The following is a 72,089-nucleotide window of genomic DNA, read 5'->3' as shown; positions in this document are numbered from 1 at the left end:
ATTAGATAAAAGGTATCAGAAAGTCAAAAGCTTTAACTAAAAATAATCAACATTTTTCACGCATCAGATTTGACTCAAAAAAGTCAACATTGACTAAAATTCAAAATACTCCTTATTCTCCTGTCCAGATATTACAAATGACTAATACGCCCCTTCTATCGCATATGTTTCAATTCCATCCTACGGGCCTTCTCCAATCGGATCACTAACCAAAGACTCAAATATGAGAAAATAAAAGGCTGACTATTATTTTCGAACATTACCAGAAGTCAATGTTGGCCCACAATTGGTAAAAAAAAATCAGAAAGTCAATGTTGACCAAAAAAGGTTAACATTTTCCAGACTTTGGATTTGACTCCAAAAAAGTCAACATTGACTAAAAAGTTAAAATATTCCTATAATCTCTTCTGTCCAGATTCCAAATGACCAATTTGTCACTTGTTTCACATATCAATAAATTGTATTCTGCGGGCCTTCTCTTTGTGCTATTCTAGTGATTCTTATTGCATTGCCGGTCCGATTAACCAATATATAGGCAAACATATGTTTTAGAAAATCATGAACCAACCACAATTTGAGAGTATAACCAATTGTATTGACAAGTAACAACCATGTACTAAAAAAACATAAATTACTAAAATACCCCTATTAAGGAGAGAATGACTAAAACTGATATGTTCTTCAGAAAAACTGAAAAAGAAAGAAAAAAACCATTCATCGATGACCTGTTTTTAACGAAAACAAAAAAAGAAACTGAAATTACTGTCTTTAAAGTTATTTTTGTACCTTAATAACTCAGTTATCGTCATCATCATCAGCATGCATCCAATCCCATAATGTATCATCATAATCAGAATCATCATCATTCTCAGTATCAAGTATCAACTACATCCGTTGCAGCTAATTTTGTATTTGTGTCAATCTTAAGAGGAGGGATGTCTTCTCTTAACAAACAAGTCTCTTGATCACTAGCTTGTGCAAAAGAACCTAGCCTATCTACATCAGGATCACACCAATAGGAGCCACCATCAGCTTCATTAATTTCTTCATCAAAGTCATAAACATCCCTTGGAATCGTGTTGAGAACATAATGCAAACCATCTATTATAGGGTCTGGTGCATAGAACACCTGTTTAACTTGGGAAGGCATGACAAAAGGATCATCTGAATAACATAACTTCTTCAAATTAACGCATGTTAAACCATAATCATCTTTCTCACGTTGGTACCACTCACAACGAAACAATACAACTCTAAACTTTGACCAATAATCAAGTTCAATTATGTCCAAAATTCTACCATAGTAGTCAACATTCCCAACGGTTGGATTTTTGTCCCGAGAACTTGCAAAGCTAGGAGTTAAAGCTGTAAGTGAAACACCGCTATTTTGAGTTATACATTTGGAATCTCGTGATTTGGTATGAAACCTATATCCATTGGCATAATACCCATAGTATGTTTTATATGTAGGACTAGGACCCTTAGCAAGCCAATAAATATGATCCGAAACATCATCATGTATTACTTTGTTTTCGAACCAGCCGGCGAACTCATGACTATGGTTCTGTGCTCGTGCCCATCGACTTTGTCGGGGTTGATTTTCAATATAAGCTTCATGCTCACTGCATCATTTAGACAAAATATTACATGAATATGAGATTAATAATGACACATAATCTGAAGGAATTTGTCACTTACTTGATATAATCGTTGACTTGTTCACAATCAGAATTGAATAAGGCATAACGATGCGCTTGTTCAATTAAATGAACATCGAAAGATGTAACTTTGCCTTGTCTTCGTTTTTTACCTCCCAAAGGATGGCCACCATTCACGAACATTGGTTCATTCGATTCGTTTTCTCCTTTAAAACCATCGTTATCTTCTACACCCTTATTAAGTCTGCCATTTACTCCATGCATATAATGTGAGCAAAAATTCAAGCATTCTTCAATTAAATAGCCTTCTGCTATGGATCCCTCAGGTCGGCTCTTGTTCCGCACATATGACTTTAACTTGCACAAGTATCTCTCCATAAAAAACATCCATCTATATTGAACAGGTCCTCCAAGCCTAACTTCATTTACTAAGTGGATAGGTAAATGCACCATTATGTCAAAAAAGGCTGGCGGGAATATTTTCTCAAATTCACACAACGTTTCTGTAATTTCTAACTGTAATTTGTCAAGGTCTTCAGGCTTAATTACCTTGCTACACAAGCTTCGAAAAAAGACACCCAACCTAATTAAAGGAATAACAACATGCTTTGGTAATGATTTTTAACAGCAACTTGGAGCAAGTAATGCAAAAAGATGTGAGCATCATGACACTTGTAACCCGAAAATTTTTTTTCTGAAGAATGAACACAACGTGCAATATTAGACGCACACGCGTAAGGTAATTTTGCTTCTTTCAGAACACGGCAAAAATTAACTTTCTCCTTTGAGGACATCGAAAAACATGCCTTCTCCATGATAACATGATTACCGTCATCAGAAAGTTTTGGTTGTAACTTTTCTTTGATTTTGAGATCTAAAAGGTCAAATCGGGCTTTTGGGTGATCTTTTGACTTGCCACTAATATCCAACAAAGTCCCTACTATATTATCACATATATTTTTTTCAATATGCATCACATCAAGATTATGCCGACATTTATTGAATTGCCAGTATGGCAAGTCAAAAAATATTGACCTTTTCTTCCATGGGCAAGTGCTATCATTTTTCTTCTTTTATGTCTTTCCAAATATATTTGTAACACTAGACAACTCACTCAAAGCTTCAACACCTGATAGAGGGTTTGGAGAAAGCCTATTCTCATTTTTCCCATTGAAAGCACTCTTATTACGTCGCCATGGATGTTGAGCATTTAAAAATCTACGATGATCCATATAACATGTTTTCTTACTATGCTTCAAGTAAAGTGAGCTAGTCTCATGATTACAACATGGACATGCAAAATTACCCTTTGTTTTCCACCCTGACAGCATTGAGTAACCTGGAAAATCACTAATTGTCCATGTTAAGGCTACATACAATTTAAAGGTCTCATCTTTAGATTTATCATATGTCTCCAACCCATTAACCCACAAATCTTTAAGCTCCTCAACTAATGGTTGTAAATAAATATCTATGTTGTTACCTGGAGATTCGGGTCCATGAATTAACAAAGACAAAATAAAGTATTCGGGTTTTAGTGACATCCAGGGAGGCAAATTGTAGTTAACCAACACCACAGGCCAAGTGCTATGAGCAATGCTCATTGTTCCAAAAGGATTAAATCCATCACTTGACAATCCTAACCTCACATTTCTTGTTTCTTTTGCAAAATGAGGATACAAAGAATCAAATTCCTTCCAGCTTTTCCCATCTGCAGGATGTCGTAAATTTCCATCTTTAGGGCGTCCTTCATCATGCCATTTCATATGTTTAGCTATTTCTGAACACATGAAAAGTCTTTGTAGCCTCGGTTTTAAAGAAAAATGCCACACTACTTTAGCCAGAACTCTTGAAGTTGTTTTATAATGTTCACTATTATGATTGTTCTGTTTCTCGTTCATTTGTTTCCACTTAGAGGTGTGGCAAATGTGACACACTTCAGCATCTTCATACTCTTTCCAATAAAGCATACAATCGTTTGGACATGCATGAATCTTCTTATAATCAAGCCCTAAATCCCTTGTGATTTTTTTAGCTTGAGTAAAACTAGCTGGAAGTTTTGCCTCTGGAATCATCTTTTGTAAAAATTGTAACATTTCATCAAATGCCATATTACTAAGCCCACGATCGGTCTTGTACAGAAGAAGTCTAACAATGCAAGATAGCTTTAAAAAACTTTTACAGCCTGGGAACAACTCTTCATTTCCATCTTCTAGCAGCTGATACAACTTCTTTGTGTTTTCATTTAAATCTTCTTGTACCGTACTTGTTTCGTCTAAGGTGTCTCTAAACCAATCATGCAATAATTCATCGAAATTGTCATGCATACCATCACCATCATCATCTATGCCAGCATTAAATCTTGTTTGTGAGGGACTTTCTCCATGAAAAACCCATACATAGTAGTCTTCTATAAATCCGTGTCCTTTTAAATGATCGAATACTTCATCTCTTCGATACCAATAACGGTTTTTACATTGTTTGCAAGGACAACAGATTTGAGATCCTTTTGCTGCCTTAGTAAATGAAGCATCAAGGAATTCAATAACTCCAGCTTCAAATTCCGGTAATCGTCTAGGAAAATACATCCAATCTCTAACATTCCCCATGTCTTTTGCTTTCTGAATTTAATAGAAAAAAAAAACAAAAGTAGATACAATTGTCAATCTTTAATTCATACATAATGAAATGTGAGTAATCTGATTATTACAAATCCATCATTTAACAATACCATGATATGATTAACCGCACGATAATGATTAATATAAATTAGTTTAAATGATCTGTAAAGATTTCATGATCTGATTATATAACAGTGAATCACATGGAAAGTAATTTTGATGCTTAAACTTGCATATTACAGTGAAACTAAATTTGGAAAAAGTTCATGATCATAGTGAATCGCAATATGAGTAGTCTAATTATTTAAAAAAAGATGCACAACATTGATAGCATTAGGGCTTAGAAATATGTATTTACATGTAATGCGATTATATTCTGTTTGAAATATGTAATGCGATTACATGTATTATCGATCACATGATTATGTTATAAATCGAAAATAAAAGTTATAATCAAACACCTGAAAGATAATTGGATCTATCAGAGAGAAAAAAAAACACATCTGCTATTCTAAGGAAATTAACCCCTATACCACAAAATCTTTGAATTATCGAATACAAAAACTGAATACATGAATACAATTATCGATGAAAGAAACTTACATTTGAACCTTTGAGTGGATAATGTCTTTATAATGAAATTGACATGTATGAAGATCACCAAATGAATGTCTGTGGCTTCACATTGATTGAATATATTAGTGTAATTGGAGTTCAAATTAGGTTTAGAATGATTGAGAAACAATTATGTTTCAGTTTAAGGATGATGATTGAAGAGGTAGGTCCCAGCAGGGCTCAGTTGGTCCCGCATGACTCACCTTGAACAGGGATGTCTGCGCAAAGACCATCTACTCCCGCAGGACCCACCATGCTCAGAGAAGCCTACGCGCAGTATGCAAGCTGCATACGCAGGGAAAAGCCTCCCAATGGTAAAGTAACCCGCCTGTTCCCGCAGTTGCGGATACAAGCCATCAGGGAAGGCTACCCGCACAGCATAGCTACACGCATAAGGCTTAACACTTACAAATATTCAGTGTCACCTGAAAGAATGAGCAGAGGCGGGAGGGGGAAAACTCCCGCCAAAATGGGCCAGTCTGTATGGAGGATCTTTTGCGTGATACCTGACGAGGTAAAGACAAAAGATCTGACCAAGAATGCGACAGCTCACTGACAGCAGCGTGGCAGACAGCACGCCACAGCACTGTGACCAATAGCCGCCGCCTGCCCACCAACTCCTGCCAGACCACGTGCCTAGCCTGCAGTTGGTAGAAGACGAAGAGTGCACGGCACGCCTGCTCTGTGTCAGCCGCTACCTATCCACCACTCACAGGTAGGGCACGTGCATAGGTTACAGTTGGTAGCGTGTTGGGCCGGCTAAACCCCTTGGAAACCCACCTTCGGCTATAAAAGACAGCAAATGGTATTATCATTTCATCATCTACTATCTCGTATAACTTACTTGATAATTGCTCTAATAGTATTCATATACTTTTATATTTAAAGAGCAATATAGACTGATTCTCACGCCGGAGGGTGGTCACAAGGAGGAACCCCCCCCTTCTCAGTGACGAGCTTACGGTGTCTGTTTTGCAGGTTCCTTGAAGTACAACTTACTCTGCTGGACCTAACCTTCGTGGGAAACATTACTTAGCCCCCAGATTACCCATAATCTGCCAGGGGTCACTTAGTGTTTCTTCATTGGCGCCATCCGTGCATAAAGCTAGAACTACATCTTTCTCCAGTTTTTCAAAACTTCCAAGATGACTAGAGAAATTCCGGTAACCACAACCCCAGCCACTGGGGTAAACACCGGCAACACAATGTTTACAAACACTACCCCAGCCACCCAAGCTGGGGCAAGTGAAGTACATTTTACGAACACTACCCCAGTCACTCATGTAGGGGCAAGTGGAGTAAATATTCCACTGGGATTCACTGATGCCCAGCTGGAAAAACGAACTCGAGCCCCTCGCCAAACACTTGATCAAGTGAAGGCATGGGCCGAGGCACGTCAAAGAGAATTTCAGGCTGAGTTGGACGAACGCTTGCGTTCAGTCCAACAAGCTGAGGAATTCGGTAGTACTCGCCAGCACCTCAACATGAGTAGTGAGTACGAGTACTCAGACGCCGAGAGGGAAGACTCCGACACCGACGCGAACCCTCGCCATAGGGCGAAAGGGAAGCGTAAGGAAACGGATCCCCAGCCAAAAAGGAATTTTGGGGAAGCATTCCAACCAGTCACGGAAAAAAGCTCGCGTGACTTCTCCAAGGCCTTTAGACCTACTGCCACAAACGCAGGAAGGTCAAAATTTGCAAGGGACATTGCAGAAGCAATCGCCCCGAGGAGTGCCAAACAAATGTCCAATATTGGCACATACGATGGTATATCCGACCCAGATGACCATCTGAACAGGTTCATTGCGGGGGCAACCGTCAGTAACTGGACGGAACCCACGTGGTGCTACATGTTCCAGATGACTCTGGTAGGAGCAGCCAGAGCATGGTTCGACCGTTTACCGGTCCACCACATTTATGACTGGGCAGACTTCCAGAACAAGTTCAGTCAACAGTTTAGTCAACAGAGGAAGCACACTGAGGAGCAGTGGACGATCCTCAACTGTGTGAGAGAAGAGGATGAATCCTTACTGGACTTCATCACCCGCTTCAACTCCAAGAAGCTGAGTCTGGGCAACATCAGTGAAGACCTCGTTCGCGCCGCTTTCATTCAGGGCGCTGAATACCCAGAACTCATCCGCACTCTGACGGGTAAAGACGGCATGCCATCCACGTGGGATGCCATAATGACGGCAGCCAAACGCTTTGCCGAAACGGAGAAACAGCTGGGAAGAGATCTCCCCCAGAATACAAACCTCTACACGCAGAGGACAAGGGAGAACAATGTGAGAACCGCCCGGCTAAACAAAAAGAGGCGGCAAGGTATTTGGCAGTCAAGGATAAACTTTGACACCCCCTCAAGCTCTCGCCCTCTGGTTGGCGGAAGGGACAACACGCACCCTTCGAACCGGAAAAACCGTTGGACGCCACTCACCAAGAGCGTCACGGAGATATTTGCCACGGAAAAACTGCCATGGCCAAAAGCCCCAGCGATCCGACAGAAACCCAATGCGGATCAAAGCAAGTCTTGTGACTTCCATGGGACAAAGGGCCATAGCACTGAGGAGTGCACATCCTTGAGGGACATCGTCGAGACATTTGTCAAGGATGGGAGGCTCGCACACCTCGTGGCATCTATCAAGAAGGGAGGAAGGAACGACAACAGGTACAGGGGTAACGGACGAAAGCCCGTCGACATTAGCATCAACATGGTCCAGGGTAAGGTCAGAGGAAGAAAGAGACCGATAACCGAACCATGCGCATGGAAGGAAGCAGAAGTGCGCTTCCCGCGAGTGCCGGGAGGCCCAAACAAAGGAGGCCCCATTGTCATTAAAAGCCAGCTGGGGCACTACATCACCTCCCGCACCCTCGTTGACAATGGCGCATCGTCGACAGTGATGTACAGGCAGTTCTTCGACAAGCTCGACGATGAAGACAAGGAACGCCTGGAGACGGTCTACGCTTCAATGGAAGGGTTTGACGGCAGCATGAACACTCCCTTGGGCATCCTATCTTTCCCCGTCACTCTCACCGATGGGAATTATTCACGCACGGAGGATGTGGATTTTGTTGTAATGAAAAAACCACATCATACGTATGACATCCTATTCGGGAGAGACGGGATGGCAAGATTCAACGCCGTGGTATCCTCAGTCCACGGCATGATGGGATGGCCAACAACTGAAGGCGTAGCGATGATCACGGGCATTCCCCAGGTATGCATCGCATCTGTCTCCTCTAAACCCAAACCGAAGATGGCCAAACAAACCATCACTGAACCTGAACAGTGGGCATTCAATGGGAAATATCCCGATCAGGCCGTTACCATTGGCCCGACAATTGTTGATCCAACACGCACCTCACTCAAGCGCTTACTGCAGCGAAACGCAGACATCTTCGCGTGGACACCAGCCGACATGACTGGTGTACCCCGGGGTAAGGCAGAGCATAAGCTCAAATGCGATCCGGCCGTTACGCCGATCGTACAAAAGCGCAGAGTAATGGGGCCCGAGCAAACCAACGCGTGCAGAACCCAAGTCAAGGAACTCCTTGATGCGGGCATCGTGCGCGTTAGCAAATATCAAACGTGGGTTGCAAATCCCGTAATGGTACGGAGAATAACAAACAATGGCGCATGTGCATAGATTTCAAAGATTTGAATAAAGCATGCCCCAAAGATTGTTATCCGTTGCCAGAAATTGATCTCAAGGTGGATTCGGTGGCACCATTTCGCCTTAAATGCTTCTTGGATGCGTATAAGGGGTACCATCAAATCCACATGGCTGTAGATGACCAGGACAAAACCGCCTTTCGGACGCCCGATGGCACATTTTGTTATAAAATGATGCCATTCGGACTTAAGAACGCGGGATCCACGTACCAACGACTAATGGACAAAGAGTTTCACGCCCAAATTGGGAGAAACTTGGAAGTCTATATGGATGATTTGGTCATCAAAAGCCCCGAGCCAGAGGCGATGTTGAAAGACATTGAGGAAACTTTCAACACACTTAGAAAGATAAACATGAAGCTCAACCCGAGCAAGTGTTCATTTGGGGTGGAAGAAGGGAAGTTCTTGGGAGTCATTATTACTAAAGATGGCTTCAGAGCGAACCCTGAAAAGGTCGAAGCCATTGTCAAAATGGAATCACCTACCACCATAAAACAGGCTCAAACACTGAATGGACGACTAGTCGCGCTTAACCGCTTTTTGGCAAACCATGCGGATAGGTCGTTCCCATTTGTGTCAACGCTAAGAAATTGTTTAAAGAAAACGCACTTCCGCTGGACACCAGAAGCGGAAGCAGCTTTTCAGGAGATTCGATCACGCCTGATCGAACTCCCAACACTCACAGCACCACAAGCGGGGGAGGAGTTAATCCTATACCTCTCCGCAACAGATAGAGCAACCGGGGCAGTCCTGCTTGTAGAACGAAAAGGCATCCAGATGCCAATCTATTATGTTAGCCGCGTGCTGGCAGACGCGGAAACCCGGTACTCTACCCTGGAAAAACTGGTCTTGGCACTTATTCACGCTTCACGCAGGTTGAGACGATATTTCCAGGGTCACCCAATCACTATTCTCACCAACTTCAAACTCTCAAATGTTCTAGGCAAACCCGAGTTATCGGGACGTCTAGCCAAGTGGGCAATTGAATTGGGTGAATATGCGATTCAATACAAGCCGAGACCAGCCATTAAAGGCCAGGTCCTGGCTGATTTTATTGCAGAAGTTCCCGCTTCACGGGAGAAAGAGTGCCAGGAGGAGGTTCAACCCTCCCCAGCACACGAAATCAATGAGGTCTGGCGACTCTACACTGATGGAGCAGCTAGTAACGAGGGTTCAGGCGCAGGGTTAAAATTAACAAATCCAGCAGGCCAGGAATATACTTATGCTATTCGGCTGGATTTTCCAAGTACGAATAACGAGGCTGAATATGAAGCATTCCTGGCCGGATTGAGGATTGCGCGTAAAATGGGTGTAAAAAATTTGGAAGCCCATGTAGATTCCATGCTAGTGGCAAACCAAATAAACGGGACGTACACGGCTGTGAACGACACAATGGCCCTGTACCTTGCCCAGGCCAAAGCCATCATGCGCGATTTTAATGATTGTAAAGTGATACACGTCAAGCGCAGCGAAAACAAATCTGCGGATGCGTTAAGCAAGCTTGCATCACTGGCCTTCACCCACTTGGGAAAGGACATCCGCGTGGAACTCCTCGAAACACCATCAGTCCCGCACAAGGAAATCTGTGTCATCCAAACCGGTACAGAAACATGGATGACCCCAATAATAAAATACCTTGAAGCAGGAACGTTACCAGAGTCGAAGTCACAGGCAAGAAAACTACGCTGTAAAGCACTGAATTATCAGCTGGTCAATGACATCCTTTACAGACGTAACTTTCTTGGCCCATTGTTAAGATGCGTGGACAACCAAGATGCCGACTACCTCCTAAGGGAGGTTCACGAAGGCATCTGTGGAGTACACGCAGGCCCCCGCGCTGTGGTAGCCAAGCTAAACAACGCGGGATACTTCTGGCCGGGGATGCATATGGACGCGTTGGCATACATCAGAAAATGCAGATCTTGCCAGCTTTACGCACCCAACACGCATCGCCCGAAAAATGAACTTGTTCCTGTCACTTCCTCGTGGCCATTTCAGAAGTGGGCCATTGACGTGACAGGCCCATTTCCTACAGCAGCTGGGAATGTTCAGTTCCTAGTGGTAGCCATTGACTACTTCACCAAATGGATAGAAGCGAAACCTTTAGCCCAAACAACCGCAAAGCATATCAAAAAATTTATTTGGGAATTTATTATTTGTCGTTTTGGACTTCCACAGAATTTGGTAAGCGATAATGGCACCAACTTTGCTGACAAGAAGCTACAGCAGTGGCTGAAAGAACTTCAAATCACCCACACCTTTACCTCAGTGGCACACCCGCAAGGTAACGGTGAGGTGGAAAGAGCAAATAAGAGCATCGTCGAAGGCATAAAGAGAAAACTCTTGGAACATAGATCCGGTTGGGTGGACGAGCTTCCACACGTCCTTTGGGCAAACAGAACGCTGAAGAAGACCAGTACGGGAGAAACCCCGTTCAGTCTCACTTATGGCACTGAAGCCATGATCCCAGTCGAAATCGGTTTACCCTCACCAAGGGTCTTAATCCAACCAGAAGACAATGATGCGGAAAGACGGTTAGACCTTATGCTAACCGAAGAGCGCAGAGACTTAGCCGCCGTGCGTGAAGAAAACTACAAACGACAAATGCAAAAATACTACAACACGCGGGTAAAACTCTGCAATTTCAATAAAGGAGACTACATACTGCGTAACAACGAGGCTTCGAACCAACAACGCCCAGGAAAGTTGGCCCCGATTTGGGAAGGGCCATACGTTATCAAAGAAGTTCTGGGAAAGGGCGCATACCGGCTCGAAAGGCTCGATGGCACTCCCATCCCTAGAACATGGAATGGAGCTCAATTACGCAAATGTTATATGTAGATCAATTCCAACTTGTAAAGAAAAGGCCTAGAGCCACTTCTAATGGAAATGATTCTCCTTTCATGATGTATTGATAGCTTGTAACCTATGAACTTCCCTTACGGGAAGAAGTAGTTGCGTGTGGAAGGCGGCAATACCCGCATAAACACAACGCCAAAATGTTAAAAAGTTCTAAGGAAAACCTACACGCAGGTCAGATGTAGGTAAAGTTTAGCCATCCTTGTAAGTGCAAGTGACGGTCTTACCCGCACAATCACAAACAAGGAAGCCAAACTTACCATCTACCACGTTAAAAGGTTAACTTATGAACACTTAAAAAAGGATAAGAAAAACCTACACGCTGGTCAGATATAGGTCTAAAGTTAAAGCCATCCTACTAAGTGCAAGTGACGGTTGCACCCGCACAATCATGAAAGAGGAAGCGAAAACTTTAGTCCATTATCAACCACGTTCAAAGGTTTAACTTAATGCCTTAGAAATTTCGAAAAGGAAAACCTACACGCAGGTCAGATAGAGGGTAAAGATTAGCCATCCTACCAAGTGCAAGTGATGGTTTTAACCGCACAATCACGAAGGAGGAGGCAAAACTTTAACCCATCATCAACCACGTTCAAAGGTCCTTATTCTAAACACTTGGAAAATTGCTAATTCAAACTAAGTATGCAAGTCATAAGTTTATAAAGCAAGGAACCCAAGGAAGGAAATAACAATCTTATACGCAAAAAGATTAATATTTCACAATCTATTACAAGAATGGCTGGGTAACTACCCGCCTAAAAGAAATCTATACAAAGCCAAGTCTATCCTAGCAGTGGGAAAAGATCTTCAGGATCAGGCTTCAGGGCCACCTCCGCTTGGACCAGCACCGTCAGAGCGCGGCTGCCCAAGGAAAGCCTTAAGGATGTTTAGCCCATCATCAGCAGCAGCAGCTTCATTCACCTTTTCCACCACTGGATGCGGGAAGGAAGCGTACTGGTTCACAGCTTGGTCATAAGCAGCTTCAGTATTAACATTGAATAAAGGGAAGTTGGAGGGCGGAAAGCCTCTCTCAGCAAACCCTAGACCAAGCAGGAAGCCAGTCTTCTCCCCATCCTCATGAGAAGCGTTGAGGGCTGCGCTCATCGCATCGTCATAAGAGGTCTCTGAAAGGACCCGACGCACAACCTACAAAAGAATACAAGTTAGAACATTTTCTAATTACGAGCGGAAAGCGTAAAGAAAAAGATAAAGATACCTGAGGCAACGCTTCTCGAAGCAGCCATTGGAGGGTAGCTTGACTTTCTTTGTAAGCACGTTCGGCTCCGCTTTTATCAAGGTTGGCAAGTTGAACTTCCTTGGCGGCAGCCTCTTCGACGCTTTTGAGTTTCCTTTCAGTGCGGTCAAGCACCCCCCTCTGGTCAAGGATCTCCTGCAGCTTCTTGGCATCTTCCATTGCCAAGGCGTCATGAGCATGCTGAAGAGCCTTTAATTTGCATTTAAGCTGCTCATTCTCTTCGCGAAGCGGCTCAGCAACAGCTTCAGCCTTGGCAGCCCTCTCAGTTGAGTTTCGCGCAGTCTCCTTAGCCAGCCGAAGCTGTTCATTCACAGCTTGGGCAGCCTTGGAGCGGGCCTCGAGTCGCGCCTGGACCTCAACCTCGAGGGCCTTGAATGCCTTCTCCTTCTCGGCTGCGGCAGCGGCCAACTGCCGGTTCTCCTCCCGAAGAGCCCGCGCTTCAGATACATCTTTGGCGCGAGCTGCTTTTAACTTGTCGTTTTCACGACAAAGCAGCTCGACGCGGGGCTGCGTCCGGGCCTGGAGAACCCGAAGCTCATTGGTTAGCCTACCCTCTTGGTAGCTAGCCATGGCTTCCCCCAACGCACCATGAGGAGCAGCGTGGCGAGCCCAGTCCACGCACTCCACAGGGGTACGAAGGGTTGTTCCTCGGCGTATGTTCCATCTTGGAACATACACTTCATTGGAATCCGACACTGCAAAAGAAACAAAGGCAGTTAGGAAAAGATGATAAAAATATACAAAGGAAAAAGAACCCTACGTACCTGTAGGGTCAATAACAGGCCGATAGCCGCCAAACCCATCACCTGAACCTAAAGGAAATCCATCCAACAGGTCAGGTAGACGGGAAGGTGGCATAGATCGGCGGGAAGCCCGGCGCGTACCTGATGGTCCGGCCATCGGTGCCGGTGGCGCAGGTATAGTGGCAGCCGCTGTGGTAGCCATTGTTGGCGCCACCTCCTCAGCAACAGTAACCGCCGGCTCCGTGAAAGATGCTGTAAAAATTGCACTCACGGCCGGCGGAGACAACTTCTCAGCTGGAACAGCCTCAGGAAGGCTGGAACCAGCGGAAGCAGGCACAGACGCCTGGGTCGACGCCTCGGGAAGGCTGACCGAGCCTTCCCTCATTGGCGGGGGAATACTTGCTCCAACTCCACCCTGGAATGCGTCAACATCCACACCTGCACAAGCAAAAGTGTTAGAAAAATTTATTTGAAACAACAAATCTAGACAAGAATTATGGGGGCACTTACGGGGTTTCTTGAGCTTGAACGTACGGACGAGCGGGGGCGAACCCGATGGAGCCGGCCTCTTGACACCGGTAACCGTCGTCGTCGCTGCCTCCCCGGAGGTAACAGCTACAGCCTCCGGAGCGGTGGTCTCCTCACCACCGGGCTCCCCCGCCACCTCTGCACTATCTGACTCCGAGTCAGATAGGACTACCGGGTCGGCCGTAGAGGCCACCTTCTCCTTGCCTTTCCCGACGGCAGCCTTTTTCTTCCGCACCAGTGGAGGACCTTCTGCGGATTCCTCAGAAGAAGAAATGTCAACTCCAGCAGCAGGCACAGCATTGAGAGGTTCAGGGTAGAAGATAGGCTTACCTGGCCGTCGGTGGCTCAGGATCTCTTGGCCTGGCGGGTAAACCTCCACGAACCGACCTGCGGTCTGCTCTAAGATGGGCAACTCGTTCTCGTCCAGAGCACGAGTACCCATCCGCGCGGGACCATCTTCCTCCCGCGGGTTCAGGAGCGACTGAAGATCGTTCCCCTCTGAAATCAACAAGAAAGTTAGAAAAAATCGAAGTCAGCAAAATGAAACAAGACGTACCATAAGGGACAGAGTTCGAACCATATTCAAGGACGATCGGAACCTTATCCGCATTCGCCGCCTTCCACACCCGGCTCATCCCCAGCATCACCATCGCCGACTCCGGAAAACGGAAAACCGGGGACTGGACCCGGGATATCTTCGAGAACCATTCCGCCTCCTCGTAGTTGAGGGCGGGAAGGTTCGGAAGCGCCTGGCCATTCTTGAACTTCATGGCGATGGGGATGGCGCGAGCGGATATGAAGAAGAACTCTCTTCTCCACGAGCGAAGACTCCGCTCGGTGGTACAAATCTTTAAACCCTTGATACGGGTTGTAAGAGTGTACCACCCCTGGATGCACCTCCAAGTGTAGAAGGTCATCAGACGGTCAACGAGGGGCTCAAGGCCCAGTATCCGGCACACCCACTCAAAGTGCCGGACCTTGGCAATGGCCATGGGGTGCACCTCTGTCAGGTGCACACCGTGCCTCTCCAGAACACGGTACACAAACTTTGTCAACGGAAACCTAAGGTTTCCGTAGACAAAGAATGCAGCATAAACCCCGATCTTGCCACTAGGGGCATCGTACACAGTATGGTGGGGTTCAGGAAACTCAGGCTCGAGAGACTCGAGCATGAACTTCCTGACAATATACTGGTACAGATCGACAGGAAGAGAGCACTGGCATTCGCCAGCAGTCTTCTGGTCATCAGCATCATGAGAAGGCATGGTGGAAGAAAGAAGAGATTTCAGAGTAATGCTTTACTGAAAAGAGAAATTCGCCGGAAATTACTGGAGAAGAAGAGATGAAAGTGGAAAGTGTGAATTGCAAATAACCCTCTCCCCCTTTATATAGTAATCGCAATTAATGCGATGAAATTAATACGGAAGAGAGAGAAGTCAAAGGGGCAATGAAACTATGACACGTGGCAAAGGCAAGCTGGCAACAGCTGTCAAAAGGACGTGTGCCAGAGATTTCGCGGCTACGCGCCCGGAATCCCGTGCCCACGCGCCTGAAAAAGCAACTGGAATGACCACATAATGTCATGTCGCCATAACTTCTGGCACGTCCTGACACAGTCAGAAGAAACCGTCGCACGACGTTTGAGGTATTGGGTTGTTATCCATCCACCAACTCTTCAAATTTCAAAATTTAAAAAATTTTTTGAAGACTAAGGTTCAAAAAAGTAAGCGGGAAAATACCCCTTACCTTGGCAAACAAGTAACCATAAGCCGGGTGTGGGTACAGTGTAAAGGCAAAACCCTTCACATACCTAACACCCGCAGGGAATTGAAGCCAAAATATTTGGCAACCAAGTAACCATAAGACGGGTGCGGGTACAGTGTAAAGGCAAAACCCTTCACATACCTAGCACCCGCAGGGAATGGACGCCAGGAATACCTTGGAAGTAAAGTAACCATAAGACGGATGCAGGTACAGTGTAAAGGCAAAACCCTTCACATACCTAGCACCCGCTGAGAATTGAAACCAGGAAGGATCTTCTGGGCAATGCTTGTGAAAACGGAAATAATATCCCCGCATAGCGGGAACATCGAGTACTACGTTGTTTGAGGCTCCAAGATGGAATTGGTGGTTTAAACATAATTGATCACTATGTTCAAAAAACTACCAGAACCACAGGGAGAATCCGCACAACTAAGACTCAATGCTCCTGACTTGCGAGGAGGTTACAGACCTACCCGCATCATACCCAAAGACCAAGCAGGAAACTCGGGAATTTCTGCAAGTGACAAGGACTTCCGCGGGAAGAACCCCCATGGAAAACCTTACAAAAACCCCTTTTCAAAACCCTTTGCTTAAGTCCAAAAGTTCACCTCACTTTATTAGACATTCGTGAAAAGAACATTGGACTGGGGGGACTTGAAGAGGTAGGTCCCAGCAGGGCTCAGTTGGTCCCGCATGACTCACCTTGAACAGGGATGTCTGCGCAAAGACCATCTACTCCCGCAGGACCCACCATGCTCAGAGAAGCCTACGCGCAGTATGCAAGCTGCATACGCAGGGAAAAGCCTCCCAATGGTAAAGTAACCCGCCTGTTCCCGCAGTTGCGGATACAAGCCATCAGGGAAGGCTACCCGCACAGCATAGCTACACGCATAAGGCTTAACACTTACAAATATTCAGTGTCACCTGAAAGAATGAGCAGAGGCGGGAGGGGGAAAACTCCCGCCAAAATGGGCCAGTCTGTATGGAGGATCTTTTGCGTGATACCTGACGAGGTAAAGACAAAAGATCTGACCAAGAATGCGACAGCTCACTGACAGCAGCGTGGCAGACAGCACGCCACAGCACTGTGACCAATAGCCGCCGCCTGCCCACCAACTCCTGCCAGACCACGTGCCTAGCCTGCAGTTGGTAGAAGACGAAGAGTGCACGGCACGCCTGCTCTGTGTCAGCCGCTACCTATCCACCACTCACAGGTAGGGCACGTGCATAGGTTACAGTTGGTAGCGTGTTGGGCCGGCTAAACCCCTTGGAAACCCACCTTCGGCTATAAAAGACAGCAAATGGTATTATCATTTCATAATCTACTATCTCGTATAACTTACTTGATAATTGCTCTAATAGTATTCATATACTTTTATATTTAAAGAGCAATATAGACTGATTCTCACGCCGGAGGGTGGTCACAAGGAGGAACCCCCCCCTTCTCAGTGACGAGCTTACGGTGTCTGTTTTGCAGGTTCCTTGAAGTACAACTTACTCTGCTGGACCTAACCTTCGTGGGAAACATTACTTAGCCCCCAGATTACCCATAATCTGCCAGGGGTCACTTAGTGTTTCTTCATGATCATGGATTAAAGGGTTTGGCGGGGTTGTGTTAAAACCGTTAAGACCCCGCTAGTATATATATCTAACTATAAAAACAAGCTTTTAGGAGCGAAATCAAAGGTAGCTGCTAGTGTAGTTGGTAGGTTCTTTGTTATTTGTTTAGAGCTTCTCAAGTTCAAAACTCTGCATTTGTATTATTTTTTTCCTTTTTTTTGTGTATAGAAACAAGATAAGTGAATAAAATAGCAATGATGCTGCAACTTTTCATCACTCAATGGTAATGGGTAGGGTTTGGGATGAGTTTAGGTAATCCCAAACCCGGACCCAATTATGAAAGCCCGTCCCAAAGGGGTATTTGTTGAGTATCGGGTACATCCATGGGTTTCGGTTATACCCGGCTAAAAACTCGTCCGGTTTTTAGCGGGGTCTGACAAACATAACTAAGCTTTACCTTTTCTATGCAACCGTAGTTAATGATAGGAAGTCAAAATACTATTAAAATAAAAGAAACATATTTGGTGTCAAGTGCTAACCGTACCGTTCATGGATTTTTCTATTGAAATTCTATTTTCAGCAATCTACAACTCGAATGGGACGGGTGTTACCCGTGAATGGGGCGGGTGTTACCCGTCCCAAATGTTTCGGGTTTCAGGTTTTCCCATCGGATTTAGATTTCATTGTCATCCTTAGATGAGATTTATGATTGGCATTTGTCAGGTCTATCACCAGTAGCATAAGTAGCACAACCAACTGTACGCCCCGGTGTTTCACGAACCTGAAGTAAAACATGATAATAATTAATCAGTTGTAAATATTTTAGTTGAAGTCTTAATTTTTATGTTTTCATACCTCCAAATAAAGATCACCAAACTGAATCTTGTCACCAGCTTCAACAAGAATATCAGCTGATGCTTTGCTTGCTTTGGAAATGATAGACTTGACACCGGGAACTTTGGACTGCAATGATCATGTCAAATATGATCTTCAGATTTAGTTATTGATAAAAAAGAGTAAACATTGTGAAGTCTGTTTTATTATACCTTCTTGATCAGCCCACTCCCAGTGACATGATCTGCATGCACATGTGTGTTGATAGCGTATACGAGTTTCAATCCCAGATCATTTACAAGAGAAAGATGTCTATCCAGATCAAGTATAGGGGTGTAGCAGACATTAAAAAAAAAGGTCAAAAAAATAGTCTCTAACAGCTATACATCCGTTTCTAACGGGCTGATTTGAAAACCTGCACATCCCAACGGTAATACCCGGTTATACCCAGTTTTTGGGTATTTACAAAACCTGGGATAGGGCATTAAAAATCCCGGTCTTGCCTGTAGTGCAAAACCTGTGTAGTGCTGTTTGCTTTTCGGGGCTGCACTATTTTTTTGACTTCAAACTCAATATTTTTTGCATTAAAACAAGATGGTAATATATAATTAAATAACATAAAAGTGTATATATATTAGAAACTTGAAAATATTACAAAGATCCATCATAAAAACTAGAAAAAAAAATAGATAAAAAAATAATTAAAAACAAAGATAGTTCACTTCCGGCTTTTAACTTTTTGACCCGTTAAGGCATTAAATCATCTTCCTTTGGTAATTCATTGTCTTCGTTTAGTTTCCTCTAGTGGGCTCGATATTCCCATTTCGACCTCTTCCTTGTGGTGGTAGACCCATGTGTGCATGTGCTTCCTTTTGCGTAATGGCTGCTTCCTCGTATCTTTCTAGAAAAATATCACAAATTATGAGATTTTAACTAAAAAGGTTTTATAAAGCAACAATTATAAAAATCATTCAAATCTTTTTATTAAATTTCTTAACGAAAAAAAACCCCTACTTGCATCTGTTAACTATTAGATGATTTCACTGCCAAAGTGCAAGCTTCATGTGATCTTTATTTTATAAAACTTTACAGTTGCCCACCTAAGTCAATTCAAATTGTAGTTGGAGTACCAACAGTTCCTGCGTTTTATGTTTTAGTTTTTGAGGGTTCGGTTTAGGACCGGGAAACGGGTCAGGTTGGAGGGGTCGGGTCACGGGTCAAAACGGATGAAACATGTCGATTCAAAGTAGTCAAAGCACATAATGAACTTTCATTTATTACATAAAAATCATTTTACAAAAATAAGATAAAAAATTAAACAGGTTAAACTGTTCAACACGCAACCTGTTTAGCTAAACGAGTTCACGGGTTGCCCCCAAAATAATCCGAGCGTGTTTATAGCAAACCCAAAGCCATGAATTTTGTGTTAGGTACATGCTGGAATTTCATGTAGTTAATTAATAAGGAAGGGCGAATTGTTTCATGAAACATTGGGGTTCATCGAGTTAAAAGTAAACGGGCCAAAACAAAGCAACTACTCAACTGCAAGCTAGAGTAAACCATTCAAAACAGTTTTTATTAGTTAGTAACAAAAATATTTTATTTATTTAAAATTATAAAATTTATATTGATTTATCAAAAACGTTTTGACTAGAATTACATTCAACTACTAACAATGCAACCTTTTAAAATAAAAGTTGCATTTAATTTTTCTTAATGCAACATATGAAGAAAAAGGTTGCTCTTTTAGTAAAATACGCAACATTTCAATAAAAAGGTTGCAAATTCAGTATAATTTTGCAACCTTTTATGAAAAATGTTGCATTAAATCTTCTAGTGCAACTTTCGTGTTCATCGAAGTAGCATTAGAGTCAAACGTAACTCATTTGAAAAAAGTTGCTTCTAATAAGTTGCATTAGCCCTATTTTCTAGTAGTTAATTTTGTTAAGTTATACATATGTGTGTAATAATTTTCTTTTAATTTTAAACACGTGCGTACATATATGCAAACACGTGTTCTTCTTTATACACATGTGTACAAATTCAAATAAAGAAAAACTCCTAAAAAATATGTATCAATCTGGGATTGTAGCATAAAAAATCTGGTGAGCTTGGGATTGAAGCTTCAATAGCATATTAGCAGTTCTTGACTTCTTGTTTAATCGATTATGGCATGCATTTCTTGTTTATTCGGTTCTCTCACTCGCCGATCGTGAAGGGTGAAGGCCAAAGGATGATGGAAACGTCGTTAGTTAAATGTTACCCTTGGTTAAAACTAATTGTAAAAAAATTTGGGCTTGTAACATAAAAAATCTGGTGAGCTTTAAAACCAGTTTTTTGATATAAACTAGTTTTGAATGAAAACCGGCCAATGCGATGTTCCATGAAACCGCTCGAATAACCCGGGTACAAAATACCAGGCTATTGGGTGAAATCCGGTTTGACTGGTTGAACCAGTCGGTTTAAACCGGTGTTTAAAACATTGGCTAGACGCCAAATAGTTCTCTGCCTAACGAGTAACGATTCGACAATATCTACAAGGCAACAACCAACAACCGCAAAGCACATCTCTTTCTTTAACGTTTTGAATGTTGCAACTTGAAATGATTTATTTGTTTTTATAGATTTTATATAGCAGCCATTTAAAAAAAACAATTAATAATATTTCAATATATATTTTGATGCTTCAGAATGGAAACAATGCGTTAAGTTCTTTCAAAAACATTGTTTAATGTTTCTCTTGGCATGCCATTTCTCAATGCTACGATACCACAACCACAAATAACACAAACCCACAAAACGTGCTACACCAGCAAAAACAACCTCAACAAACGCCATCAGATATGATCTTTGTGGAGAGACACCCGCGGTTCCAATATACAACAATAATCCTTTAAAGTTGCAGAAAACAAAGAAAGATCCGCATTTAATCCCATTTAATGCCTTCTTTGCCACCTGATCAGTCTGCATTATACTAGAAGATGCTGCTATCAAGCTTGTCAATGGTAGCCTTTTCTTTTGCTCTGCAACAACCATAAACCTTTATCATAAACTTAACAAGTTGTACATAACATTTATTTTTTTGTTTTAAATCATTTTAAATTGTAAATGGGTTACTTAACAAAAACCATGTTTACTATCAAAATTTTTGTTTATTATAATAAGTTAACTAAAACTTTATTAAATAACTTTATCTAGTATAGCAAATAGTTTCACTATGAAAACTAAATGTAAAAAGTGTTGATAATGTGGAAATGTAAAAAATTTATTAGGGATGCTTGTTGGATGAAAAATAGGTATTTTTGAAGAATTATTGGAAAGATGATGAGACAACTAACTAGCGCGTTTATACGTGTTTAATTAGTCTTTATAAATGGTAATAGAAATAAATTTCAAGGTTGTGATCTATATAAACAAATCTTGACCTTCTATATAACTAAGTGTTTCGGTGTCCGGGGGAAATACAAGGGAAATATAAATGTCATGGGCGATAACTTCTTGCTGAAGTGCTTCTGCCAAGCCCCTTAGGCCATACTTACTAGCGGAATAAGCACTATAACCATAGATGCCAACCTGTTATTACAGATGTGCATCAAGGAACATAATAATCCTTCAATGCATAAACAAACTAACATGTACGGAACTTTGAACACAAGAAGCCCACAAAAGGTATAAGGAACCGAAAAATCGTATCACTTTCTCTTCAAAACCTAATTCCATAGCCGACCTGCTTATTGTCAAACCCGGCTTTTGACCTTGTTGACCACACCCGGAACTACTTATGGTCATATACCCGGTTTGTGCTCCATTAATTTCTATTTTACTAGTGGAATGCATTTTATGTTATTCTTATATTTATTAATTAAAACTTTAAAAAGGGCGTCCTCTTAGAGGGGTTTTCAACTAACGACCTTACGTTGTTTCAAGCTTGGTTTGTAAGCAAACCAAGCCCAAGACAACCCATAAGGTCGTTTGTTGGCTTGTTTAAATTAAAGCCTGAATTTTAATATATATATATATATATATATATATAGCATATATTAAAAATATTATTTTGCCTTTTATATACATCAACTTGTGTACAAAACAAAAAAAATTAAAAACTAAAAATTAACAAGGTGTGCTCGATATTTTAACGAGCCCAGTTTAAAGGAAACTTTTCGTCTTATTAAGATAAATGAGTCAAGCTAGCTTGGCTTAGTTTGAAAACGAGCCGAGCACGAGCCCAGCCTGGCCTGGCTCACTCTGTTTATAGCCTTATCTAATGTAGATATAAGGTTTGCTCTCATCTAACACTCACAAAGCTCGAAGAACACGTAACAAATACAAACATGCATACCTGACCGGACTGAGATGACATGAGTACGATTGAAACCGGCTTCCGATCACTCCGATTCTTCATTCCCGGCATCGCTGCCTTAACCACATTAAAAGTCCCAACCAAGTTGATACTAATGATACTCTTAATCTCCTTGATATCCAGATTCTCAACCACATTACTTGAATAAATGCCATGATTACAAATCAAAACATCAATAGGACCAGCACTGTCAACTGCTTCTTTAACTGCTTTAAAGTCACATGCATCCGCGCTCACAATATTAACATCTATTCCGGTCGAAACCCGGATATAGTTTTTGGCTGGCTCGAGCCTCTCGAGGTTACGAGCTAAAATGGTCACACGAGCACCTTCGGCAGCGGCTTGGCGAGCTAGCTCCAAGCCGATGCCTCTGGATCCGCCCGTGATGAATACATGGCGCGATTTGATCTGGATGTTTACGGAGTGCGGCCGGACGATGAGTTTGAGGAAGAGTAGGATGAAGATTGGGAGGAGAATGCAGAGATCAAGAAGTGAGAGATCGGAGACTGGCATGTTTGATGGTAAAGAGAGTAGAGTTTGTGTGGGATTTAAAGTACTACAGAGAGAATGTTATATACATACTTAAAAGATGTGCACAATGCTGAACCATGCAAGGTAAATGATTTTACTTGTAGCTAATCTTTTTATACCAAACGTCATGTGATCTAAGTATCTAGCAATATCAAGAAGAATATGAGAAGAGTTTACATGTTTACAACCACAAAGAAATTAAGAGATTAGGATTAAGGTATTATCATGCATTTAGACCTGGGATGTAAATGGTCGAGCCTGAGGTTGGCTCGTTTGACTTACCTGAGCTTGAGCTCGGTTCGTTTCGAGCTCTTTTTATAAAGCTTTAGCCAGATTCGTGAGTTGTTTTTTCAAGTTTGGACGTGACTCATTCATTATTTTCTATTTAATTTATATACGTTTTTAGTTATTTTTATATATCTTGAGAAAATTCTTACAGGAGCCTAACTGTGGCTCGAGCTTGATTGTGTACCATGAAACTAATACGGAGAAGTTCAAAAGAGATAAAACTTGTAAATACAAAAGCTCGAAAAAGCTCGGCTTGTTTCGAGTTTTTTATCGATATGAGCTCGAGTAACTCACAACAGCTTGTTTGCAAACAAAGTAACTAATGGTATGCATGGACAAAAGAAGGAAAGGAAATCATGCAGAGAGAGCAGACCCCGCGATCGATGCCCTCTTGGATTAAGCTTAGAGTACTAGAGGTGCATCGTGCATGGATTACGTGACTATGAGAAGCAAGTTCCATTTATTTAACAGATGTTATATTAGAATAGAAGTTTCACGTAATTAGCGGGTGGGGGTTCAATATTTGAATCATGATCGAAAAACTAGAAAGAATTCGGTTTTCAAAAATTCTAATTCGGTTCAATAAGATTCGCTCTCAATAATCGAATATTGAATTTATGATTTTCAATTCTATTGGATTTGAAATTTGAATTCTAAGTAATGTATTTGTTTTATATATTATACTAATTAAAAATATGTATAGAAGACTTTTAAATTTTAAAAAAGAGTATACGTTCCAACTTAAAATTTAAGGGTCTAATCAGGCCCTGCTTAAGAGGAGGGCGACGAACCCAAACCCACTTTTCAAAGAGGCCTATAATTGTTAAAAACAAAATTTATATTTTATATATAGTTTTATTTTAATACACACACCTATAAAATGACTATTTGGTTGAATGAAAATATTTCTGGACTATGGAAATAAAGGTCATGTGTATAATTCCCACAATTATTATTCTTTTTAATAGAAAAAAGCTTTCATTTGTTTCATATGAACCATTTTAGTAACAATTTTATTATTATTTGTTTGTTTTGCGTTTTTGAAAAACAATCTTATTAGTAAAATTGTCAAATTATTTATTACATAATTGAGAAGTCGATTTTAAAGGCCCGTTTTTTATAATCATCCCATGCCCTAAAATTTTAAGGGATTTTCGAAGACGGCCATCTAATCCCTTAATGCTTAATCTGATAACCAATGTCCCAAAATCACTCATCACTCAATATTCAATAATGCTCCATCGTTCACTGGTTCAAAATTGCAATCCTAGCTAGTCCACAATCTCAACAAGCCAATAAAAATAACAGCCAAAGAGTAAGTTGATCATTTGAACCGGGCATCTTTTTTTCGACGTCGTTTTGGATGTTACAATTTGAATGGTTTATATGCTTTTTAGAATTTCAGCAGACAGCAGTAGCCATTTTCTACTAGTAAACAATATTTCAACATGTATTCCAATGCCCCGAAACATAAACACCTCGTGTTACATTCACGAAATTCAAAGACTAACAAATTCTAATACAAAAATAACTTCTTATTCCAATTTCTTCAACAGGATTCAATTCTTCGGTTCTTTAAAAACATTATTTATTGTTTCTCTTGGCATGCCACTTCTCAATGCTACCATACCATGACCAAAGATGACACAAAGCCACAATACGTGCTGCACCAGCAAAAATAACCTCAACAAACGCTTTGAGATATGATCTCTGTGGAGAGACACCCGCGGTTGCAATCGACAACATGAATCCTTTAAAGTTGCAGAAAACAAAGAAAGATCCAGATTTAATTCCATTTAAGGCTTTTTTTGCCACCTCATCAACCTGCATTGTACTAGAGGATGCTGCTATGATTTTTGTCAATGGTAGCCTTTTCTTTGCCTCTGCAACAACCATGAACAATTATCATAATATCTTATGTTAGATCCATTAGAGGGTTTGTGTTCATGCATGCATCAAATGTGGCAACCACCCTTACAAGGCATGTATGGAGGGTTCTAAAAGACCGAGTGTTGTGGAAGGAGGTTAGTTAACAAAAACGTGTCACCACGTTATTGTCACGTAGGCAGTGGGGCATTAACTAACCAACCCGAAAAATAAGTGTTATGGAGGGGACTAAATAGCCAAGATATTAAAAAAAACAAACAAAAAAAGGTGATTTGCTGAAATGGCGATATATCCCGCCTTTGTGACCCGTTGGGCATTAGTAGGTTAGCGAAAGAGGGGGGAGGTGGATGACGCCAGGGAGTGTTGTGGTAGGGAGGATGGTTAATGGTTGAGGTGCAGGTGGAGTGGCACCCCCTCCACCTCTACAAAATTTAGTTCAAGGGCTACATGTGAACGTGATGGTGGCGCCCATTAATTAAAAACAAAATTTAGTACAAGGGTTACTTGTGAACTTTATGGTCTCTCCCATTAATTAAAAACAAAATTTAGTTCGAGGGCTACATGCGGACGTGATGGTGGCTCCCATTAATTAAAAACAAAATTTAGTTCAAGGGCTAAATGCAGTGTTGCAAAAATTCCGACTAGGCGCTAATTAATTCTCGATTAATCACTAGTCTCCACTTCACTAATTAATATTGGGCTAATTGGCCAATTAATCGGTCAATGGTTAAATTCGGCTAAAATCGGCGGTTTCCAGCTAGATTCCAACCAAAATATGCGATTTTCGGCAAGATTCCGACCAAAATCTGTGATTTTGGGCGAGATTCCATCAAAAACCGACGGTTTCCAGCGAGATTTCAGCCAATTTCTAACCAAAATGTGTTTATCAATGTATTAAACTAAAAATTATATATAAAAATGTGTGCCTTTATATAAAAAATTGAAAATTATGCATTAAAGTCCAATCTGATTAATCTCGATTAATCCCGATTAATCGCTAGTCCCATCCCACCGCGCGACTAGCGACTAGCGATTTTTACAACACTGGCTACATGTGAGCGTGATGGTGGCTTCATTGTTTATTAACAAAGTTTTTATTTATTATAATATGTTAACTAAAATTTTATTAAATAAATAATTTTATCTTTTTTTTTAGAACGACGACTTTCTTTATAAATAAGTTTTATCTACTATAGCAAATAGTTTGACTAAGAAAACTAAATGTAAAAAGTGATCATAATATGGAAATATAAAGAATTTTTTAAGGATGTTTATCAGTGTTTTTAAAGGATTGTTGAAATATGATGCAATAACTGACTATGCATGTTTATACGTGTTTTAGTCTTTGTAGACGGTAATGGTTTTAAATGTCATGGCTGCGCTCTATAAGAACAAATCTTGACCTTCTTCATAACTAAGTGTTTTCGTGTCCGGGGGAAATACAAGTGAAACATGAATGTCATGGGCGATAACTTCTTGTTGCAGTGCTTCTGCCAAACCCCTTAGGCCATACTTACTAGCGGAATAAACAGTGTAACCGTAGATGCCCACCTGTTATTGAAACGTGCATCAAGAAGCATAATAATCCTTCAAAGCATAAACAAACTAACATGTACGGAACTTAGAACACAAGATGCACAAGAAGCCCACAAAAGGTATAAAAGGTATAAGTAGCTGCACAAAAGTGCCTAAGATAATGTTTGTTGGATAATATGACCAATGAAGGATTGGTTTTAAATCAAATCCAATCAAATAAGCAAAGACATATGGCATTAAAGCCGACTAGGAGGACTTGTAACAATAAGCCACTTTCTGCATAGGCGCGAAAAATAAAACCCGAGCATTAAACCTTACCTGAAACCGGGCATTAAAAAAGTCAATTCCTCAGTACCCGACCCTACCCGTCAGTACTCAGTTAATTATCTGTTCCATACCGTATTAATCGAAACTAGTTCCACCTCATTATACTCGGCCTGAACCGATCAAAACCCAAAAAAAATGACGAGAACCAAAAAATATATATATATCATGACTTTCTCTTCAAAACCCAGTTCCACACCCGACCTGCGTATTGTCATACGTGGGTTTTGACCTTGTTGGCACACCCCAAACTAGTTACGGTCATGTACACCGATCTGTGCTCTACTAACTTCTATTTTACTAGTAGAATGTATTCTATTTTTATTGGTACTTTTCTCTTTTAAAGGGTTTGTTTAGCTGGACCTCATTAGAAGCAGCCATAGTGTTTTTTAAAGTGTTCTCTCTTGGGTTGTAAACGAGCTGAACCAGAGGCAAGGTAAGCTCGCTCGTTAACTTGTCTAAATTAAAGCCCATTTTGATATATGTATAGTTATAACCAAAATTTAATATATGCAATATATGTTAAAAATATTATTTTACCTTTTACATACATGATGCATCAACTTATGTAAAAAAAACAAAAAATAAATATTAACAAGCTGGCTTGCTCGATATTTACACAAGCCTAATTTAAGCTAAATATTATGCTTTATTAAGATAAACGAGTCAATCCAGCTCGGCTTAATTTGTAAACGGGTCGAGCACGAGCCTACCTAACCAGACCTAGCTCATTTCATTTATTGTCATATCTAATATAGATCATATAAGCTAGGTTTGTCCTCATCTAACACTCACGTAGCTTGAAGAACACATAACAAACACAAACAAACATACATACCTGACCGGACTGAGATGACATGAGTGCGATAGAAACCGGCTTCCGATCACTCCGGTTCTTCATTCCCGGCAACGCGGCCTTAACCATATTAAAAGTCCCGAACAAATTAACATCAATCGTACGTTTAATATCTTTGATATCCAGATTCTCAACCTTGTTAGATGGAAAAATGCCTTGATTACATATCAAAACATCAATAGGACCGGCACTTTCAACTGCTTTTTTAATTGCTTCAACGTCACATACATCCGCGCTCACAATATTAACATCTATTCCGGTTTCCACCCGGATATAGCTTTTGGCTTCCTTGAGCTTCTCGAGGTTACGAGCTAAGATAGTCACGCGAGCACCTTCGGCAGCGGCTTGGCGAGCTAATGCCAAGCCGATGCCGCTGGACCCGCCCGTGATGAATACGTGGCGCGATTTGATTGGGATTTTTGCGGAGTGGGGCCGGACGATGAGTTTGAGGAAGATAATTAGGGTGAAGATTGGGAAGAGAATGCATAGAGTAATTAGAAGTGAGATATCGGAGAATGCCATATTAATTTGTTACTAATGAGTTGAGTTTGGGTGGGATTTTAAGATATTAAATAGAGAATGCTATACACACACTTTTTTAAGATGTGCACAATGTTGAATCATGCAAAGTAAGTGATTTTACGTGTCTAATTTGATATTAGGACGAAGGTTCTATCAAGTGAGTTAGGTTTTAATATCAACGGTCATGTGATGTAACACTATCAAGATATATAGACATGTAACGAACGGATAGGAAGAATTTAAGAGGAAATAAATGAATACTTAAAAACCCTAATATTTTTATACTTAATTTAAATAATACTTAATATTTTTTATACGTTATAAATAAAAACCTTGTTAAAAGTATAGGTGCACAAACCGGGTTTTCCATATACCCGGGTTCGGGTATGGAACTGGGTTCGGGTATGACCGGGTATTGGAAAATCGGGTATTGGTAATACCCAGGTCGTGTTCGGGTCCGGGTATTGTCTCTAAAAACCATACCCTATGCATCGGGTTCGGGTCGGGTATGGAACCGGGTATTCTAAAACCGGGTATTTGAATATCCTATTTTCGGGTATTGAAAAAACCCTTTTTTTGGGTTTTTTGGGGTTTTTTTCCGGGTATAGATTGGATTATTTTAAGGGGTTACAAATTTTAGGTGTATTTTCGGGTATTTTTCAAGTATTTTTCGGGTATAGATCGGGTATTTGAAAAACCCGGTTTCAGGTATTGAAAAAACCCGGTTTCGGGTATGTAACCGGTTCCGGGTTTCGAGTATTACCGGGTATAAAACGGGCCCGGTTTCGGGTACGGGTTTTGGTACTAAAATGCATACCCTATCCGTACCCTACAGGTAGGGTCGGGTACGTGTTCGGGTATTAAAAACCCAGGTATAAAAAACCGGTTAAGGGTAATTTTTTCCGGGTCCGGTTCCGGGTTCGAGTTTTTTGTGCACCTCTAGTTAAAAGAGCCACAACGCATTTAGCCCAATTCAATGTTGAAGTGGGCCGTGTTTGGATCTAAATTTATATTGGATTTGTATGGGTATTATATGGAATTTAGGAAATGTATAGGTGAATAGGTGATGGCCTGATGGGTAAGATTTAGGAAATGATGGGTAAGATTTTTAGCTGTTAGGAGTTGGGACCTCTTTTTTGAGTTCGAATTAAAATTTCAATTGTGTTAATTTTGAAATACAACATATCACTTGGTGTGATAGTGAAATCTCAATTGGAATGCAATATGTCACTTGGTTTGCATTGACATCTCAGTCGCAGTCGAGTTGACCAATGTTAGTTATTACTTTTGTTTCCGGCGTATGAATGTAGTAAGAAACTTAAGAACTTTGGACAATCATTGTATTTATCATCTAGTTTCAACCTACTAGATGGTTTGAACGTCGTTTTTCTTTAACAAGATATGTATCTAATTTTATTATTATTTTTTCAATTCGAACCACGAACTTTCTAGACTACTAGAGCTATATAAAACATTAGGAATCACACTAGGATGACTGATCAAGTTTGAGTCCCGGTTAATCCTGCATGTCTCAACTGAACATGGCTAACTAACTTTCATATATTAGAATATTTGTAATGAAAATTTACATTATTAGATAAATGAAAAGGCGCAAACTAAAGATAGGACAAGGACTTATAACATATTATTAGACTGTTATATGTACATACTAGTCTGAAATCCGTGTATTACACATGTAGTTTATGAAAATAGTATATTTAAGAAATAATTGATGTCCAAAAAACCAATAAAACTATCAAACACTATTAATATACAGTTATTCTACAATGGTCTTTACAATGATTTTAAGATAAACAATACACTTTTATTTTAGGACTATTTTAATTTGCAATCAACTACTTGATAACTCATCAAACAATCATAGAACACTCAAAGAAAAAAGAAATTATTGAAGGTAAATTACAATTGTTAATTAGGGTTCTTGCATACATAAATCAACAAGGGAGAACTCACTCATTCTTGATCTTTCACACCCAAACTTTTCTAACCACAATCTATATCGAATCATCTGCCATGCATGTGACCGGTGCTTCATGACATGCATGTCCCCTTGTCTGAAGAGTCAATGCAGTTTTGTAAATCCTATATCCTTTATAATTAAAGCAACTCAAATTTTATAAAAGAAGTTGTAACTATATGAGTACAAAGTTTCGATCGTAAGAAATTTATTGCATGTAACACAAATATCTTCTTTAATTTTCCCTAATACCCGGTTTTTCTTAAAAACAATGATATAGCTCAGTTTGTAAATGAGGCCACTTTAACCAATGAGTTTTTCAACTTAACTGGGTATTTGACTATTTTCAACTTTGACTTGTTTAAAGAGCTTAAACTCAATTCAAAATTTTCTTCTTTATTTATATTATGTTAGATTTTAACTTAATCATAATTTAAAAAATAGAAAATAAACTGGCATCAGGTCTTTGCGGGATATGTTATTCATACACCCTTTGGTTATCCACACACCCTACATACGATCGTATAGGGATTATACTATCGTATAAAACACACTTGAAAGTGGATGTGTATAAGTCAAAGGGTGTATAAATAACCAGAGCCTTTGCTTAACACGGAAGGTTTTCAACTTTTGACTCTCTTTTATTCTCTTCCCAATCACGGACCCACACGTATTACCTTCAGATCCTTAACACCTGATTGGACAAACCCACCCAAACCACGTTAACTAAAAAATATCTGACACAGAAACACAATACAACAGAACAGAAGTACCATGGTCGGCGGCTCCGACGCTGACATGTTGTCCAGTAACATCCATGGACTCCACCGCCATAATCACAAGATATTTGTACTCCATACCTATATATACTTCAATATCCTCATTCTCACCGACCATTTTTTCATTTTCAATTTCAATCAATCTTTTATCTTCAATGGATCCTCCCTCTTCATCTTCTCCGGTAGGATCCGACCCGGTTTCACTTGGGTGGTCTCCTCTTCCGGTTCCGATCCAGCAACCGCTTCCGGTTTCATCAGCCTTTGGTAAGTATGTCGTCGCTTTTGTAAGTTTCAGTAAAGGGTGCAAACGAGCCGAGCTTAGGTCGGATCAATAAAATATTTGAAACAAGCTGAGGTTTTTCGAGCTCGAAACGAGCCTGAGTCTCAAATAAAGCTCGTTTATTTATTGAACCCGAGCTCGAGCCGTGTATGGGAAACTCGTTTAGGCTCGTCGAGCCTTAATGAACCCTGTGTATTTTTAAGTTAACAGTTCACAGCGAGCTCGAGCCTAGCTTTGGCTCGTTTAAGGTACTACACGAGCTCGAGTCGAGCTAGGCTCGTTTAAGGTTTTTCTCAAATATATATAAAAGTAAAAAAAATGTTTATAAATTAATTAATAAATAATAAATGAGACAACTCATGAGCCAAGCTCGAGCTTTAGAAAAGAGCTTGAAACAAGCCAAGCTCGAGCATTCGTAAGTCAAAACGAGCCGAGCTACCCCTTTTCTGCTCTGTTTTTCATATTTCATATTATTAGTTTCAGTATTTTCATTTCCAAATCATTTTTTTTTTCAGTAAATGAGATTTTACTAGATAGTTAGTGTTTGTTTTGTTAGTTTATTTACTTTTTTCTGCAGTATTTTTCATATTTTTATTTTATAAATTTCAGTATTTTCATTTTAGGTAAATCACCTTTTTTTCCCTTCAATAAGTTGACCATTTACTAGGTATGTCTGTTTTGTTTGTTTACTCTTTTCTGCTCAGTTTGTCATATTTTTGTTTTATAAATTTATATATTTTCATTTCATTCAAATCATTTTTTATAAGTAAGATTTTACTGGATACATTTTTTTGTTTGTTTTTTTACATTTTCTGCTATGTTTTTATATTTTTATTGGAAATTGATGACAGGAGATGCGACAGTGGTGACCGTTGCAGAAACGGAAATGATTCCTGAACTGCTCGAGCGTTTATATGAAACACCAATTCCAGCTTTTTTATCAAAAACTTTCGATTTAATTGACGACCCGATACTAGACCCGATTATCTCGTGGGGTGGAAGCGGCCAGAGCTTTGTCGTGTGGGACCCGGTCGAGTTCTCCAGAATAATCTTGCCCAGAAACTTCAAACACAACAATTTCTCGAGCTTCGTTCGACAACTTAACACATATGTGGGTAAATGTTAGCTTCACACACTTTTGAACCCCAAATCTTGGGGACATCACTTTGTTATATGTCTGCTTTTTTTGTTTTTTTAGAAAAATGTATGTTTATTATTCTTTGTAATCCGTATTCCGTATATGTTCTTGGCATATGTATAGATTTCAATGTAATTTTAAAGGAAATTTGTCTGTAATTAGTAATTACTAGATGTCACATAATTGTAACGGTTTTAGAGATATGTATCAAAAAGTTTACTATGTTATCTGGATACTATACTTTACATGTCATGAAAAGTTTTTCGAGCTTGGAATTTTACCGGTACGTTTGTTTGTTTGTTTGAATGCGGTTTTTAAATTTTAATGAATCTGTTCTTGATGATGTATAGTTTCTTGCACATTATGTTTTTAATTGTTTATGCGATTCGATTCAGGGCTTTCACAAGATCGATCCGGACAAATGGGAGTTTGCGAATAGAAACTTTTTAAGAGGAAAACGTTACCTTCTGAAAAACATTCAAAGGCGTAGACCGAATCAATCAACATCTTCTAGCAACATTTCAGCTAATGAAGAATCTAACACCATGGAAGCCGAGATGGAAAGATTACACAAAGAAAAATCCGAAATGATGCAACAAGTTATCCAATTAAAAAATGAAAACCATGAAACACATCAATATATCGAATCAATAAACCAAAAACTCGAAGCAGCCGAGCATAAAAACAAACAAATGGTCTCGTTTTTGGCTGAAGTGTTTAAAAATCCGACATTCGTGTCTTCTATACGAGGAAAAGCCGAGCAAACGCTTCAAATTTTGTCTCCTAGGACCCCTCGGAAGTTTATTAAGCATCAACACGAGGAACCGAATCCTCTTTCGGTTGGTGGGTCATCAAGAAATATTGAAATGGGTGCGCGACCGGAAGATTATGATTCGAAAGGGAAAAACGTGTTGGAGGTTGAACCGACGGGTGTGGCCGAGTACTTAGTGGAGCCGGTTTCGGGTGGGATTGATGACATTTTGGTTAAACAAGAGGCTATTTGGAGTGATATTGGAAACTATGATTTTCCGGAGTTGCCGGAAATCGGAGCGGGAGGTGGTGAGTTGACGGAGTTTTGGAATTTAGGACTTCTGGTGGTGAGAATTGGGAGGGTGACGATATATGTTTTGATGATATTGAAAGGCAAGATGATGATAGTAATAAGAAAATGGATTAGGTGTTTGATTTGAATTCCATTTTGGTATATTGAATTAATAATAATTCTCTTTTTTTATTATTTGATATAGTTAAACTGGACCCCAATTTGACCAAAGCAGTTGGTTTGACTAATTTTGACCAAACATACTTGTTATGGCCGTTACTTGCATTCACTAAGTAAATGTATGCTCAAGTAAACTTACGGTCGGGTTGTTTGATTGCCTCTTAATGATCACACATCTAATCTCTATGTCTCTACGTCTTTGTCTCACATCCAACCACACGGGTTGGTTTGGTCAGCCTAACCAGCCATAAATGGTTCGGTTTTAACGGCGGTTACATTTAAATTGAAGAGTTTCATTTCTTTAAAATAACAAATATTATATATATGCATAAATGCGCATTCCAAATCCAAAAAAAAAAGTTAATAATAAAGAGTAATTTGTTTCAACTTCGCACGTTAATTCCGAAGTCAAGTCAGGTGTATTAACCAAAATTGTTGACCAATTTGGATGGTTCGGTCAATTTTAACGTATTGTGAACATCGCGTACCAATACAAGTGTGACGATAAATGATGGCATATTCCTTTTTATGTTAAGATTTATGATTATTACGTCACTAAGGGTGTGCAAGTATTTCACACTAAAGATGCATGTATTCACACTACAAAGTACTATTTTTATATTTTCTCACTCGGTGGCAATTATGATTCACTAATTTGAGACCCGTCTGTATACGGATAATTATTGAAAATACAATATTTAATAAATAATCGATACAAGAAACAATAAACCTATTAAACACTATTAATACACAGTCGTTGTACAATATTTTTTAAAAATAATTTTAAAGTAAAAGATTATTATAAATATCAAATATTTGGAAAAAAAATAGGAAGTAAATATTAAATTAACAAATTTTGAAGCATAAAGTTTAAGAATGGTAAATATTATTTACAATTATAAATTTGTTAAAAATGGTGAGATTTAATACGGGAGTGACAAGTGACAAAACTTGTAGATTTTTATTAGGAATGATGGATTATTTAGAAGGTGGTTGTTCTGGTAAGAAATAAATGCATGAGTTTGGTGGGTCCACTACAACGTTACATTGTTGAACCCGCTGACAATAGCCACTATAAAAAAATTATATAGCTTGTGAACTTTAACTTTCAACCAGGTCTTTCTTTATCGTAATTCGCTTTGACTTTAACCAAACAGACACGTCTGGTAAATGACAGGTTTAAGCACTAACATGAGCCCAACTTGACCAAACATGTTTTGACTCGTTACCTAACCCGTGCGTCTCTCATTTTAGCTAACATTCATTAAATTTCCAACTAAATTATTAATATAATATTTTTGTTGAATTTTTCAATATTAATGTTTTTTTTTCTTATTAGTCTGGTATTTTATGTCTCTCTTACTTTTTTTTTTATCATCAATCATCAACAAATCTGAACATTTAGGTATATACTAAGTGTTTTAAAACACTTAAATGCCAAAACGAGATAAACGGTAAATTTTTCATATATTCCAAACAATAAGGTTACATGGTATGCTTTAATACACGGTAACTCCACATAACCCATTTGCAGCTCTAACGTCTATTTACGAATCCCTCACCCTTCACCTATTTTCACGCTCGTTAAGACATTAATGACTATAGCTTTTAACTCTGTTGACACCCCTAAGGGAGTGATTTCACATCACGTAAACAATACCAACTCAACTTTTAGCCCTATATATTAAAGCATATATATCGCACAGCTTAAACACCGCTCCCTTGATACCTCCTTTCAATAACCTTTTCATAACATGGAAGTATAGTACAAATTCTAAAACATAAAATGTGACATATGATTATAAAAGTTAAAGGACAACAACAAAACAAAATATACTTAGTAATATGATTATATAATAATAATAATAATAATAATAATAATACTAATAATAATAGTTACTGAAGAGGTAGGTCCCAGCAGAGCCCAGTTGGACCCGCAAGACTCACCTTAAACAGGGAAGTCTGCGCAGAGACCAACTGGATCCGCAGAACCAACCATGCTCAGAGACGTGACGTCCTTACGCGCAGTACGCAAGCTGGTCCCGCAGGAAATGCCTCCCAATGGTGAAGGACTCCGCCTGTCCCCGCAGCCTCGGATACAAGCCATTAGGGAAGGCCACCCGCGCAGCATGGCTACACGCACAAGGCACTTAGCTCTCGATCATTCAGTGTCACCTGAAGGAATGAGCCAAGCCGGGAGCAATCCCGCACAGAGGCGGGAGGGGGAATACTCCCGCCCAAATAAGCCAGTCCGTATACTGAAGGATCTTTTACTGTACCTGACGAGGTATGGGCGAAAGATCTGATCAGAGATACGACAGCTCACTGATACAGTATGGCGAGCAGCATGCTCCTGTACTGTATCACTATTAGCCGCTGCCTACTCACCAACTACTGTCATACCACGTGCATAGCCGGCAGTTGGTGGAAAGGGAATAGTACACAGCAGGCCTGGTCACCATCAGCCGCTGCCTACCCACCAACTACCAGCAGGGCACGTGCGTAGGCTACTGTTGATGAACAGGAACACTGTAGCAGCCGGCCATACCTCCTTGGAAACCTACCTTCGGCTATAAATACCCCAAATGGTATGATCATCTCAACACATTACATTATCACATTATCATCATAATACACCTGATATCTGCTCTAGCAATCTCTTAATATACTTTTATATTTAAAGAGCAATCTAGTCTGATTCTCACGCCGGAGGGTGGTCACAAGGAGGAACCCCCCCCCCCTTCTCAGTGACGAGCTCACGGTGTCTGTTTTGCAGGTTATCAGAAGAACCATCTTCCAAGGGCCTAACCCCTCGTGGGAAACATCTATCTAACCCCCAGGTTACCAGTAATCTGCCCGGGGTCCGGTTAGTGTTTCTTCATTGGCGCCATCCGTGCATAAAGCTAGAACTACAATTTTCTCCAGTTTTTTCAAACTTTTACAAAGATGGTTAGAGAAAATCCGGTAACCACAACCCCAGCTACTAGGGGGAATACCGGCAACACAGTTTTTACGAACACTACCCCGGCTACCGAAGCCGGAGCAAGTGAAGTAAATTTTACGAACACTACCCCACTTACCAAAGCTGGGGCAAGTGCAGTAAATGATCGCCTACTGGGATCCATCGATACCCAGTTTGAGAAACGAAGACTCCCCCGCCAGACTCTCGATGAAGTTAAGGCATGGGCGGAGGCACGACAAAAGGAATTCCAGGCTGAGTTGGACGAACGCTTGCGTTCCGTGCAACAGGCCGACGAATTCGAGTACTGGGAGGATGACTCGGAGGAATCCGACTCCGACGCGAACCCTCGCCATAGGGCAAAAGGGAAGCGTAAGGAAACGGAATCCCAACCGAAAAGGCATTTTGGACAAGCCTTCAAACCAAAAAGCACAGGTGGAAGTCCACGAGACTTCTCCAAAACGTTCAGACCAAACGTTGCAAATGCAGGAATGTCCAAGTTTGCAAGGGACATTGCGGAAGCAATCGCCCCAAAGAGTGCCAAACAAATGCCTAACATAGGCACATATGACGGTTTATCTGATCCAGACGATCATTTGAACAGGTTCATAGCGGGGGCAACCGTCAGCAATTGGACGGAACCCACGTGGTGCTACATGTTCCAAATGACGCTTGTTGGGGCTGCTAGAGCTTGGTTTGATCGTCTACCGGTCAACCACATCTACGACTGGGCAGACTTCCAACAGAAGTTTAGCCAACACTTCAGCCAGCAACGGAAGTATACCGAGGAGCAATGGACAATCCTCAAATGCATACGAGAGGAAGATGAATCTCTGCCAAACTTCATCACTCGCTTCAACTCAAAGAAGCTAAGTTTGGGCAATATCAGCGAAGATCTTGTTCGCGCTGCCTTCATCCAGGGCGCACATGACCCAGAGCTCATCCGCACCCTAACGGGTAAAGATGGCATGCCATCCACATGGGATGGCATCATGACAGCAGCAAAACGCTATGCGGAAACAGAGAAGCAACTGGGTAGAGATCTCCCACAGAGCACAAACCTCTACACTCAGAAGACGAGAGAAGACAACGTCCTCACCGCCAGACTAAATAAAAAGCGAAAGCTAGGCATTTGGCAGTCAAGGGTAAACTTTGACACCTCATCCGGCTTGCAACATCGAGTGGGCGGAAGGGATAATGTACGGTCGCACCGGAACTCCAGATGGACGCCACTCACCAAAAGCGTCACTGAGATATTCGCCACTGAAGAGCTCCCATGGCCAAAGCCTCCAATAATCCGACATCGTCACGATGCTGATCGGAGCAAATACTGTGACTTCCACAAGACAAAAGGCCACAACACTGAAGAATGCATAGACGTAAAGGACATGGTCGAAGCATTTGTCAGAGATGGGACGCTCGCGCACCTCGTGGCACAATAAAGGCTGAGCAGGCGGGTGCGTATGGAACCTCAGCTGGGGAAGACACGAATCAATTCCAGCTTCAAAATCGAGACTACATGCTGCGTAAAGAACGAGATCCCGAACCAGGTGCGTATCGGCTCGATGGCACTCCCATCCCAACATGGAAGGGAGCTCATTTACACAGTCTGCATGTAAATCAATTCCAATTTGTAAAGAAAAGGCCAAGAGCCACTTCTAATGGAAATGATTCTCTTTAAGAACATCGAAGCTGATGATTTTACATTCATACTTTTCTGAACACTAATATGCCGGTTTTCACCGCATAATTACGTGAAGTCATTGCATGGGAAGGCGGTCCTACCCGCACGAACCCAATAACGTGACAAACCTTCACGCAGGTCAGTTTGGGAAAAAGTTCAGCACCCAAAAATGAAAGTGCCGGTCTATCCGCATGAATCATTAAAGGAAACTGAATAATAACCTATCAACAACCGCGCGTCGAACGGTTAAACTATGCAACACTGGTGACGGCGTTCACATTACGTGAAGTCGTTGCGTGGGAAGGCGGTCCTACCCGCACGAACCCAATAACTTGACAAACCTTCACGCAGGCCAGTTGAAGGGGAAGAGTTCAATTATCCTATTAAATGAAAGTGCCAGTCTATCCGCATGAATCATGAAAGGAAACCGAACACTAACCTATCGACAACCGCGCGTCGAACGGTTCAAAACAAAATTCTTAAAAAGGATAAGGAAAACCTACACGCAGGTCAGATATGGGTAAAGTTTTGCCATCCTACTAAGTGCAAGTGACGGTTCTACCCGCACAATCACGAAAGAGGAAGCAAAACTTCACACCTATTATCAACCACGTTCAAAGGTTAGCTTATCCTCATAGGATGAGGAAAACCTACACGCAGGTCAGATAAGGTTAAAGTTTTGCCATCCTACTAAGTGCAAGTGACGGTTCTACCCGCACAACCACGAAAGAGGAAGCGAGACTTCCTGTTATCAACCACGTTCAAAGGTTAACTTATCCTCAAAAGGTGAGAAAAACCTACACGCAGGTCAGATAAGGGTAAAGTTTTGCCATCCTACTAAGTGCAAGTGACGGTTCTACCCGCACAATCACGAAAGAGGAAGCAAGACTTCCTGTTATCAACCACGTTCAAAGGTTAAACTTATCTTAATGCCTTAGAAATTTCGAAAAGGAAAACCTACACGCAGGTCAGATGAAGGTTAAAGTTTAGCCATCCTACCAAGTGCAAGTGACGGTTCTACCCGCACAATCACGAAGGAGGAAGCGAAACTTTAACCCATTATCAACCACGTTCAAAGGTTCTTATTCTAAACACTTGGAAAATTGCTAATTTAAACTAAGTATGCAAGTCATAAGTTTATAAAGCAAGGAACCCAAAGAAGGAAATAACAATCTTATACGCAAAAAGATTAATATTTCAAGAATATATTACAAGAATGGCCGGATAACTACCCGCCTAAAAGAATAAAACTATACAAGTCTATCTTAGCAATGGGAAGGGATCTTCAGGATCAAGCTTCAGGGCCGCTTCCACTTGGACCCGCTCCGTCAGAAGAACGGGGTGGTTCGAGGAACGCTTTGAGGACAGCTAACCCATCATCAGCAGCAGCTACTTCGTCCACCTTTTCCACCACTGGATGCGGGAAGGCGGCGTATTGGTTCAATGCTTGGTCATAAATGGCTTCGGTATCCACATCGAACAAAGGGAAGTTGGAAGGCGGGACGCCTTTCTCAACAAACCCTAGACCAAGCAGGAAGCCGGCCTTTTCCCCATCCTCATGAGAAGCGTTGAGGGCTGCGGTCATAGCATCATCGTAAGAGGTCTCTGAAAAGACCCGACGCACAACCTACAAAGAAAAAATACAAGTATTAGAACTTTTTCTTACAAAAGAAAAGCGAGAAGATAAAGCTAAACATACCTGAGGCAACGCTTCTCGAAGAAGCCATTGGAGGGCAGCTTGAGCTTCGTTATGGGCGCGTTCGGCTTCGCTCTTGTTAAGGTTGGCAAGTAAAACTTCCTTTGCGGCAGCCTCTTCGACGCCCTTAAGTTTCCGCTCGGTGTGGTCAAGCACCCCCCTCTGGTCCAGGATTTCCTGGAGTTTCTTGGCATCTTCCATTGCCAAGGCATCATGAGCGCGTTGGAGAGCCTCTAATTTGGCCTTGAGCTCCTCATTCTCCACACGCAAAGGCTCAGCAACGGCTTCAGCCTTGGCAGCCCTCTCGGTTGCGTTTCGCGCAGTCTCCCTAGCCAGCCGAAGCTGTTCATTCACAGTTTGGGCAGCCTTGGAGCGGGCCTCGAGTCGCGCCTGAACTTCAACCTCGAGGACCTTGAAGGCCTTCTCCTTGTCGGCGGCAGCTGCCGCCAGCTGTTGGTTCTCCTCCCGAAGAGCACGCGCCTCAGATACGTCCTTGGCGCGAGCTGCTTTCAACTTGTCGTTTTCACGACAAAGCAGCTCGACGCGCGGCTGCATCCGGGCTTGGAGAACCCGAAGCTCATTGGTTAGCCTACCCTCCTGGTAGCTAGCCATGGCTTCCCCCAACGCACCATGAGGAGCAGCGTGGCGAGCCCAGTCCACGCACTCCACAGGGGTACGAAGGGTTGTTCCTCGGCGTATGTTCCATCGCGGAACATACACTTCATTGGAATCCGACACTGCAAAAGAAACAAAGGCAGTAAGGAAAAGATGATAAAAAACAAGGGAAAAAGAAAAGGAACCCCACGCACCTGTAGGGTCAATGACAGGCCGATAGCCGCCAAACCCATCACCTGAACCTAAAGGAAATCCATCCAACAGGTCAGGCAGACGGGAAGGGGGCAAAGATCGGCGGGAAGCCCTGCGCGTACCTGATGGTCCGGCCATAGGTGCCGGTGGCGCGGGCATGGTGGCAGCCGCCGTGGTCGCCGTTGTGGTCGCCGCCGCGGTCGCCGCCTCCTCAGCAGCAGCAGTAACCGCCGGCTCCGTGAAGGATGCTGTAAAAATCGCACTCACGGCCGGCGGTGACGTCATCTCGGCCGGAACAGTTGGCTCAAAGGAACGAGCAACTGGACCGGCGGATGCAGGCGCAGGCGCCTGGGTCGACGCCTCAGGAAGGCTGACCGAGCCTACCGTCATTGGCGGGGAGGTACTCCCCTGCGCTTCACCACGGAATGCGTCAACATCCACGCCTGCACAAAGAAGAAAATGTTAGATAAATTTAAGAAGTAATAAATCTGCAAAGACATTATGATTGTACTTACGGGTTTTCTTGACCCTGAACGTACGGACGGGCGGGGAGGAACCCGATGGAGCCGGCCTCTTGGTACCGGTCACCGTCGTCTTCGTTGGTTCTCCGGAGGTAACGGTCGTAGCCTCCAGAACAGTGGTCTTCTCACCACCGGGCTTCCCCGCCACCTCTTCACTATCTGACTCCGAGTCAGATAGAACCACCGGACCAGCCGTGGAGGCCTTCTCCTTCCCTTTCCCGCCGGCAGCAGCTTTCTTCTTCCGCACCAATGGAGGAGCATCTGAGGATTCCTCAGAAGAAGACAGGTCAAGAATTCCAACAGCGGGTACAGCATTGAGAGATTGAGGAAAGAATATCGCCTTACCTGGCCGCCGGTGGCTCAGGATCTCGTGGCCCAGCGGATAGACCTCCACAAAACAATCCGCCGTTTGCTCCAGGATGGGCAACTCGCCCTCGTCCAGAGCACGAGTACCCATCCGCGCGGGACCGTCGGTTTCCCGCGGGAACAGAAGCGACTCCAAATTATTTCCCTCTGAAAGAAGAAACAGTTAGAAGACAAACTTGTATCAAAAAGAAAGACAAGACATACCATAGGGAATAGAGTTCAAACCGTATTCGAGAAGGATGGGAACCTGAGACGCATCCTTCCACACCCGACTCATCCCTAACATGACCATCCCGGACTCCGCAAACCGGTAAACCGGAGATTGGATCCGGGATATCTTCGAAAACCATTCCGCCTCCTGGTAGTTGGGGGCGTGAAGGCTCGGTATCGCTTGGCCATTTTTAAACTTCATGGCAAGGGGGATGGCGCGGGCAGAAATGTAGAAGAATTCCTGCTTCCACGCGCGAAGACTGCGCTCGGTGTCGCAAATCTTCAGACCCTTAATACGGGTCGTCAAGGTGTACCACCCCTGGATGCATCTCCAGGTATAGAAGGTCATCAGGCGGTCCACATGGGGCTCGATGCCCAAAATCCGGCACACCCACTCAAAATGGCGAATCTTGGCGATCGCCATGGGGTGCAGCTCGGTCAAATGAACACCGTGCCTCTCAAGGACACGGTAAACAAATTTTGTCAACGGGAATCTAAGATTCCCATAGACAAAAAATGCAGCATAAACCCCGATCTTGCCTCTGGGGGCATCATACACGGTCTGGTGGGATTCAGGAAACTCAGGCTCGAGATGATCGGGCATGAACTTCCTGACAACATACCGGTACTGATCGCCGGGCAGAGCACACTGGCACTCGCCAGCAGTACCCCTGTCATCAGCTATAGCTTCAGCATCACGAGAAGACATCTTGCAGAGAAAGAAGAGAACGATTTCGAGAGAATGCTCGATTGAATAAAGGAGTATTCGCCGGAAATCGCCTTAAAGATGAAGAGAAGAAGTGAAAAGTGTGAATTGCAAATAACCCTCTCCCCCTTTATATAGTAATCGCAATTAATGCGGTGAATTTAATGCGGAGGAGAGAGAAATCGAATGTGCAATGAAACTATGACACGTGGCAAAAAGCAAGCTGGCAACAGCTGTTGAAAGGACGTGTGCCAGTAATTTCGCGGCCACGCGCCCGAAAAATCGCGCCCACGCGCCTGAAAAAGCGACTGGAATGACCATGTTCTGTCACGTCACCATAACTTCCTGCACGTCCTGACACAGTCAGAAGAAACCGTCGCACGACGTTTCAGAGGTTTGGACTGTTCTGATCTTTTCACCAACCCTTCGAATTTCAAAATTCAAAATTCGAAAATATTAAAAAGTAAGCGGGAAAATACCCCTTTACCCATTGGCAAACAAGTAACCGTAAGACGGATGCGGGTACAGTGTAAAGGCAAAACCCTTCACATACCTAGCACCCGCAGGGAATTGAAGCCAAATAAACCTTGGCAAACAAGTAACCGTAAGACGGATGCGGGTACAGTGTAAAGGCAAAACCCTTCACATACCTAGCACCCGCAGGGAATTGAAGCCAAATAAACCTTGGCAAACAAGTAACCGTAAGACGGATGCGGGTACAGTGTAAAGGCAAAACCCTTCACATACCGAGCACCCGCAGAGAATTGAAGCCAAGTACCTCGGCAACCAAGTAACTATAAGACGGCTGCGGGTACAGTGTTCAGGCAAAACCCTTCACATACCTAGCACCCGCAGGGAATTGACGCCAGGAATACCTTGGAAGTAAAGTAACCGTAAGACGAGCGCAGGTACAGTGTTAAGGCAAAACCCTTCACATACCTAGCGCTCCGCTGGGAATTGAAACCAAGAAGGATCTTCTGGGCAATGCTTGCGGAAACGGAAATAACATCCCCGCATAGCGGGAACGTCGAGAACTACGTTGTTTGAAGCTCCAGGATGGAATTGGTGGTCTTAACATAATTGATCACTATGTTCAAAACTACCAAAACCTCATGGAAAATCCATACAATTGGGACTCAATGCTCCTGACTTGCGAGGAGGCTACAGACCTACCCGCATCATACCCAAAGACCAAGCAGGAAACTCGGGCATTTCTGCAAGTGACAAGGACTTCCGCGGAAAGAATCCCCATGGAAAACCTTACAAAACCCTTTTCAAAACCCTTTGCTCAAGTCCAAAAGTTCACCTCACTTTATTAAACACTCATGAGAAGAACATTGGACTGGGGGGACTTGAAGAGGTAGGTCCCAGCAGAGCCCAGTTGGACCCGCAAGACTCACCTTAAACAGGGAAGTCTGCGCAGAGACCAACTGGATCCGCAGAACCAACCATGCTCAGAGACGTGACGTCCTTACGCGCAGTACGCAAGCTGGTCCCGCAGGAAATGCCTCCCAATGGTGAAGGACTCCGCCTGTCCCCGCAGCCTCGGATACAAGCCATTAGGGAAGGCCACCCGCGCAGCATGGCTACACGCACAAGGCACTTAGCTCTCGATCATTCAGTGTCACCTGAAGGAATGAGCCAAGCCGGGAGCAATCCCGCACAGAGGCGGGAGGGGGAATACTCCCGCCCAAATAAGCCAGTCCGTATACTGAAGGATCTTTTACTGTACCTGACGAGGTATGGGCGAAAGATCTGATCAGAGATACGACAGCTCACTGATACAGTATGGCGAGCAGCATGCTCCTGTACTGTATCACTATTAGCCGCTGCCTACTCACCAACTACTGTCATACCACGTGCATAGCCGGCAGTTGGTGGAAAGGGAATAGTACACAGCAGGCCTGGTCACTATCAGCCGCTGCCTACCCACCAACTACCAGCAGGGCACGTGCGTAGGCTACTGTTGATGAACAGGAACACTGTAGCAGCCGGCCATACCTCCTTGGAAACCTACATTCGGCTATAAATACCCCAAATGGTATGATCATCTCAACACATTACATTATCACATTATCATCATAATACACCTGATATCTGCTCTAGCAATCTCTTAATATACTTTTATATTTAAAGAGCAATCTAGTCTGATTCTCACGCCGGAGGGTGGTCACAAGGAGGAACCCCCCCCCCTTCTCAGTGACGAGCTCACGGTGTCTGTTTTGCAGGTTATCAGAAGAACCATCTTCCAAGGGCCTAACCCCTCGTGGAAAACATCTATCTAACCCCCAGGTTACCAGTAATCTGCCCGGGGTCCGGTTAGTGTTTCTTCAGTTATAAAAAGTATAATTTAATTTAATACATCCTATATTTTCTATTCATCTTCACTTGGCTGATATATCCCGTTTAAAACGGAAGCCAGTCTTTCTTGCTTTCTTTTCATTCTTTGTTTATATTTTAAAAAAATAAATAAACAAACCAAACCATAAAGCTCAGAATAATAATAATAATAATAATAATAATAATAATAATATTACATACAGTAGTTCATCCCCCCTTGCTTTCTTCTTCTTCTTGACAATCAATTCTTTCATTCTCCAAAATGTTGATTTTCATGCTCAACTACTCACACAATCTCTAACTCCACCGATACAAATGCTTGGATTACAATCCAATCACACCTCATAACCGGCGAGTTTTCCGATGCCGAATCAATGGAGTTGGTCGGATAGTTCGTCGTCAGGAGCGATGAGTGGCGGTGGTGATGACACGTCAGTAATAAGCTGGGCGCAACAGATGATGGAGTGTTATCAGTTGCAGTGGGCCTTGGCTTTACGCCTTTCGGAGGCTTCTAAGGCTAATGATCCTAATTTATTGACTAATTTTTTGGATGAATCTGCAACGACTGGGCTGTCTGTGGCTTCTTCTGCGGAAGCTTTGTCCAATAGATTTTGGGTATATTTATGAATTATTATTATTATTATTAACGGTATAATAATTATTATATTTGGTAATTAGCCCTAGTTTTTTTAGATGAAAAGGAAATAAGATTGAATGTTTAAACTTTAAAAAGTCTAATGCGCGTAAGGCAAAGGCGCGCAATTCTCGGTTAAATTAGGGGTGTAAACGAGCCGCACCCGAGCTTGACCCGTTTTGACTTACAAGAGCTCGAGCTCAGCTTATTTCGAGCTTGGCTCGTGGGTCTTTTTTTTTCAAGCTCGGGTCCGGCTCATTTATTATATATTAATATATTTATACACATTTTTAGTTATTTTTATATATTTTGAGAAAAACCTTAATGAGTCTAAGCTCGCCATTGCAGTGTGAAATTAATACAAAGAAGTCCAAATTCGAAATACACTTGATTCGAACTTGGGCTTGCTAACTAAATGAGCTTTATTTAAGGCTTGGGTTGGGCGCAGGCTTGATAAGGCTTGGCTCGTTTTGAGCTTATTATCGATCCGATCTCGAATAGCTCATGAGTGGCTCAGCTCGTTTGCACCCCTAGTCAAAATCAAGATTTGTACGTAAAACAAACAAAGTGATGCATAAAGTATGAATGGTTTACTTGATAAATAGGTTTTTATGTAAACAAAGATATGTAGTTTCTTGCTGTAAATAAGCGCCTCGCATACATGATGCACGCTCTTCTGTCAAACATACACTTTTGAAATATGTTACCTGACATATTATTATTATTAATACTCTTTTTGTATCAGGCAAATGGCTGCTTATCTTACTTTGACAAGATGCAAGATGGATTTTACTTTATTAGTGGAATGGATCCATATGTATGGAGTGTATGCAATGATCCGCAAGAAAGCGGTCACATTCCATCACTAGAATCATTGAAATCAGTTAATTCTGATTTTGAATCTGCATTAGGAGTTACCATTATTGACCGTCTTACTGATCCCGACCTCAGGGAACTTCAGAACCAGTGTCATAATATTTCCAGTATAAGTGCCACCAAAATCGATGTTGTCGGTCAACTTGCAACACTTGTTTGCAATCAAATGGGGTAAGAATTTTTAATTTAGCATGAAACTTGAATGGTATATTTCATTTAAATTAATAAACTTTGAGTCCATCCAAACATTTTTTAAATATTTTTCAGAGTTCACAAATGGTAGCATCTTATGCACTATCTTACAAATTTATTTGTCGTTTTGTCAAGAGGTGCGGCTTTAAATGAAAGCGAATTGGTTCCGCGATGGAATAAGTGCAATGACAAACTCAAGAAACGTTTAAATACGGTCACGCTTCCGATTGGTAGCCTCTCTATCGGCCTCTGCAGACACCGCGCTTTACTATTTAAAGTATGTTATACGCTTGTTTTTTGTCGTTATTGTCGAATCTTTTATTAAAATATTACCATTTTTACACACCTTTTATGTGTCTTATATAGGTTTTAGCCGACACCATCGATTTACCATGTCGAATAGCCAAAGGTTGCAAATATTGTGCAAGAGATGATGCAACATCTTGTCTAGTTCGTTTTGACAAAAACAAGTAAGATTTATTATTTTCTAATTCAATTTCCAAATGTTACCACAAACTATGTTTTAAGCTTGTAAACGAACCGAACGGACTTGAACAGATTATGTCTGCATTCGTTCATTTAACTTTAACTGAAAAACGATTGAACACGGACGTTAAAGGAACGGGGTTTTCTTGTACGTGTTCGTCCGTTAAGAAAATGAATGTCTTCATGTTCGTTCGTTAATAGTATAAACGCATGGTTCACGAACGTAACTAAACATCATAGATAAATGAACAGTGTGAACAACAATAGGTTGGGACTAGATTATATTGTAACTGGCCTAAAAATTTGAAATGAATATATTAACAAACGTAAACTGAAGACCATAAATGAACCTAAACGAATGCTCACAAACGATATATGTGTTCATGTTCGTCCGTTTATTAAAAAAAACATGAACGAGCTTCTGCCTAACGGTTCACTGAACATATAGTTCGTCCGTTGCAGGGAGCTGCTTGTTGATTTAATTGGAAACCCTGGTGGCCTCAATGAACCTGACTCTTTGATCAATGGTCCATATTCAATCTCAATATTATCTCCACTGAGTAGTCAGCGTTTTAAAAGTATCAACTCTATGGTGAATATTGAGTCACTTGCCAAACAATACTTTTGTGACTCGTTAAATGTGGTATTTGAAGATCCACCGATTGGTAAGTTTATTTAGAAACGCTCTCATTTCAAATAATTTACTTTAAATGAAACATATCTGTTATATGAAGATACCTCTTTACAACATATGTAGAAGTTAGACATACGGATGACCAATCACATGTTGGCTTATCTGATCAAAGGGTGGAGATTGTGCCACATAGGACTTCCATTGATGTTGATGTTTTTGACATACCATGGGATGATATGGTTATGAAAGAGAAAATTGGAGAAGGTAAGTGATACATGTCCAAGTGACTCAGTCAAACGACATTTAATTGCAATCACAACCCAGTCAACTGGTTATATTGTATGGACCGATACATGATTAGCGTGCCGACAATAATTACAAAGGTTATATTATTTAAATAATAATTAAGTTTATTTAATAAAATGATTTTGGAGGCTGTTGCATTAAAGGAAAATTCAGCAAAAGGACCCTGTGGTTTGACCATATTACAAGTTTAATGACTTAATTCCAAATGTTAAACTCTAGAACTCCTAATGTTGACTTCGTCACCTTCGATTAGTGCAAAATTGAAGGTTCAATGCATAATCGAAGGTGATGAAGTCAATGTTAAGAGTTTGTGGAGTTTGGAAGAGTATTTTATCATGGTTCAAAATTTGAAAAGACACAATTACTCTCACATGAATGGCACATGACATCACTTTTTCATTAAAAACGATCTATCATTAACGGTGGGGACTAAACGTGCAACCCTCTCACAAATGTTTGGACTAAGTTTGCAATTTATAAAATCTTGGGACCAAACTTGCATTATGGTCAAATCACAGGGAGCATTTGTGCAGTTTACTCTTGCAATAATAAACCATTTCACCCATTTGATTCATTTTGAGGTATTTTGTCAAACTATAATCATTTGACCGGTTAGAGATAAAAGATAACCCCAAATTGACCGATTAGTCAGAAATTAACGAGTCAAATCGACCAATTATTCAGACAGTTGCCAACTCCATTTTCAGGTACCTTCGGTATTGTTCGTCGTGCTGATTGGAATGGAGAAGTAAGTAATACCACACTTTATTTTTCTATGTAATTTATTTTATTTTGTTTTGTTTATTGTGCATTTTTTCTTGGGTTTTTTATTTTATTTTTATAGGATGTTGCGGTAAAAACAATTTCTTTGGACAAGAATTTCATTCTGTAAGATTCAAAGAATTTTGGCGGGAGGCAAGTAATTTTTTGTTATTATCTGTTTTTGTTAAAATTGTGTATTTAATCATTTGTTAACTTTTTAACTGTTGCTTTGTTTTAATTCTTTTAGGTTGCGATAATGAGACGTTTGCAACATCCAAATATTGTTCTTTTTATGGGAGTTGTTACCGGGCCCCCAAATCTTTCGATAGTAACCGAATATTTACCAAGGTTGGTTTTTTCATCATTATGAACGGTTGGCTGATTGGGTAATGGGTTGATCTGCAAACACCGTATTTGTCCAATTTCCAAATTTATATATAAACACTTAAAGGGAATTTGCTAATTTGATCACATGATGGCTCGTTTCTTGCTTATGTGGCAATTTTCTAATGAGGATGCAGCTTAGTACTAAATTATCAAACTAGTCCATTTCAAATTACCAATGTTGTAGATTCTATGCATTAAAAACAATTATTCCCTTTTTAGCCTAATCTTTTTTATTTGATTTGAAAACAATTATTATTATTATTATTATTATTATTATTATTATTATCTAAATGGCCTAACATTATGATTATTTGTTTTGATGTTAGAGGCAGTTTGTTTAGGCTTTTGCACAACTCTGGTGCAAAAACGATATTGGATGAGCAGCTTCGGTTGAGGATGGCTTTTGATGTGATACATGCTAAATTACAGTATAATAACAATAATAATAGTAATAATAATTATGATGGCATGCTTCTTTCTTATATAGGCAAAAGGAATGAATTATCTTCATAAACGCAATCCTCCCATTGTTCACCGTGATTTGAAATCTCCCAATCTTTTAGTTGACAAAAATTATACCGTCAAGGTGAAAATGAGGCTTTTCTTATCCTTATTATAATGGATTAGATTATATGTTTGTGTTGTTTTTTATTTATTATTCAGGTAGCTGATTTTGGCCTATCGCGGTTGAAAGCGAATACGTTCCTGTCATCCAAATCAGCAGCAGGAACTGTGAGTTTATTTTGACTTAACTATTAATTAAATATATTTTATGTTTGTATGATTATAGTTATATTTGTAATAATAACAATAACAGCCCCAGTGGATGGCACCCGAAGTTTTAATTAATGAGGCATCAAATGAGAAATCAGATGTTTATAGCTTTGGTGTTATTTTATGGGAGCTTGTTACTATGCAGATGCCTTGGGGTGATCTAAATGCTGCTCAGGTCTGTGCCATTGATTATTATTATTATTCTTAGATAAGACTGTAAACGAGACGAGCTGAGCCAAAGCTCAGCTAGAGCCCGACTTGTGAGTAGTTTATCAAGCTCGAGGTCGGCTTGCTATTAGTTATTTAATTATTATGACTATCTATATTTATAGTTATAACTTTTATGCATAATTATAATATATGATTTTTAATTGTTTTGTCGTAATTTTATGTATATTTAAGTATTATCTAAATGTATATATTTACATGAATAATATTATGAAATAAAAGTTTCATGAATAATAGGCTCGTTTAAGCTCGGCAAGCCTAAAATGAGTCAAGCCATTCGTGAGCGGCTCAAGGTCGGCTCACTAAAAGCTCAAACCGAGCCGAGCTTAGGCAACCTCGAGCCTAAAATTTGTTTGTTTAATGAACGAGTTTGAACCCGAGCTTCACCTAACGAGTTTTAGCCGCTCGCAAACCTAGTGGACTCTATTATTTAAAGGTTTATTGGATTTTAATAATCCCTATTGACTAGTATTGGCCGATAATAATCCCTATTCATTTTATCACCACTGGCGGTCCCAATTTAAAAAAGTTGGCCCCCAATGGTCCGCCGTTAAAAATGGCTTAACGCCGTTATACTTTTTTCCAAATTTCAAAATATTGTTTCCGGGCTTTTGATTGGAAGGAGGATACGAGTCGATTGATGTAAACTTAGCTTGAAACGATGATCCAGACGACTTGATTTTTGTTAATTGTAAGTTCAAACACCCGAATTAAAGCATTGTTTCGTCGTTTTGGAGCACCATTTCGAACGAAGTTTTACATCAATTGACTCATATCCTCCTTCCGATCAAAAGTCCTAAAACATTAGTTTGAAATTCGGAAAAAAGTATAACGCCGTTAAGTCATTTTTAACGGGGACCATTGGGGGCTAACTTTTTTAAATTTGGAACCGCCAGTGGTGATAAAATAAATAGGGATTATTATCGGCCAATACCAGTCAATAGGGATTATTAAAATCCAATAAACCTTATTTACATAACTATAATTCTATATAGTAATTACTATTCTTATTTATAAAATTAAGATAAAAGTAACTAAAAATATATATTATGTTATAGATAAAAATTATACTTAAAAATATATAAATATTTACAAAATAAATAAAAATGTATATAAAGCAATCAATAAATGAGCCTAGCCCGAGTTGATTTCGAGCTCTCGTAAGTTAAACAAGCCGAGCTCGGCTTGCTTACATCCCTAGTCTTAGATTAGGAAAAAAACGAAATCAACAATTTTTATGATTTTTTTTTTCTAATTTCTTATTGTAGGTTGTGACAGCAGTAGTCTGTAAGCATGAAAGGCTTGAAATCCCTCACTATGTGAACTGCCAAGTGGCAGCCTTGATCGAAGCTTGTTGGGCACCGTGAGTTCACGTATATTTCATTTTTGCGTTTCTATTATTTATTTAAACAGATTATTTATTTTGAACAAAGTGTTTGATTAATTGATATGATGTTGATACTGCAGTGATCCATCAAAGAGGCCTTCTTTTTCAAGTATCATGAAATCTTTGGACCCTCTTAAAAACCCATGATGGTGTGCAGAATGCTTTGGTGTCAAAATGTGCAGATTTATTGACTCCTTTTAATAATTTTATATTTCTAGCTTTAGAGTGTTAGTTTGATAATATAGTTTTCATAATTATGTTTAAAGCTATAGTTATAAAAAAAAAATATCCGTTGTTTTAGGCAAAACACAATGACGTTTTGGAAAATGTTGTAGTCGTATAGTTTGCTATTAAACGTTTTGTAAAATGTTGCAATAGTATAGTTTGCGATAATAAATCCTTGTGTTTGCAAGTAAACGAGATGGACTGTTGGTTTGTTTAACTTGAGAGAACATCAACTTGACTGTTTTAAGCTTTATTTCTAATGCTTGTCTTTGACATTCTATTAATCAATTATCTTTATGTATATATAATTGTATTTTATAATTTTCTGTAATTATATACTATTTACTTAAATTTAAATGAATATATACAATAACATTTATTATGTAACAATATTTATTGTATTTACGTAAGCAAAACTTATACAAACTCGGGTTCTAGCTTGTTTATTAACCAATTACAATTTATGTAAAAGAAGTTTTTACACTAATATTGGTTAAAACAAATTAATTTATGATTTGTCATAGTTATATTTGACATGCACAACATCAATTTTATTTGATACTTTGGTATATCAAGTTACACTTAAAAAAAATACAAAGATAAATCTTGTGTAGGGATGACCGAAATGAGCTAGAAACTAATCCAAGAATATAAGTCATTTTGTAGGTTTTGTTTTAAAAAATTGTATATATAAAAAATATTTAATTTTTTTTTTAAAGTTATTGGCTTTTTGAGATACTAGGCCTCGGTTGTTGCCCTCCTTATAGGCCGGCTCTAAGCTTAGAGCCCCCGGTTCCGTACTCAGGGAATGGAGATAATCGGGTAGGTCATGAGCAGTGTTATAAAAATCGCTAGTCGGTAATCGGGCGGTGGCATCGGACTTTAATGTATATTTTCAGTTTTATATATACACGCACACATTTTTATATGTAATTTTTAGTTTATACATACAAAAACATATTTTGGCTGGAAATTGGCTAGAATATCGTCGGACCCCGCTGATTTTGGTCAGAACCTCGCCGGAGACTATCGATTTTAGCTGGATTTGACAGTTGACCGATTAATTAGCCGACTAGCCTGAATTAATCGATGAAATGGGGGCTAGCTATTAATCAAGGATTAATCGGTGCCTAGTCGAGATTTTTGCAGCAATGGTCATGAGTGATCTAAATTGACTTAAAAGAAAAAGAAAATAAAGTAATTTAAAAAAAAGAAAATTAGAGGTGGTAGAGTATTATTATGACACCTCCATGCATCCCACTCACTTTATAAACCCTAATAACGTTTTTCGGCTGCAAACTCACTTCTCTGTCGCTCTTGAATCGTCTTCTGCAACAATGGAGTTTTGGGGTTAAATATTTGTTGGAAATTTTGGACAATAATTAATATTTATTAGTACGTGTTATTACTAATAAATAAATTAGTAATGTGTCCAAAGAGTAAAGATGCATGCGACATTTATACTCTAAAGTGTGTGGTTAAGAACTTGAACATCGATAAAAAGGGAAATGCGTTTGTCCTACGTTGGGAGAACACTTGAGAGCCGCTTAAGTATTTTTGGTGGTTGGACCGGGGCTTGGGACACGTGCTAGTCATATGACGAGTCATCACGACATGTGTCGTCACCATAAGAATGTCATGACAAGTGTCTACTACAGCCGCCAAGTGTTAATGTGGTGATGAGTCAGCATGCTAGGTGTCATCATCTGGTGAACCGCGTGCCACCATCTGACAAGTGGCGAAGGTGTCTCATGCGTGGTGACAAGTGGCGTGATGAGTCACCCCTCAACCTACTATATATATATATATATAGGTGTTACGGTGGGTGTTCATAGAGCAGGTTAATCACCATCAGGTCAGTCGAATGTTCGAGCAAAACTCACAACAACCAAGTCACACACCATAGACAGTTCAGTTCGTTTCCAACTTTTATGATCCCGAACTTGCGTTTCAAATATGGTTCGGGTGCTAGGGTAATCTCGGCAGTACATACTGCTTCGGCTGTTGTACCCTAGGAAACAGACGGGCTCACGAAGGTGGCCCGAAATCTGTTTTTAGGGACCTCTATTTAATAGAAATCCTCAGCCACAACCAGGAACCAGAGTTTGTTCAGTTTTGCAGCTAGAAAGGTGTAGACGTCTTCGGGTGATCAAGACGGGTTCACCAAGGGCAGAGGTGTACAAGAAGACATGACTCGGAGGAGATGCTTGGGTCTTTGTCAACACGAACTAGGCCATGAGAGTGCGGTTCCGATACGATTTCAACACGATGAACAACTCGACTCTTGTCCGGTTTCAACTCATCAAAGAATTTGGTGTTCAAGCACACGTTAGGGACTTCGGTATGAATCAAGACATATATATATGTTATATTTGTTGTTATTCTCGTTTAAATTTGTATACGGTATATGTACTACAATTTCCCAAATTTGTATAAAGAGATTATTTATTTATTTTATTGATATTGTTTAATAAAATCGTGACCCATGTTCTACAGTATCTTCATTATGTTTTTTTTTCTGTTTTCGTTTTTGTTTTTTTGCTAGCGTAATAATTAGCAGCTAGTATGTATTTGTGTACAACATGATCTATACTTTTGGCCTGATGAACATATGCATTCTTAGAATTTTTAAGTTTTGTAGATATTGATTGATCGATGGCTTGTTTATAATTATTATTGGAACACTTCATTCTGAGAGCATGCCTAAGCTAATGTTTGACTTGGTGTTTGACCAAGACTTTCTGCTTTCACACAACTCGAAAAACGGCAGATTGTTCTTCCATGGATACATAACTGATAAAGAAGATGACTTAGTGGTAGTTAACAAGAAAGATAGCAAGCAGAATGTGAACATTGTGAAACCTAAAAAGATGATTCTGACTCTGTGTTACTATTGTTACTGGTATTAATAGTGCTACTACTATGTTTTGTCATTGGTTGCATAGTAGTAATTTTGGCTTTCATTTGCTTTCTTTTGCATATGCCCGTAAACCGCCTGAAAGGTTGGTGAATTGTCTGTGAACCGTTTGACTGGAAGTTCGTTTATGTTCGTTAATTTAATAAATGAACAAACAAGAACAAAAAGCTTGTGTTCGTTTAATGAAACAAACGAACATGAACACATATTTCGTTCGTTCATTTATTTTTGTGAACGTTTGTTTACGTTCATTTATTTATGTTTGTTTATTAATGTTCATTTTTGGATGAAACATCTACTTAATGTTTTTATTTTATTGTTTGTGTTCATTTGTGTTTATGTGCTCATTTACGTTTGTTCATACATGTTCCTTGATGTTTGTTTATCTTTATTCAATTATGTTCGGGAAATCTTCGTACAGATTTTAGATGAACAAAAAGAAACGAACACAAGCATGCTCATTTTTTAAACGAATGAACACAAATATTTGTAAGATTAAGTGTTTGTGTCTGTTCGGTTTGTTTACATGCCTAGGATCAGTGTTGTAAAACTCGGCTACTCGGCGCCTAGGCGCTCCTCGGCACTTCACTGCACCGCTTTTCTTCTCCAAGGTCAAAAAACTCGGAATCGGCCCTAGGCAGTCAAACTCGGTCCTAGGCGGCTCTACTCGGCCTACGCGGTCCAACTCGGTTTTAGCAAAATTTTGACTTTTATTAAAAAAAAACAATTTTTCTAAGAGCCCACCATTGTTTTTTTTTCTTTTCACGCTAGGACGCAACCTAATTTCAGTTTTAAATTCGCAACCACCATTGTTATCATTTGATTCGAAGTTCTAAACTCGCAACCTCTTATTTAAGTTCGATTGAGGTACGTATTTCATCAATTGAGACATGTTCTTGAACTAATATGTAAGTATTATTAATTGTTTTTATATTTTTCGTTTATATTTTGTAGAATATTTAGTAAACTTTTGATATTTGGCATATATATAATCTCGACAACTTAATTTCTTTATAAAATACCATGTCCAAGTACTCCCCGAGTACATCCCACCTAGACCGAGTACTCGTAACTCCCTAGTCGACCGCCCTGGGAGCGTCTAGCGACTTTTGCAACCTTGCGTAGGATTCACTTTTGCTTAAGCAAAGTGTATGATATTTGTAATGTTGTTATCAACTATGTTCGTTTGTTATCTAAACATATATAATAATATTTAAACGAATGAACATGAACACAAATATTTGTAAGATTAAGTGTTTGTGTCTGTTCGGTTTGTTTACATGCCTAGGATTCACTTTTGCTTAAGCAAAGTGTATGATATTTGTAATGTTATCAACTATGTTCGTTTGTTATCAAAACATATATAATAATATTTATTATGTAGTTATATGTTTTAAAAATACTTCTATAGTTGCATAATTATTAGTCTCATTTAGACATGCGATTTTAACTAACCCTTTTATCTTAAAATTTGAACTTAAGCTAGTTTATCCTGCCTATTGGACATAGCGGAGAACGCTGGCTTCCATTCAAGAACAGATGGCTAGAGTCAGTTTGAGAATCAACACCGTGCAGCCTATTAGACACATCTCGTCGAAAGTTGTTGACTTGGCATCACCTCTCAAGGACTTTGTGTGGGTTAAATGGACTCCTTTCAAAGTGGTATGCTTCGTCTAGAGACTTCTGCAAACCATAATTCCTTTGGCCTCAAACCTTGTTTGGAGCATTGATGTTTACTCTGTTTCGTGCCATTTTTTCTCCTTGGAGACCGAATCTACTCGCCACACCTTTCGTTCATGCACGTTTGCTAAAGATGTTTCGAGTCGAGTTGGACCCTGACGTGGCAATGATTTATTGGGATCGCATTTATCCATTAGCAGGGAAGGCAATCGAACCAAACTCGAAACATTCAGCTCGTTTACTATTTATTATTTAATTTTTATATATTTATAATTATTTTCATATAGTTTTTTAATTATAACTTTATATAGTATGTATTATTAATTTATTAATATATATATATACATATATATATACTAGCAAAGAGCCCGCGCGTTGCGGCGGGGACACAGCACAAATTCAATCAATAGGGGATTGGTGCGTTATTGTACCAACATTTGTGATGTAAAAATTTGTAATCAATATAATTTATCACACAAAAATAAAAAAGAAGTTTGTATAACACTATCATAATAAATAAATAAATATATAAATAAATAAAGCTAATCACAATTAAGTTTTTTTTAAGTTACCAACATCAATATGTAATACTGATTAAAAAACTTGGATGAAAAAACAACTTGTGCCCTTAGGTATTATGTCACATAATCCCGTGTAGTTTCGTGGTTTCCATCCATGCTCTCCTTGATACCGAAAAAAATGGACATGTTTATATCCATTTAAATTTCATAATATCGTATATATCCTTTCAAATGAAAAAAAAACATTGTACTTACACATTCAATAGTGAATAAAATAAATCAGTTGCTTGTTACATGTTTTTTTCACTGAATAATCGAATAAGAAAACTTCATTATGCTTAGTTGTGTCACGCATGATGTTCTCTTTGTGTATTCGGTGAAACATACTGTTATAAGTAACTGATTTTATTTAATTTATTATGAAATGGGTATCTGTAAATATTCACCAACACAACATTAAAATTACGGTTTCAAAATATTAAATTACCTTAACCGCAAATTGTCCGGTCTCTCCTGCAGCAGCAGTGACAAGATCCGTCTTTCCAGGCTTCATTTGTGCTGGCAGCATAAAAAATGATTCACTCTAGTATTGTAACTAAAGCATAAAATATATTGAGTATAACATTTTTATAATGTTTTTTAAGAAACAAACCTTTTCTAAAAAAATTGAAGCTGTAAGTCCAGAAGTAAGCATAGCAACAACTTCGGGGTCGGGCCTAGCCACAGGAAGAATGTCTTTAGAGGGTGCCTAAAATGTACATAATCCAATATCAAATATTAGGTTAAGTAATTCAATTAGCTACTGATAAAATAATAAAAATATATAAAAAATCAAATATTTCTAGATGAACACACCATGAAAAATTCCCCTAGCTTGTCCTGCTGCAGCAATAACAATATCTGCCTCACAAATAATACTTTGCGGGCGGGGTGTACGTTAGTGAACTACAGTAACAGTGGCGTACCCCGTTTCTCTAACCACTAACTATCCGACCCGAAAAACTGGTCCAACCGGTTAATTCCCGCCAAAAAAAAACGGTTAGCATGTTAACTAGTTAATGGTTAACAGGTTAACCGTTTTGTGCACCTCTAGTTGTACTAACCGGTACATAAAAAAATGATTTTTTGGTTTTAGGTGTCGCCACCAAGCACATGTAATTGCAGGACCAGCAACAACTCGTCCCATGAATTCCCGGTTAATTCCCGCCAAAAAAAAAACGGTTACCCCGTTTCTCTAGCCGCTTACTACCCGACCCAAAAAACCGGTCCAACAAGTTAATTCCCGCAAAAAAAAAACGGTTAGCATGTTAACTAGTTAATGGTTAACAGGTTAACCGTTTTGTGCACCTCTAGTTGTACTAACCGGTACATAAAAAAATGATTTTTCGGTTTTAGGTGTCGCCACCAAGCACATGTAATTGCAGGACCAGCAACAACTCGTCCCATGAATCCCCGGTTAATTCCCGCCAAAAAAAACGGTTAGCATGTTAACCAGTTAATGGTTAACAGGTTAACCGATTTGGGCACCTCTAGTTGTACTAACCGGTACATAAAAATTATTTTGCGGTTTTAGGTGTCGCCACCAAGCACGTGTAATTGCAGGACCAGCAACAACTCGTCCCATGAAGCCCCAGGGTCATTGTTGCAAACTAATAACATGGCGCCAAAGTTAAATATAGATGATTAAAACATAAGATAATTAGTTTGCAAATTAGATTTAAAACAAAAACCTAATTTTACATTTTTAAACAACTATATCAATGTGGTCATTTTTAAACGCCTATTTCTAAAACTACTAATTTCAAACTCATTGAAACTAAACAATAAACCAAAAAAAAAAGAGAGTATTTTAACATAAGTTAAAATAAAAATGAGAAACACAACATGCATTCCATTCAATTTATTTCTAACCTTAGAGATGAGACCATAAGAAATATCAATTGAGTAATAATTGAATATGCCTTTGATGAATGCTGACCTGATGCACTTGTAGCTATTTTCCGCATTTCTAGTTCCAGCAACCATTATGAAAGTAAAAATGACCATTTCATGAAAATATAGGCAATGAACATCTAATAAAGAATCATAGTTTGAATTTTGAAACATGGTGATGACTTTTACTATGTTGAGTATTAGTTACAAACATGAGGTATTAACATCAACCCATGAAACTCACCTGCCCTTCCCAACCCAAAAATCCATGACTGTCACTTTTGACTAACCGGTCAAATTAACCTGATTAGTCAACCAGCTCTAATTATTAAATTTGACCAATTAAAAGTCAGAATTGATTATTAGATCAAGTTTTCAATAAAATTCAGTTTCAGATTTCTCAACATAAACCAGATCTGCCTTTATGACATTTGCAACATTCAAAATTCTTTTCACGTGTTGACCTCCCATCTTCTATTCTTGTAATACTTCAAAATGACCAAAAGTGCCCAACACACTTCCAATATGCAAAACCTCATCAACAGCCCACAAAATTTGATTGACCATATCATTTGTAGTTGGCAAATAACATGCATTTACCAAATGCAAAATAGAAGGAAATAAATGAAACCTTTGTTGCTACTACTTTAAAAATAAACTAATTAAGTGTCATTAATGTACCTCCACAAATAAAGTTGGCTCCATTCTTGGTTTTAATTGCTTACAAGCTTCCAAAACCACAGCCCCATTCATATTAGAGCTAACAGAACTTGCTGTGAGAGAATCACAAACTGCCAAAATCCACCCCTCGTTGCCTCATGCCTGTAAAAAGCTCCCATAAGCCGGCCACAGTTAACTCCCTCATATAAAGCTCCATAAGCCGGTCAATTTCAAACTCCTTTTCCACAACTGTGCTCAGTATTCTTTCCCTTCCTATAACCCTTCAAGACACCACCTGCTTGGCATCGTGTTTTAGAAATGAGTATTTGGTTATTAGGTTTCAAGTGCATTTGCTTACAGTAAAATTGGTTTTGAAATGTAAATAAAATATGTTGTCAAATAATCAGATTAATTTGCAAAGGCTTATTTTGATCACCAGATATCATTTTACATGTATAATGTTAAATTATTAGTGAAGAGGTATGTACCCGCCTTAACATCGAGCGGGGCGGGTCAACCCACAAGATATATACAAGAGGCTTGAAATCAAGATATCATGAAGGCACAAAGCCAAAACCTATGCGCATGGCGCATATCACATATGCTCACGCATCACATATGCTCACGCATCACATATGCTCACGCGTATCACATGCTCACGCACCATATATGCTCACGCATATCACATCTGCGCGTGGCGCATCTGCGCGTGGCGCATATCACATGCTCACGCATCATATATGCTCACGCATATCACATCTGCGCGTGGCGCATCTGCCCGTGGCGCATCTTACATATGCTTGCGCATATCACATCTGCGCGTGAGAATAAAGAGAAGACCTCGCGCATCCTCAGGATAGGCGCATATCACACATGCACATAATCAACCTCGTCCTTATCCAAATCAGGATAAGAACAACCTTGATTGTGCTCGTCAGACAACCTTCCAGAAGGTATCCTTTAAGGAATAAGAATATGCTGATGTTGACAGCTGCCAATGAAAGGTGGACAACTCAGCAAAACCCATGTGCTACCACGTGATTGCACATGGGTCAGGTGAAATACCTGGGTCAGAGAATAATCAATGAAAAAGCACCAGGTGTCCTAAGGACACGTGGCGCAAAGCAATAGGAGAAGGCCAAAAAGGCCCTAATGGGATCTGAGCCCAATCATTGGAAACCCTAACACTATAAATACCACACCACCTCCACAAGGGGAGGTAAGCAAGAAAATACATTCCAATTGCTTACTCACTCTCAGATTATTATTATCTTCTCCTACAATCTCTTATTCTCACACCGGAGGGTTACCCCAAAGAGGACCCCTCTGTCCCTTTCTGAGGGGTAAGTTCACGGTGCTGCTCGTTTTGTAGGTGGAAGAATTCATACTCCGGAGAACCATCGGTGAAATAGCATACTCATACCCGAGGAAAGTTGATCGTCTACCAGTGAGTCGATCCACGTTTCTTCAATTAGAATTGTCAAACACTCAAAAGAAGTAATTATCTTATTATCGGTTTATCATAAAATCAAATAGCAGAAGCATATCCAAACACTATCTCCTACAACGACAACCCTTTTCATTAAAATTGATTATCTGAATCTTATTGACCGGAATGCCAAACATAAATGAATGCAAGAACCAAAAACTACACTGACATGTAAGTAATGGGACGAAGTAAAAGTGTAAAACGCATAGTTTTCACTGAACTGAAACAAGGCGAAAACCAAAGCATAATTAAACCAAGTACCTGAATATGTATGATCGAGATGAACCGTAAGTATGAATCGGTAAGATCGAGATTTGCCGGATTTGAGAAACTGCTGTGGAACGGTTGGTAACAGATATGTAACAGAAACCTGAAACATTAAACCTGCAATACTGATAATTGAACCTTCGACTTTGATTTTTGAGTAGATATAAGATGTTGAATTAAGATTCGATTTTGGATGTCAATAGACACATCAAAGTGAAACGGAAGAAAATATTTACCTTTTGCGAGCTCCCTTGAATTGAATTGAAACCCTAGAGGAAAAAAACTGGTGATTCGATTGAATGACTGGTGGTGGGAGCGTTGTATTATGTAGGATTGAATGATTCATGCGTTAATTTCATTATATTTGTTCCATTGACTGCAAAACTTATCAGGTTCCTTAATTGATTTTAACTGCCAGACGTTATTGATAGCAATTGATTAGGGATGCAGAAGGTGATACGGGCAACGGATGATGCCTTGAATGTGCCGGAGATCAACATTACGTTGGAGACTTTGTCAGAGATTTAATTGATTCATTCAATGTAACGGCGTCTTGGAGAGAGAAAGAGTGGGAAGGGTGCAATTACTATTTTGTCCATCTTAAATCTTTTATATGTAATATAGATATATACATGGAATCAGGATTAGGTGACAACTTTTTGAAAATTAAGAACTATGAGAACCAATTTGGACACAAAAAACCCCAAAAATAAAACAAACCATAAAACAAAAAAAACATAAAAGTAAAAAACCAAAGTTCACATATATGTATAATATGTAAAAAAAAATTCTTGATTTAGCTAAATTATACATATATGTATAATATGTATATATATGTACACACATGTTTTTTTTCTATACACATATGTATGATTTAAGGTAAATGATAATGTACACATGTGTACATTACGTAACTAAAGATTTAAATGAAAGTATACATGTGTATAGGTATAATACGAATTAAAAAGAAAAAAAAATCGGTTTTTTTAATGAAACCGGAATGAAATATAAGAATTTTGGTTTTTTTACTTTTTTAAAATTTTCGTTTTTTTTGTTTTATAATTTTTTAAATATTTTTTAGATGTTTTTTTTGTGGTCCAAAATGGTTCTCAAATTTCTCAATTTGTCAATGGTTCTCTTAGAATCCTTACCTGCATACACACATACATACATATATATATATATATATTAATAATTCCTTCATAAACACAAGTGGTGGTATTGAGAGCGGCGTCGGTTACGGTCGTGGGGGTGGCAATGGAGATGAGTTTTTAAGTTTACCTTTTCATTTGTCTCTTTAACTTGGGAAAAGGACATATTTTGCCCTAAAACTAACCATGCTAGCTCAAGCTAAGAAAAATGTTCAGTGAAGACCAATAGAGTGAAAATTGGGATTTACTTAGAGAATTTCTTAAGTTATGATTAATACATGCTAATAGGTCAAAGTTTGAATTATTAAAATCCAATATCTCTTAATAAAATCCAATCCATCACTTGTGACGTAATGGTAGGAGGTTGGGTTCTTCAGTGGAGACCCAAGTTCGATCCCCACTTGTGTCGCTTTTAGTGGATTAAGGCAATGAAGGATTTGAACGATTGCTTGCGAGGTTGCTAGCTCGAATCCTAAGCCTACCCGGGTATGATTATTATGCTCTTTTGGCAGCGCGTCTGTAACAGCTAGCGATATGGTTTCTTGAGGAAACACCCAAGTCAAAAACTTTTAAGTCAACGTGAACACTATTAAGACAACATTGGAAAAAAAAATGATAAAAATAAAATCCATTAAAAGCCTTAAAAATATTTTAAGGTCAATCATTCATTCACAATCATTCATTCTTCTCTGCCGCTCATCTCTCTCACTCTCTCTGCAACAATGGAGTATTGGGGTAAAATATCCATTTTCATAATTCGAAATTAGTGTCAATAATAATAATAATAATAATAATAATATAATTAGGTCAAAATGATATTGAAACCATTGTCTAGAATTTATTGAACAATGCTAGCAGCTAGGGTTTCTAAACATCATCATCTATACTTTTTGTTTTTATTTTTTATTTTAGTCTGACATTGTTAGAGGCTCATTAAGGCTCGACAAACTTAAAACGATTTTCTCATACAAGACTCGGGCTGTTTTAGAGTTTATTATCGATCCGATCTCAGGGTGCAAACGAGTCGAGTTGCTCGTGAGCTACTTCAGAGCGAAAAAGCTCGATTGAGCCGAGCTTAAACAAGTCCGAGCTCGAGCCTAAAACTAAGCTCGCTTATTAAACGGGTCTGGACCCGAGCTTCACTTATCAAGCTCGAGCCAGCTCGTAAGCCTAAACGAGCCTGTTATTAATAATCTAATATAATCGTTATAATATATATTTATATATATATAGCAATTATTTATTAAACTATTTAATATTATGAAAAAACAGCTAAATAACATATTATATTAAATTTATAATTACTAAAAATATATATATAAAATAATATTTAAATATATAAAAGTTAATTAAGAAATAGTATATGAGCCGAGCCCGAGCTTGAAAAACTATTCGCAACCCGAGCTCGAGCTTTAAAAATAGAGGTCAAACAAGCCGAGCTCGAGTCTAATCGAGCTCGGGCTCGGCTCGTTTGCACCCTCTATTAAAATGACAATAGTCTAAATGTCTAATATTGCTCTATTTTCAGGCGTGGAGGTTAAAACTGGTCAGTCACTTGATGTAAAACTTGGTGAAGGAAAAATCTTGCATCTTTCACAGGTTTAAAATAATCTGTTTAATTCCATGGGATGTGTTTTATTTTTTGTATTGATCATATAAACAAGTTGTTTTTTTTGATGCATAGGTTTCTTGTGGAGAAAACAAGAATTACAGTTATGAACAAGTTTGCGCTTTTATCACCATTAATGGCAAAAGGCTTGTGCTTGGAACACTTCATTCTGATAAGATGCCTCAGCTCAAGTTTGACTTGGCGTTTGACCGAGACTTTCAGCTTTCACACAACTGGCAAACTGGCAGTGTGTTCTTCCATGGATACACGGCAAAAAAGATAGCAAGCAGAATGTGAAGATTGTTGAACCTGAAAACCATGAGTCTGAATATGTATTACAATAAAGGCGTTTGCTCTTATTTCGGCTTTATGGGAATGGGACTCTACTCGTCATATCGGTTATGTTTGTTTGCTATCTGAGTATGTATAACAATGTTTATTATGTATCTATATGTTCTATAAATACACTAGTATCTGCACATAATTAATAATCTCGTTTACTCTCGCGATTTGAATCAAACAAGATGTCTTAGAAGTTGAACCTAAGCTAGTTTATTAAGTGGTCTCTAATTTAAGTGTTAAGAGTCGGTTTGAGAATCAGCACCGTGCAGCCCATTAGACATATTACGTCGTAAGACATTCCGTTATGTGGTGAATCAAGTGAATATTCGGTTCATTTGTTTACCTTTTGCTATATGGTGTTATTTATGTGTCCTTCGGATTAAAAACAAAAGTGCATATACATGGGTTATATTGGTGAACTATGATTGCGTGTTGGTGCATATGAATCCATGAACAACCTACACTAATCAAATTAAAAAACAAATCGAAGGAAAATTATAGAAGATGCCAAGGCCTACGGGTTGTTATGGTTCGGTAATAGGTAAGAGGAAAGTCGATTTTTTTGAGAAAATTGATGTAAATTTAAGCTAATGTAATTATGTTGTTTGTGTATGTTTTTGGTGGCCAGCTTTGGGACAATACTAATGAAATTTGCTTCGAAACTCTGTAAGAAAATAGCTATTTAGACACCCGTTTTGCTATCCAAAGCCACCTATACGAGTCTTATAGATCATACTACTCGTATAGGTCACATCTTTTTTTGTCAATTTCCGTTGACCACGTTATACGAGAGAGCCTATACAACTAAACCCCATACGCGAGTTGTATGGGGGTTTTACGAAATCTATATGAGTGGAGGCCATACGAGACGTCAGTGGCGAAGCTTGGACACATACGCCGAGGGGGGCGAACTCAATATGTATTACAAAATTCATAATCGAGAGGGGCCATGCTCAAAATTTCAGAAAAAAACGGGTAAATTTACACTATGTATAAAAAAAATTTATGCCTAAAAAGAATAAATTTATACTACTGAGCAAAAAACGGAAGGGGCGGGGGCCACCCATGACCCATAGCCCTAACTAGGGATGGGTGCAAAATCGGTACTGGTACTGGTACCGAATCGGTACCAAGGTTTTGAGTTTTCTGGACTGGTACGGTACCGGTATTTTCCGAATTTTACCTTAAATACCGGTACCGAACCGATACCGAATCGAACATTTCGGTACCAGTAACAAAAATTTGCGATTTTCAGGATCGAAATTTTCGGTACCGGTACGGTACTGAGCTCATCCCTAGCCCTAACTGAGCAACTCCCATTCGAGTAGTATTGACCCGTACGAGATAATATGAATTTTCATATACGAGTGAAGGCCATACGAATTGTACGGGCTATACGAGGATGACAACTTTTCTTTTTTGTCAAATTCCTTTGACCACATTTCCTGAGACTGACTATACGACTACCTCCCATACGAGTACTATGGGACTACATGAGATGAATTTGAATATTCTTTTTCTTAAGGGTTCTACTCGGGACACTCACTTATACGCCCCGTACTGTATAGGATACAAGGCGTATAGGGGGGGGGGGGTGTCCCTAGAACAGCCCTTTTCCTAAACATCCCAGATAAGCAGTATTTAGTCGCACGAGAGTACTATGTGACTATAAGAGTCGTATAACACTATAGTATATACTACTCGTATAAATATCAAGTCGTATAGTCACACGACTCGTTTAAGAATTTGGTCCAACGCCTTTCCTGACAAGCTGGTGTGTTGTTTGATGGGCTCTCTTTATAAACCCTAACGTTTTTTCATTTCAAATTCAAACACACTTTTCTGCCGCTCATCAACAAAATGGAGTTTTGGGGTAAAATATCTTCTTCTGTTTCCATTTCGTGATCTTATGTACATATATTCCTTTCGTTTTCGTGATCTTATTCTTCATCTATTTTGGCTACAATGTTTACTAAACAATTGAAAAATAAAATTATAAACTTATAATCCATAACTTTAATAACAAAAATCAGGTTTTTGGTTTATACGGATTCTAGTTGCTTATAAAAGTCGGTTTGGTTTGTTTTTCGGTACATACAAATAGGGGTGCGAGCCAAGCTGGCTGCGAACAACTTGAGATCGGCTCGCAAAAAGCTCGGATCGAGCCAAGCTTAAGCAAGCTCGAGCCTAAAAAATCAGCTAGTTCAATGAACGAGCCATAGACCAAGCTTCACTTTTCGAGCCGACGAACCTGTTATTTATATAATTTTTATTTAAGCTATTATTGTATATATATTTAATCGTTATGATTATATATAAAAGTGTGATAAAAATAACTACATAATAAATATATATAAATGACGATTTTAACTATATATAAACTAGTTAATAATTAATAAATCAGCCCAGCTCAAGCTCTAGAAATAGAGCTCGAAACATACCAACCTAGCCTACGCTTTGCTCGTTTACACCTCTACATGCAAAATCGAAACTGAACTGTAAATTCGGTTTTTGAAAAAAAAAACGCAAAATCAAACCGTTGTTTTGGGATGGTGAAGAGGTAGGTCCTAGCAGAGCTCAGTTGGACCCGCAAGACTCACCTTGAAGAGGGACGTCTGCGCAGAAACCAACTGGATCCGCAGGACCAACCATGCTCAGAGACGTGACGTCCTTACGCGCAGTACGCAAGCTGTTCCCGCAGGAAATGCCTCCCAATGGTGAAGGACTCTGCCTGTTCCCGCAGCTGCGGATACAAGCCATCAGGGAAGGCCACCCGCGCAGCAAGGCTACACGCACAAGGCACTTAGCTCTCATTCAGTGTCACCTAAAGGAATGAGCAAAGCCGGGAACAATCCCGCACAAGGGCGGGAGGGGGAATACTCCCGCCCAAATAAGCCAGTCCGTACGATACGGGAAGATCTTCTGTACTGTACCTGACGAGGTATGGGCAAAAGATCTGACTAAAGATACGACAGCTTATTGGCAACAGTATGGCGAGCAGCATGCTCCTGTACTGTATGTCACTATTAGCCGCTGCCTACTCACCAACTCCTGTCATACCACGTGCATAGCCTGCAGTTGGTGGAAAAGGAATAGTACACAGCAGGCCTGGTCACTATCAGCTGCTGCCTACCCACCAACTACCAGCACGGCACGTGCGTAGGCCACAGTTGGTAGAACAGGAATACTATTCAGCCGGCCACACCTCCTTGGAAACCTACCTTCGGCTATAAATACCACAAATGGTATGACCATCTCATCTTATCATATCTTATCACATTATCATCATATTATACCTGATATCTGCTCTAGCAATCTCTTAATATACATTTATATTTAAAGAGCAATCTAGTCTGATTCTCACGCCGGAGGGTGGTCACAAGGAGGAACCCCCCCTTCTCAGTGACAAGCTCACGGTGTCTGTTTTGCAGGTTATCAGAAGAACCATCTTTGCCGGGTCTAACCCCTCGTGGGAAACATCTATCTAACCCCCAGGTTACCCGTAATCTGCCCGGGGTCCGGTTAGTGTTTCTTCATTGGCGCCATCCGTGCATAAAAGCTAGAACATTTCTTTTCAGTTTTTTCAAACTTCTGGAAAGATGGTTAAAGAAACTCCGGTAACCACAACCCCAGCTACTGGGGGGAATACCGGCTACACAGTTTTTACAAACACTACCCCGGTTACCCAAGCCGGGGCAAGTGAAGTAAATTTTACGAACACTACCCCAGCTGGGGCAAGTGCAGTAAATAATCGCTCACTGGGATTCACCGATACCCAGTTAGAGAAACGAACAAGACTCCCCCGCCAAACACTCGATGAAGTTAAGGCATGGGCGGAGGCACGTCAAAAGGAATTCCAAGCTGAGTTGGACGAACGCTTGCGTTCCGTCCAACAGGCTGACGAATTCGAAGAATACTTGGACAATGACTCGGAGGAATCCGACACCGACGTGAACCCTCGCCATAGGGCAAAAGGGAAGCGTAAGGAAACGGACTCCCAACCGAGAAGGCATTTTGGAGAAGCCTTCAAACCAAAAAACACAGGTGGAAGTCCACGTGACTTCTCCAAAACATTCAGACCAAACGTTGCAAATGCGGAAACGTCCAAATTTGCAAGGGACATTGCGGAAGCAATTGCCCCAAAAAGTGCCAAACAAATGTCCAGCATAGGCACATATGATGGTATATCTGACCCAGATGATCATTTGAACAGATTCATAGCGGGGGCAACCGTCAGTAGTTGGACGGAACCTACGTGGTGTTACATGTTCCAAATGACGCTTGTTGGGGCTGCTAGAGCGTGGTTCGATCGTCTACCGGTCAACCACATATACGACTGGGCAGACTTCCAACAGAAGTTTAGCCAACACTTCAGCTAGCAAAGAAAGTATACCGAGGAGCAATGGACAATCCTCAAATGCATTCGAGAGGAAGATGAATCTTTGCTAGACTTCATCACTCGCTTCAACTCGAAGAAGCTAAGTCTGGGTAACATTAGCGAAGATCTTGTTCGCGCTGCTTTTATTCAGGGCGCGAACGACCCAGAGCTCATCCGCACCTTAACGGGTAAAGATGGCATGCCATCCACATGGGATGCCATCATGACAGCAGCTAAACGCTTTGCGGAAACGGAGAAGCAACTGGGTAGAGATCTCCCTCAGAGCACAAACCTCTACACCCAGAAAACAAGGGAAGACAACGTCCTTACCGCCCGATTAAACAAAAAGCGAAAGCTAGGCATTTGGCAGTCAAGGGTAAACTTTGACACCTCATCCGGCTTGCAACATCGGTTAGGCGGAAGGGATAACGTACGGTCGAACCAGAACTCCAGATGGACGCCACTCACCAAAAGCGTCACCGAGATATTCGCCACTGAGGAGCTCCCATGGCCAAAGCCTCCAATAATCCGACATCGTCACAATGCTGATCGGAGCAAATACTGTGACTTTCACAGGACAAAAGGCCACAACACTGAAGAATGCACAGACGTGAAGGACATGGTCGAAGCATTTGTCAGAGATGGGACGCTCGCGCACCTCGTGGCGCAATGAACGCAGAGCAGGCTGATGCGTGTAGAACCCCAGTTGGGGAAAACACGAATAAAAATTCCAGCTTCAATGTGGAGACTACATGCTGCGTAAAGAACGAGATCCCGAACCAGGTGCGTATTGGCTCGATGGCACTCCCACCCAACAACATGGAAGGGAGCTCAATTACACAGTTTGCATGTAGATCAATTCCAAATTTGTAAAGAAAAGGCCAAGAGCCACTTCTAATGGAAATGATTCTCCTTAGAACATCGACGCTGATGATTTTACATTTATACTTTATGAACTATCAACACTGATGACGGTCTTCACCGCATACATAAGTGTGAAAGTCGTTGCATGGGGAAGGCGGCAAAACCCGCATACACCCAAAAAACGACAAACCTTCACGCAGGTCAGTTGAAGGGGAAAAGTTCAGTCATCCCACTAAATGAAAGTGCCGGTCTATCCGCATGAATCATTATAGAGGAAACTGAACACTAACCTATTAACAACCGCGCGTCGAACGGTTAATTTATTCAACACGGATATGCCGGTTTTCACCGCATAATTACGTGAAAAGTCGTTGCATGGGGAAGGCGGCAAAACCCGCATAAACCCAAAAAACGGCAAACCTTCACGCAGGTCAGTTGAAGGGGAAAAGTTCAGTCATCCCATTAAATGAAAGTGCCGGTCTATCCGCATGAATCATGATAGAGGAAACTGAACACTAACCTATTAACAACCACGCGTCGAACGGTTAATTTATTCAACACTAATATGCCGGTTTTCACCGCTTAATTACGTGGAAAGTCGTTGGTTGGGGAAGGCGGCAAAACCCGCATAAACCCAAAAAACGGCAAACCTTCACGCAGGTCAGTTGAAGGGGAAAAGTTCAGTCATCCCACTAAATGAAAGTGCCGGTCTATCCGCATGAATCATGTTAGAGGAAACTGAACACTAACCTATTGACAACCGCGCGTCGAACGGTTAACTTATTCAAGAAAATTTCTAACAAAAGGATGAGGAAAACCTACACGCAGGTCAGATATAGGTAAAGTTTAGCCATCCTAAGTGCAAGTGACGGTCCTACCCGCACAATCACGAAAGAGGAAGCAAAACTTCACACCTATTATTTACCACGTTCAAAGGTTAACTTATCCTAAAGACTTAGAAATTTCAAAAAAAAAAAAAGATAAGGAAAACCTCCACGCAGGTCAGATGGTAAAGTTTAGCCATCCTACTAAGTGCAAGTGACGGTCCTACCCGCACAATCACGAAAGAGGAAGCAAAACTTCAACCTATTATCTACCACGTTCAAAGGTTAACTTATTCTAAACACTTGGAAAATTGCTAATTTAAACTAAAGTATGCAAGTCATATAATGTTTATAAAGCAAGGAATCCAGAGAAAATAGCAGTCTTACCCGCACAAAGATTTATATTTCACAATGATTCATTACAAGAATGGCCGGGTAACTACCCGCCTACAAGAAAATAAATCTACACAAGCTAAATCTATCCTAGCAGTGGGAAGGGATCTTCAGGATCAGGCTTCAGGGCCACTTCCACTTGGACCAGCACCATCAGTAGAGCGTGGCAGTTCAAGGAAAGCTTTAAGGATAGCTAGCCCATCATCAGCAGCAGCAACTTCGTTTACCTTCTCCACCACCGGATGCGGGAAGGCGGCATACTGATTCACTGCTTGGTCGTATACAGCTTCAGTATCTACATCGAATAAAGGGAAGTTGGAAGGCGGGATGCCTTTCTCAACGAACCCTAGACCAAGCAGGAAGCCGGCCTTTTCCCCATCCTCGTGAGAAGCGTTGAGGGCTGCGCTCATAGCATCGTCATAAGACGTCTCAGTGAAGACTCAATGCACAACCTACAAAAGAAAATATGGAAGTGTCAAAACCTTTTTTATTTACAAAAGAAAAGCGTGAAGACATGAAGCTAAACATACCTGAGACAACGCTTCTCGAAGAAGCCATTCCTTGGCAACCAGAGCTTCTTGGAGGGCAGCTTGAGCTTCGTTACGGGCGCGTTCGGCTTCACTCTTGTTGAGGTTGGCAAGCAACACATCTTTTGCAGCAGCCTCTTCGACGCCCTTTAGTTTCCGCTCAGTGTGGTCAAGCACGCCCCTCTGGTCCAGGATTTCTTGGAGCTTCTTCGCGTCCTCCATCGCCAAGGCATCATGAGCCTGCTGGAGAGCCTCTAATTTGGCTTTAAGCTCTTCATTCTCCAGGCGTAGAGGCTCAGCAACAGCTTCAGCCTTGGTGGCCCTTTCAGTTGCGTTCCTAGCAGTTTCCTTAGCCAGCCGAAGCTGTTCATTAACAGCTTGGGCAGCCTTGGAGCGAGCCTCGAGACGGGCCTGAACCTCAACTTCAAGGGCCTTGAACGCTTTCTCCTTCTCCGCCGCCGCGGCGGAAAGCCTCCTATTCTCCTCCCGGATAGCCCGCGCCTGAGCTACTTCCTGAAGGCGAGCTGCTTTTAACTTGTCGTTTTCA

The 72,089-nt window shown here is 40.4% G+C and overlaps 4 protein-coding genes and 2 pseudogenes across 6 annotated transcripts; 3 read left to right on the top strand and 3 right to left on the bottom strand.

Moving 5' to 3' along the window:
* Positions 1–2,731: 2,731 nt before the first annotated feature.
* On the bottom strand, positions 2,732–4,267 carry LOC143619492 (uncharacterized). The gene has a single exon (XM_077091411.1). The coding sequence runs from the start codon at positions 4,265–4,267 to the stop codon at positions 2,732–2,734; it is 1,536 nt and encodes a 511-aa protein (XP_076947526.1).
* A 13,709-nt stretch (positions 4,268–17,976) lies between these two features.
* LOC143619491 (3-dehydrosphinganine reductase TSC10A-like) lies at positions 17,977–23,028 on the bottom strand. The gene is made up of 6 exons (XM_077091410.1): positions 22,447–23,028; positions 21,533–21,680; positions 20,831–21,130; positions 18,320–18,351; positions 18,129–18,236; positions 17,977–18,054 (listed from the first exon to the last, which is right to left on the bottom strand). The coding sequence occupies exons 1-6, from the start codon at positions 22,978–22,980 to the stop codon at positions 17,977–17,979; spliced, it is 1,200 nt and encodes a 399-aa protein (XP_076947525.1). The 5' UTR covers positions 22,981–23,028.
* Positions 23,029–24,870: 1,842 nt separating this feature from the next.
* LOC143619555 (3-dehydrosphinganine reductase TSC10A-like) lies at positions 24,871–28,411 on the bottom strand. Its single transcript, XM_077091451.1, has 3 exons — positions 27,872–28,411; positions 26,577–26,724; positions 24,871–25,169 (listed from the first exon to the last, which is right to left on the bottom strand). Exons 1-3 carry the CDS (start codon positions 28,409–28,411, stop codon positions 24,871–24,873), a joined length of 987 nt encoding a protein of 328 aa, XP_076947566.1.
* An 81-nt stretch (positions 28,412–28,492) lies between these two features.
* Positions 28,493–33,763, top strand: LOC143619490 (heat stress transcription factor A-6a-like; annotated as a pseudogene). Its single transcript, XR_013151193.1, has 4 exons — positions 28,493–28,518; positions 31,152–31,432; positions 32,300–32,559; positions 32,982–33,763. The product of XR_013151193.1 is annotated as a heat stress transcription factor A-6a-like (transcript).
* A 12,668-nt stretch (positions 33,764–46,431) lies between these two features.
* Positions 46,432–52,027, top strand: LOC143619489 (serine/threonine-protein kinase CTR1-like; annotated as a pseudogene). Its single transcript, XR_013151192.1, has 14 exons — positions 46,432–46,778; positions 46,935–47,076; positions 47,166–47,269; positions 47,748–47,950; positions 48,043–48,183; positions 48,933–48,973; positions 49,070–49,140; positions 49,235–49,335; positions 49,701–49,782; positions 49,862–49,960; positions 50,038–50,106; positions 50,192–50,323; positions 51,645–51,739; positions 51,844–52,027. The product of XR_013151192.1 is annotated as a serine/threonine-protein kinase CTR1-like (transcript).
* An 11,278-nt stretch (positions 52,028–63,305) lies between these two features.
* On the top strand, positions 63,306–64,753 carry LOC143619554 (histone deacetylase HDT1-like). The gene is made up of 3 exons (XM_077091450.1): positions 63,306–63,340; positions 64,134–64,204; positions 64,290–64,753. The coding sequence occupies exons 1-3, from the start codon at positions 63,328–63,330 to the stop codon at positions 64,509–64,511; spliced, it is 306 nt and encodes a 101-aa protein (XP_076947565.1). The 5' UTR covers positions 63,306–63,327; the 3' UTR covers positions 64,512–64,753.
* The last annotated feature ends 7,336 nt before the right edge of the window (positions 64,754–72,089 follow it).

Source organism: Bidens hawaiensis, unplaced genomic scaffold, assembly GCF_021521415.1.
Source record: "Bidens hawaiensis isolate Kalapana, Puna unplaced genomic scaffold, B.hawaiensis_p1.1 tig00002477_1, whole genome shotgun sequence".
Lineage (NCBI taxonomy): Eukaryota > Viridiplantae > Streptophyta > Magnoliopsida > Asterales > Asteraceae > Bidens > Bidens hawaiensis.
This window is presented reverse-complemented; position numbering and strand designations above follow the sequence as displayed.

What these genes read in the sequence shown, in the direction of transcription:
- LOC143619554 (XM_077091450.1), top strand. An exon ending in AAATCTTGCATCTTTCACAG is followed by an intron (nt 64,205 to 64,289) that starts GTTTAAAATAAT and finishes TTTGATGCATAG; the next exon opens with GTTTCTTGTGGAGAAAACAA.
- LOC143619492 (XM_077091411.1), bottom strand. Translation starts at nt 4,267, where the DNA reads ATGGGGAATGTTAGAGATTGGATGTATTTTCCTAGACGATTACCGGAA.
- LOC143619491 (XM_077091410.1), bottom strand. Translation starts at nt 22,980, where the DNA reads ATGCCAGTCTCCGATCTCTCACTTCTTGATCTCTGCATTCTCCTCCCA. An exon ending in AACACTTAGTTATATAGAAG is followed by an intron (nt 21,131 to 21,532) that starts GTCAAGATTTGT and finishes TGGTTGTTGCAG; the next exon opens with AGCAAAAGAAAAGGCTACCA. An exon ending in CAAGAGAAACATTAAACAAT is followed by an intron (nt 18,352 to 20,830) that starts GTTTTTGAAAGA and finishes ATGTGCATGCAG; the next exon opens with ATCATGTCACTGGGAGTGGG.
- LOC143619555 (XM_077091451.1), bottom strand. Translation starts at nt 28,411, where the DNA reads ATGGCATTCTCCGATATCTCACTTCTAATTACTCTATGCATTCTCTTC. An exon ending in TGTCATCTCAGTCCGGTCAG is followed by an intron (nt 26,725 to 27,871) that starts GTATGTATGTTT and finishes TTTCAATAACAG; the next exon opens with GTGGGCATCTACGGTTACAC. An exon ending in AACACTTAGTTATGAAGAAG is followed by an intron (nt 25,170 to 26,576) that starts GTCAAGATTTGT and finishes TGGTTGTTGCAG; the next exon opens with AGGCAAAGAAAAGGCTACCA.